At 40.7% G+C, this 52,774-nt stretch overlaps 1 protein-coding gene across 1 annotated transcript; it reads right to left on the reverse strand.

The window, feature by feature from the left end:
• Positions 1-15,729: 15,729 nt before the first annotated feature.
• On the reverse strand, positions 15,730-17,484 carry LOC131230997 (late embryogenesis abundant protein Lea5-like). Its single transcript, XM_058227044.1, has 2 exons — positions 17,256-17,484; positions 15,730-16,101 (listed from the first exon to the last, which is right to left on the reverse strand). Exons 1-2 carry the CDS (start codon positions 17,324-17,326, stop codon positions 15,870-15,872), a joined length of 303 nt encoding a protein of 100 aa, XP_058083027.1. The 5' UTR covers positions 17,327-17,484; the 3' UTR covers positions 15,730-15,869.
• Positions 17,485-52,774: the final 35,290 nt, after the last annotated feature.

Below are 52,774 nucleotides of genomic sequence, written 5' to 3' on the forward strand. Positions count from 1 at the left end.
TTTCCCTTCATCTTGTGTGGATTACCTTAAGAGCATGTTGGAAGGCACATGAACATCGCAGTGCAGCCAAATTAAGTATTGAACGGTGAGGATTACTGTTCCGGGCCTGGACGGTGGTGGTGGGACCTTGTTTTTGATCTAGCGTACTAACATAAGCTTACACAAATGATGAACGGAGTGAATGTGACACACGTATTAAGGTGCATCACACAAAACTTCTTATTTAACGGGCACCCTACAACACGTGTTGTATGAAATTGGGTCCAAAACCCACGGCTACTATTGGCTAATTAGGATTTAGCAATGATTCTCAACAATTCCGTTGATTATTGAATTGTTTTCCTTTGAATAAGTAAATGTCTGTTAAAAAAGTTGGACATTGATTGAAAGGCTAGGACCTTTTAATCTTGAAGATATTTTAGGCAAAGGCAATATCAGCTGCCTAGCTTACCAGATCATCGGTTTAGATCACCAGATCAAGACCCCACGTGCACAGAACCGTGCGCGTTTGCACATGATCAGGAAAGGACAAGGCCCCGCATGTATAGAACCGTGCGCGTCTGCACATAACCAGGAAAGGACAAGGCGACTTTGTTGCGAGACTCTGACCGTTGGCCCACTTCAATGTGTTCCTCGTGTATCCACGTTGTCCATCTATTTTTAAATCTTATTTTAATACAGGTGGACCACCACCAGAAATAGTGGTCATTGAACTCACCATTAAAACTTCCTAGCTTCGGCCATAATATTTATTGAGCATCCAACATGTTGATAAGGTCACACAGAAATGTATAACCATGTGGGGAACAAGAAATTTCAACTTGATCTAAGACTTATTTTGCCTATAAAAGGTTTTTAATGGCCAATAATTGTTGTTTCCTGTAGTGTGGCCCACCTGAAATTTGAACCTTATTCAGTTTTTGGACCATGGGCTAAAATAAGATGTAAAAACAAATGAACAACATAAGCATACATTGAGTTGGGCCCCTACGGTTAGAGTCTCACCTGCATGGGCAGCTAAGTTGCGCTTGTAAGTCCACCGTGTTGAATTTTTGTATTCCAACGTTGTACATATATTCTTCAAGCTCATTTTAGGTAGGGCTGAAAGTTAGGTGGGTTAGGTTAGATTGGAGGTCGACTCTAGCCTAACCCAAGATTCATATACCCCAACCCAATCTAACCTCCGGTTGAGAATTCTCAACCCAATACCAACCCAAGCGGGCTCGATTGGATAGATACATGCTAATATTTTTGTTATTATATTTCAATACAAGTCTCATTTTTTATATCAATGATTTTATTAATTATAATGTAGTTATTTATTATAAAGAACTTTATTTTTTCTAAACAAACTAATTAAAATATAGGACTACTCCTTTAAAAGTCGTTTTGTGTAACATGCAATCTATATGGAAAAGAGAAATCCCACATATCTAGATAGCTTTGTTGGACTTAGGCCAATGGGGCCCACTGGTGAGCAATCACTAGTGGGTACGTCCCATGCTTTTTTCAGCCTTTTCTTTTCATTTCAAATTCAAATTCAAATATGAATTTAATTTTTGATAGGAGATAGGGATGTGATCGGATGATATGGTCTTATCCAATCTCAACCAAACTTTCATTCCTTCCTATGTAAAGGATGAGACTCTCTCTCGTAATGAATCATAAGAAATACCGAGAGTATACGAAGAGAGATATAGTGTGCATAATAGTCTGTCCATTTTGGCTTGTCCTTGGGACGATCTAATCCATAGATTGTGATCTGAGACCACTTATACTGTAGGATCAGAGGTGTGAATAGATCCATCTGCTCCAATAGTAGATAGGCAGGCTGTTGGAGCATCAATCTTCTGCTTTGTGAGTTCCAAAACTGGTGTAAACCGTCAAATCTTGAGGGCTCACCTTTCGCGCTTCCCAACAAGCTTGAGTCATTAAAAATGGTTTAGACCAACGAGATCCAATGGCACTAGAATTTCCTGTGCCTTCGACACAGACTAGCCACGCTCAATTATAATTTATCACTTATATATTGATTGGGTTTGGTTTGGTTGGGCAACCCAAGACCTCAACCCAAGCATTACCCAACTTTTATCGGGTTGGTGTTTATATAGCCGAAGCTCGAGACCAAACCTAATACATCATGCCCAAGCCCAACCCAATGTCGGGTCGGTCAAGTTGAACCTATCCGACTTTCAACCCTAATTTTAGGATGCGATCCATAAACTTAAGCCGATCCATACTCCGGTTCACCGACCTTAGTGGTATGTTCGTGACACCAAGATCTATGCGCCCCACTATGATGTATGTGTTATATCTAGTCATATATTTTACATAATTATTTTAAGAAATGGGCTTTAAAATGATGCACATCAAAGCTCAAGTGTTCGCACCACATAAAGCAGTAGGGATTAAATCTTATTATTGAAAATTTATGGGGAGCTATGAAAATTTTAGATCAACCATATATTTACCCATTCTAATTGTTGTCACCTTCAGATTTTTGTGACAATAGCAAATAAACATCATAGTGAGCAACAGGTAAGTTTTAATTGTGAGTGTCATTGTCCCCGTTACTTTGGCAGTTGAGTTTTGGATTTTCCTCCATTTTTTGCACTTTTGGACATGCCCTAAAATAATTTGGAAAAATGGACAGACGGCAGGACGTAACATATACATCATGGTAGGGCCACCGGGTGACGTCAACACACCACCCAAGGTCGGTGGTGTTGGAACTGGATGGCGTCAGAACCCGGTGGTACAATAAGCGGTCTGACCATAGCTCTTGTGGGGCCCAATGTAATGTATCTGTTTATCCACGCCGTCCATCCATTTTCTTGGATCATTTTAAGATATGAACCTAAAAATGAAGCAGATCCAACGCTTAAGTGGACCACATCAAATAGTGAGCTTGGGTTGCATTAAGCATTAAATGCAAGTGTATTTATTATGCTGTCCACATGCGCGTTGGATCTGCTTATTTTTGGGTTCATATATTAAAATTATCTGAGAAAATGGATGGACGGCGTAGATAAACAGATACATTATGGTGGGGCCCCACAGGAGCTCTGGTCGTACAGGCTATTGGTTAATCGGGGTTGGGACGCAATCCGCTCCTTAATCAAAAGTCCCGATTGGGCCCACCGTAGCTTGACCATATGACTCATACCAGTAGAGATATGGTCATAGCCAAAAGTGTTGTAGAATGATCCAGAAGAGCTGGAAAAGCATGCCCAGTTTTTTTAGCTTTTCCAGCTCATACTTAAAAGAATCCGAACCGTTGATAAGATAGTCCTCACTATAGATGGTCCAGGAAGCAGATTGTGTCCTGCCACCGTTGATATATGTGCCTTCCATTCGTCCTGATCTAGTGACCTTATGAATAGGTTGGATGATAAATAACCATCACGGTGGGCCCCAGGTAGATTTCAACGCTGTGTAATTATCACCCCTGTTTCATCTGTCTCATGGGAGCGGATTAGGTGCGGCCCCTGCGGTGGGGCCCACCTTGATGTGCGTAATCTATATCCATGCCGTCCATTTGTTTTAACATATAATTTTAGTGATTGACCCTAAAATGAAGCAGATCCAGTTCCCAGGTGGACCATAACATTGGAAAAAGTGGTGATTTACTATTAATTGGCCACACGAGTTTTGGATCAAACTGATGTTTGTTATTACCCTTTAATCCATGTTCATGCAACCTTATCAAATGGTCGGATGGCATATAAACATTACAGAAACATTTCTGTGGGCCCTAGGAAGTTTTTAATGGTAGGGCGTTCAATCACCACTGTTTTCTAAAGTATGGTCCACCTGTGATTTAGATCTTCTTAATTTTTGGGCTCATGCCATAAAATGATCTTAAAAAATGGATGGACAGCATAGATATATAATACATACATCAAGGTGGGCCGCGCGGTAAGGACTGCACCATCTTGAATGAGGCGGTAGCTAAAGATCTTAATTAGATATTAATTAATTGAATGTTTGGTTATTCTTTGGTAGAACTTAGACTCATTTTAGTATTTTATTTCATGCTGATGTCACCCACTAATCCCTAATAATAAACCAGTTTGACTCTAAAGGAAATATTGTTCTTTGCATCTTTCATTTAATAAATGAACCGTAGTACACGTGGAGACAAAAACCACGTGTATGGTGAGGAGGGAGAGTCGTGACTTACATGGAACCCTCCTTGTGGGGCCCGGTAACCCCTAACGTGGCTGAATTAAAAGTATCACGAGCCTAATTAAAAAGCATCACGTGTCTGCATCATATGTGGGCCCCATCTTGAAAAATATCAAACACTCCTATGCATGAAATGACAAGGTTGTCTGTAGTGAGGCACTCTCACGGTGCTTTTTCATTAATACTTGTTTGGTATTCCAAGATGTAAAAAACTGGCCATCATTATTATTTATAAGTGTTTGCTTAAATAAGTAATTATAGCTTATGAATCAAGTCAAATAAAATAAAATCATTGTTACAGTTAAATAAAAATGATGCCACCACACGAATACAAGAATAAACAATAATTACGTATTTACCATTATTTAATATTATAATTGGAAAATCAAACGAACCCTGAGTGCTTGTTTGATTTTCCAAATAGCATGTAAATACACTGGGAATTAGTAATTATTATCCTTCCACCGTTTTGAAAATGCATTTGCATTTCTATTTTGAAAACCTAGTAAAAAACATTAGTTTAAATTTTTAGGCCCCACCATGATATATAAATGATATATCTGCACCGTCCATCAATTTTATCGTAAAATTTCGAGGCATGATCCAAAATATAAACCTAATCCAATACTCAAGTGGCTACACTAAAGGAAGCAGTGGCACCAATATATTTTTTTACGGTAGTTGTTTGATTCTCTAAATCTTGTAGTGTGATCTACTCATCTTTGTATCAGCCTCTTTTTTTTTCCTTTTTTTATCAAGCCCTAAATTCAGTTTTTGTTTTTATCAAGCCCTAAATTCAGATAGCATAACAGATGGACAGTGTAGATAAGACACGGACATCACAATGGGCCCCACATATATTAGGTAGTGCAAGTGTCAAATCAAGCATAAATAACAATGCGATAATTACCTGGTGAAATAATTATTACCCATTTGTAGTATATTTACCAAAGATTTGGAAAATCAAACACACACACTAAGCCATATTAAATATTACAGGCCATTGTAATTAACTGAAGTGAAGAAAGAGGAACGGAAGTGAGTTTATAAAAGAAGAGTCAATACTCCATAGGTAAACATCTCATAATATATGTTAGGGAATTAATCATTTGAGGCGAGTTATTTTCAATGATCAAAATTCTCTATATAGTCCTAATTATGGGTGGTGGGAGAGCGGCGAGAGGAATGATCACGAAAAACAAATCTCAAATAAAATACCTCAACCATTCTTGGATCATCGGAGATGAATCTAGATTCAACAATCAGTCCCAATCAAATCTTAAAGGATCTTTGGGCCTATTTGTTTCACCACTTACCACGTGTAAACGCGTAAGAATGTAATAATTACATTTTTTTTCCAAAATTATATAAATTTATAGCAAGATTAGACTACACTGAGGACATGTTTGTTTTTGTTTTGAAAATTAGGTGGCCCATGTTCTGAGTATCACATTAAACTTAATGATGCTAACTGCATTGACTAATTTCCTTGTGGGTCATTGATTGGATGGTTAGGATTATTCTAATGAGACTTGTCGATTACACTGATATATGTGCCTTTCCTTCCTCCTGGTCTAGTGACCTTATGAATAGGTTGGATGACAAATAAACATAACGGAGCTGGGTAATTATCACCCATGTTTCAGTGGTGTGGTCCACATGCCCTTTGTTTCTGTCTCATGGGAGCAGATTAGGTGCAGCCCATGCCTCACCCAAGACAGTGCAGCCCTTATGTTGAGGCCTACCTAGATGTGTGTAATCTATATTCAAACTGTCTATTTGTTTTAACATATCATTTTAGTGATTGACCCTAAAAATGAAGGAAATTCAGTTGCCAGGTGGACGATAACATTGGAAAACGTTGTGATTTATCATTAATGGACCACATGAGTTTTGGATCAACCTGATATTTGTTATTCCCCTTTAATCCAGGTTTATGCAACCTTATTAACAGGTTGGATGGCAAATAAACATTACATGAACATTTCTGTGGGCTCTACAAATTTTTAATGGTAGGGCTTTCAATCACCACTGTTTTTTTAAAGTATGGTCCATCTGAGATTTAGATCTTCTTAATTTTTGGGCTCATGCCATAAAATGATCTTAAAAATGGATGGGCAGGCATGGATATAGAATACATACATCAAGGTGGGCCCCACGGTTAGGACTGCACCATCTTGAATGAGGCAGCAGCTGCACCCAGTCCGCTCTCCTGTCTCATTTATGGATTAAATGACACAGCAAAAAGGATGAATGGGGTGGATAGAACCCATACATCGCAATGGGTCCCACAGAGACTTCAGGACGCAATCCATGCACCGAAATTGAAGATCTTAGATATTAATTAATTGAATGTTTGATTATTCTTTGGTAGAACTTAGACTTATTGTTGTATTTTATTTAGTGCTGATGTCACCCACCAATCCCTAATAATAAACCAGTTTGACTCTAAAGGAAACATTGTTATGTGCATCTTTCATTCAATAAATGAAATACGTCCATCTGGCAAAATTGCAATTTAGTGGTATGGCCCGATCCAACCCGGATTTTCCGTGAAAGCCTTTAGCAAGAAGTTCCTATGCTCAGAACCTAGGTGAGGCCCACCATGAAATTCACCCCACATATCAGTTTTGTGAGCTCATTTTAGGACATTTAGCTAAAAATGAACTGGATCCCATACTCATCAAGTGGACCAAAAATGTGAGAATTGACCGTCTACAAGTTAAAATATTTGTGGGGCCACTGAAGTTTTGAATAAAGATAATACTTATGTTTTCAATTCATTCCAGTAGTATTGAAGGTCTCAACTGTAGTAATTTCCCTACCCACCATTTCCTTAGTGCGACTCAGTTAACTCCGGGATCCTGCTGACTTTTGGGCTAAAGTCCTGAAATGAGCTCACAGAACATATGGATGGAGTGGATGTCTCACAAACATCACAGTGGGCTCCACCTAAGTTTCTAGCCCAGGAACTTCCAATGAATTTCACGAGAAATCCTCATCCCTCCTTGTGGGGCTGGTAACCCTTAATGTGGCCAAATTAAGAGTATCACGGGCCTAATAGAAAAGGCAAAACGTGCTCACATCATACGTGGGACCCATCTTGAAAATCAATCACTCTCGTGCATGAAATGGCAAGGTCACACATATTGAGACAGGCGCTTCTCCGTTATGACTTGTTTGATCTTCGATTTTCTTATGAGAAACAAAAATAAGCCATTATTATCATTTACTGATGTTTGTTTAAATAGTAATTATAACTCATAAATAAAGTCAAATATATTAAAATCATTCTTACAATTAAATAAAAATGATGTCACCACAAAATTAAAAGAGTAAATAATCATTATCCATTTACCACCATTTACTATTGTAATTGAAAACCAAACAAGCCCTAAGTCACATTAGATATTATAAGGCCCTTGTAGCTGAAGTGAAGAAAGAGGAACGGAAGTGAGTTTATAAAAGAAGAGTCAATACTCCGGTGAGCAAATATCTCATAAGATATGTTAGGAAATTAATCGTTTGAGGTGGATTATTTTAAATGATCAAAATTGTCTATATAATCCTAACTATGAGTGGTGGGAGAGCCGCAGGAGGAAGGACACCAAAAACAAATCTCAAATAAGATACCTCAACCACTATTGGATAATTGGGGATGAATCAACAACCAGTCTCAATCAAATCTTAATGGATCTAAGGGCCTAATTGTTTCAGTGCCTACCAGGTGTATGCGTAGTAAGAATCTTATAATTACACTTTTAAAAAATTATATAGATTTATAGTAAGATTAGACTACACTGAGGACCTGTTTGTTTTCATTTTCAAAATTAGGTGGCCCATGTTCTGAGTATCACATCAATTTAATGATGCTAGCTGCATTGACTATATTTCCTTGTGGGCCATTGATTGGATGGTTAGGATTATCTTATCAGGACTTGTCAGTTAAGCTGACACCATGTAAGTGTAAGGCGGTGTTTGTTTACTAAATAGTCAAACACGCATGCCTTTAATGTTCAAATTCCTTTTAGTACCCTTCGTGTGTTTTGGGGGGGGGGGGGGCCGTCTATGAGGTCAAGCTGTGTGGGCCCCACCGTGATGTGTGTCAAACATCAACACAGTGCATTTGATGGGTCCCCTTTAAATTATGGGGTATCTCAAAAATCAGCCGTATACTAAACTCAGGTGGACCATACCATCTAAAATCATGTGAAGACATGCCTAAAACATATAGAAGCACTTGGTGGGGCCCGTCTAAAATTTGGATGCATCTTAAACTTGGTCTGACCCCTCATCTAAGTGGGGCACACATAATAGATGGGATGGATTTGTGAACCACATCTCAGTGGGCCCAAAATATTATTATGAATGTTTTAATGGGATCGTAATCGCTCTCAACTTTTATACGTGGTGTGGCCCACAAAAGTCATCGATTGACTTGATTTTTAAGACCGAGACCCACCATGGAATAGTGTATCTGACTGATGGGGTAGATGTTTGACACACATGACGTTGGGGCCCACACAGCTCGACCTCATGGGACGGACTCGTGAGGTCAAGCGCATAGTACCTTTTCCCAATATATATATATATATATATCTCAAATTCCATCGTACATCTGCCAGGAGGACCTTATAGTATAGATTTCACTATCCAAAGGTAAGGATGGTCCATTCAATACTAAGCCAATGGTGGGCTGACTTGATTGGATAGGAAATTTACATGGTGGCTTGGGTACTGCACCTACGCTACATTGGCATATGTGATGGCGTTTGTGCTAGCTGCTGCTTAGATTAACAAGGGTCTACTTTGAAAATGCAAATTTAGGACCCTATAAAAACTAATTGCATGACAAAATAAAATAAAATTAATTGTCCTAACCATGGGCTTCCACACACCATGCTTACATTCATTTTCAACACCTTGATTTGGCCTAATAAGATATTATCACATGGTGTCACTATCCGTTTAGCACACGCCATAAGCGTACTCACACCCAAAGAAATCTTTGGTTTATTTTTTCTTTAGTATTACATATTCTGTTATTAGTACGATGGTACAAACCCTTGCGCGTGCCTTTAAAAGGTTAAATCGTCACATGCCGCGTAGCCATTATCAATATGCCTATTTATGAGGAAATATATCGGGCACATTTATAAAAGATGTTGGGATTTTTGCTGCGAAATCACACAGATCTAGATCTAGGATAGTAATACAATGACACCAAGCACACACAAGAGAACACAGATTTAACGTGGAAAATCCTTAAGGGAAAAAAACACGGCACAAAACGACAGATCTCCACTATGAAAATAAAAATTACAAAGACAAAGGACTTACCCGATTCGAACAACCTCGAATCTCACCCTTGCTACACCGTTTGATTTCCCTAGAACCCTTTTAAAAAGCCTTAGAATTACTTTCCATACCCATAGAAAAAGCCCTAGGAACACTTATTTATAGTTTAGGCAATTTTCCTTTCGCATCGCAGTTGCGAAAGGACTCAGATTTCCGCAATTTGCAAAATCGCAAAACGAATCTGCGTAACTACGACTAATCGAAGGGGAGCTACGACTGGTCGAGATACGACTAGTCGAACAATCCCTACGATTGGTCAAAGGGCCCAGACATGAAAAACAGGGCTCGCTGAACTTTGAGTCGAGCGGGCTACGACTAGTCGAGCCGCTCCCACGACCAGTCGTGGCTGGCCCACAACCGGTCGAACAACCCAGAAAATTTTAGATTAAAGACTTCTGACAACAAAAGACCCTTTGAAGAATGGATCTATCTTAAATTTAACGATAATATACACGGTTAGGCCGTCTCTCGCAGTATTTTTAAAATGGGAGATTTTTCCAAAGACATTCGGAGAAACAATAGCGATTGAAAAGGTCTCAAACATCAAGAGATCAAACCCTTGCCCAACCCAATCCAGTTTTGGCCAGAACCTAAGTTGGGGAAGAGTTTCTCATCAGATAATCCCAAGACATCCATTGATTGGGAAAAAAAGTAATGGAAGAGTTAAATAAGAAAGCAAGATCCAATTTGCCTAATAATTTGAAGATAGGAAGAGACAGGGAGAGTACCCGATGTCCCTAAAGTTGCATCTCGATCAAGAACCCAAGGGGTCAATATGTGATGTATCCCGGCCACCCATCGCTCCCAACATCCAAAACTATCCTGTAGTGAATGGTGAAAATGTTAGATGAGATCCGATCTAAACTATTTGACAGCTCTGGCCAAATCCATTGAGCAAAACGTCATCAAAGACGCAATGTAGTCAAGATTGATCTAGATCCAACCCAGATTTGGTGTCTTAATTAGAGGGATTTCAATAGATCTAGGATTGATCCTTGATGGACCACGATCACCCCACGTCGAATGAAAATACGACAAGTTGGGGAGTCTAAATCTACCCAAAGTCCTTCCCAATCTAAGTCACAAGTTTCAGAGCAATAAAAGAGATTTCCATATACATAACAACAATGTAAGTGTGGAGGATCCAGAAGCGGTAAGGAAACCCAAACACATCAATTTACTTTTTATTTATCTTTTCTTTATTTTTTCAAACATAGCTTAATTTATAGCTACTGTCTAGCAGCTCCCGCTACAGCACCTTAAGAGTAGAAATAGTCTTTCTACAACCTTAAGTTGTAAATCGTGATCATCTAAGTTCTGATTTGGTTGATCATACCATTATCGATTCGTCTTTTTCGATAGGTGTATCAAGTATTTATCCCTTTTTATTTTTATTTATTCATTTGTTTATCACGTAAATTATCAGTTGTAATAAACATCATTTCACAGTATTTAATGAAATCAGCAATATTCTGCCTTATTTAATTTGAATGTGCATTTTTGTTTATTTAAAGATTGTTTTGAACTTAAAGTGTTAGTGAAATAACAAGTATTTAAGTCCATAGACTTACGTCTATTATCACAATGCAAAATGAATTCATTCGAAAGAATTAACCTCATTTTGTTTCACTAATTGCTTGAACGGAGCACAATCTTGATAGCTAATAGAATTCTGGATCTTTACCTATCTCTAATTTGTCCATCTCGGTGAAGGGGACGCCAATAATTCAATCAACTCTCAAGTCAAGCAAACACTAGTATGCCGGTGCATCCTACTCACACACGTGTACAAAATTTAGACCATTAGTTACATGAATGGTCTAATTTGATTGAACCAAGGGCAACGGAATGAAAATGCAACATGCACCTGCTCACAGAAAGTTGAGAAACAGAGATAACCTCGAGAGAGGGATGTTAAGACTCAAATATTGCATAATTTTCGCCATTTATATCTTGGTTTTATGAACATAAATCATCTTAATATTCTATTTTACTCATGTATGTGTTGCAAGGTGAATTTAAAAGCTTGGATTGAAAAATGTGTTAAAAAGTAAGAATTTGATGCTCAAATTCACCAAGGCAATGGAGGGATCTTAGGAGATCAAGATTGAAGAATTCACATGCCAAAGATCCAAGAAAACCAAGCGAGGAATGAAGAGAATCGAAGATTTGAAGTGAAGAATCCTGAAATCGTCCTAAAAAAGTGTATTTTGAAGCTGTGAAGTTTATTTTGGAAAACTGCGCAGCAGGAAGTCTGTTTTAAACGAACTATGCAGCGAGAAGTCTATTTTGGGAAAATACGTATATTTGAGGCGTTTTCTAGGGTTTTCAACTTTGTACAAAGTTTGGAGTTCCCTACTTATAAATAGGGCCTCCTAGGGCATTCTAAAGCATCATTAGAAGCATTCAAGAGCAATATTTAGGATTTTTTTAAAGAGTTTTTAGTTTTATTAAAGCTTTATAAGTTGTTTCTTTCCTTTTAGATCTTTTTTTATTTGCAATTTTTCTTCTTTCTTTCTTGTTGCTTTTTATTTCTACAATTTAATTATGTTTTTCTAAGTTCCCTCTAGCCCAAGCTAGAAGGGAAGCACATGGATTTAATATTTCTTTAAATTATGATGATTGATTGTTTTAATGATGAGAATAATGGTGTATGCATATTATCTATTATTTAGGTTTTGTTTTTATCCTCTTGTAAGATCCATATGTTTCCATCATATGAGATTTACATTGATGGATAGACTTACCCTAGATTAATCAGATTTCCTAGATAGGAGATGTTCTCAACCTGTTATATTTCTTTGATATTCATTATCCTATAGATATTGAATACTTAAAATCACTGACGCTTGAGAATATATGTCAATGGTGCAAATCTATTATTTTCTAATCTTTTATATCATTTATTAAAATATTTAAAGTGTTTTATTTTCCGATTAGGCTGACCATAGTGCTCAGATCCTAGTTGTGTTATCCAAGTCATCATGATTTTGGAACATTAATCTATGTGTGGAACTTTGAAGCTTGGGTGTTTTTTTTTATTCAATTGAATTACATCCATTCAAAAATTCAAAAATCAAATCATCAGTTTAGTTTTTATTACTTAGTTTGTTTTGCATTTGATTTTTTCCTTCTCGCAATTCATCTCCCTGTGGGATCGACCCTGTATTCACAGGATATTACTTATGAACCTCTGCACTTGGAGGCAAGCAGTCAAAAATTAGCCTGGGTGAAAGAAAGTTAAAGACTACACCCAAGCTTGTTGCAGTTAATATATAGGACTTTTTCTCATAAGATGCCTCTGCTTTGATCTGTGAATTTAAAACGTGCTACTTTTAAACTATTTCTCCAAAATCACCTGTTACTTTCACCGTTAGTGGATTGGCTGATGTACCCCACACCAGCTATAGGCCTGGTGTATTGACATCAACAAGTTCTGTGAGTCCCATCATGAGGTATGTGTTATATCCAAACCGTCCATTCATTTTGCAAGCTAGTCTTAAGGCTTGAGCCTAAAAATAAGACAGACCTGAAGATCAATTGGACCACACTGAAAAAAGAAGTGGGGGATTGAACATCTACCATTGAAACCCTTTTTGGGGTCATGTAAGTTTCGAATCAATGTGAAATTTGTTATTCCTTTTCATCCATGTATTTTTGACCTTATTAACAGATTGGATAGAAAATAAACGTTATGGCGGGCCCTATAAATTTTTTAATGGTAAAAATCATTATCATCGCTGCTATTTTTGGTGTGGTCCATTTAAGATTTGGATATGATTCATTTTTCGTCTAATACTCTAAAATGATCTCGAAAAATGGATGAACGGTGTGGATATAATAAATACATCATTGTGAAGCCCATGTAACTTTGATCTCCTTTGAAACGTTTGTACAACTCGGAGCTCGACGAGCGTCGGCGCTCGTCTTCGCACGACACGTATCTCCATCAGCTATATAGCTGGTGTGTGGTACACCAGGCAATCCGCATCCGTTCTAACCGAAGCTACGTGGGGCCCAGCTTTTTAAAGCAAAATCATTTATTAATGCACTTTCCACAAAGCTACGTGGGGCCCACTTTCATTGTGCGTGTCGCAAATCCAAGACGTCCACTATTTTTTTCATCTCATTTTGAAAGATGGGCCCAAAATCGAAGCAGATCCAATGCACAAGTGGGTCCCATGACAGGAAAAAGTGGGTCAGTATCTTACAACGTTGAAACTACCAACGGTCCAATTTTTATTCTTGCAGGCCATTTAAACTGTTGAAACAGCATTCTCTTAAATGGACCACACCAGAAATAGCAGCGATGATAACATTTTCACCGTTAAAAAATTTGTAGGGCCTACCATAATATTTATTTTCCATCCAATCTGTTGATAAGGTAAAAATTAAAAAATACTTAGATGAAGAGGAAAAACAGATTTCGTATTGATCCGAAACTTCTGTGACCCGAAAAGGTTTCAATGGTAGACGTTCAATCCCCACTGCTTTTTGCAGTGTGGTCCAATTGATCTTCTTTAGATTTGTCTTATTTTTTGACTTAAAAATTAAGACAGATCGCCAAATGGTTGGACGGTTTGGATATAACACATAGCTCATGAGAAAATCTACAGAACTTGCGGACGTCAATACACCAGCTATATTCACCCAATCCGCTTGCAAGAATCATAAGGTGGAGAACTGGTCATACCCAAGAATGTCCTAGAATGATCTAGAAGAGCTGGAAAAACATGCTCAGTTTTTTCATCTGGTACGGGTGGGCCACATACTTGAAGAATCCAAACCGTTGATAAGAGGGTCCTCATCATAGATGGCCCATGTACCAAAATTAAAGATCTCGTATATTAATGCAATGTTAGGTCATTCTTTGGTCGAATTTGGACACAGCTAGTATTTTATTTCGTGCTGACGTCACTCACCCAATTCCTAATAATAAGTTCAGGTTTATAAACACTCCAACCAAACATTGTTCCATGCATCTGGCATTCAATAAGTGAAATTCATCCATCTGTCCCAATCACTACAAAGTAGTGGGTGTCGAACGTAGTACACGTGGAGAGAAAATAAAATTTTATTTATACTTAGAATCTTTTTTCCACGTCCCAGTAACCCTTGCGTGGCCGAACTAAAAAGCATAGCATCCCTGCTTAAAAAGCATCACGTATATGCATCATATACGGGAGACTCATGATAAAAAGTAAAGATTTCCTAACACGAAATGTTAATGTTATTTACAGTAAAGTATATTTTTAACGTTTTTTTATTAAGCCACGTCAGAAGATACAAACAATAAGTTATATCTCAGAGATCACGAAGATGTATGTCTACCAAGAAGACTTTCCAAAGGTGAGGATGGTCCATTCAATAGGGGTTGTTTGATACCACCGTAAGTTACTTTCTCTACTTACATTAATAGATTTTATTTAGAGGCAAGAATATTTCACATAAACACCTGTAACTACATGTATCAGATAATGTCAACAAGGGAAGCTGAACCTATGCCTATAGAGAGCAAACCCATGGAGTTTACAACAATAAATAAGTAGCTTATTTGAGATAAGTATATTTGATTTATGATCAATTATAAGTAATTTTTTATTTAAAATTACTTAATCACTTTAATCTAAAAAGTAAAAAAAAAAAAGAAATAAGCTACTTATGGCACAAGTAGCTTAAGTAACTTACCATAATTGATTTTAAACCAAACTTCTACTTATCTCAAATAAGTTACTTATCCACCATTGTAAGTAGAAAAAGTAACTCATCAAGCATGCCCTAAAATTAGACAACTGTGGAATGACTTGATTGGATGGGTAACTTAAATTGGCTTAGAGATAGCACACGTTGGAGCTGATTAAATACTCCATAAATTAATTGTAAGAAGAAAAACAAAGTCTTAATTACCATACACTAAAGATAGACTGTGAGGTTTTCTGTCTTTAAAGTCCTTGAATAGAAATTTGTTTATAAGTATTTGAAAAAGCCTCGTAAATAAAGGAATTTCAGGCCACAACTATAATTTATTTTTGACATTCAAACGCACTGTAACACATCTCAGTATTAGCCATATTTTTTAGTTCCTGAAACATCACTGGACTTGGGTAATTCAAGTGAGGCTCAACAATAAAAATGCATCATGTGGTTGCAACAATCCATAGGGAGAAAATAAAATACAAGAAATTATGAAAATTTCATTAGATTATTATTCTAAAATTAAGGAGAAGGAGATGATCATCCACCCATTTCACTACATTCATATGGTCTAACATAAATTTGCTGACGTGAGTGAAAGAAAGCTATCTAAGATTGAATCCTAGCCTTTAGTGTTGGTGGAGTTTCTGCTTCAGGAGCATCTCTCGCAGTTCGACTGCATCGACTTCGCCAGCCCGGTTCGCCGGCCGGTAGTAGCCGGTGACGGGATCCGGCACCCATGATGTTTCAGCTTCTTTAATTGCCTTCTTCACCTTCTCTTCCCCTGTCTTGGCTACCCCACTCCTTCCACCTCTTCCCACGCTTGAAACAAGGCCTCGGGATGTTGTAGAGTAACAACGCCTGTTGATCAATCAAACAAAGAAGAAAATCGAACGGTTATAAATGCAGTGGGTAGTGTTTGCACGGTTTGGATCATCTGATTGGTCAACACACGGCTCACAAGCCCTTTCAGCGAGCAAGACGCAACCAGCGCAAGCTAGTTTTTCCAACTAGATTCCCACTAAAATGCGCCTAAAATAATTCAAAGAGGTCCGCTCGAACTGGGTTATTGTTGTGGACCCCATCAACCGAGCATTTGATGGGACCTTCGTGCGGCCAAAACTCAGCCCGAACAAGACTCAGGTGGGCCCACGCTACAATGAACGATTGGGAGAGGTCACCGAACCAATAAAACCTTCTCCGCTGTTTGTGGGGTCCACCTTGCTGTGTATATGCCATCTAATCCATTGATCGGAAAACAAAAATCAGGCCATTCAAAAACACAAGTGGGCCACACCCGTGTCATGGCCCACCCAAGTCGTGGATCAGCCCGATTTTTGTTTCTACGGTGAACATGAGGTGGAGAACATGATGAACGGTGTGGATCGGATACACAGTTGAGGTGGGCCCCACTACAGCCCGTTCCCATATGAGCGCACATCTGATTCAAAGGTAACAGTTTGCAGTTGAGATCAGGGATTAATATACAAGCTGCCGTACACGTAGTCAATCCAGACCGTCCAAATCATGGCCCAAAAATCAGATATACGGGATCCCAAACGGACAGTTAAATCATCAACAGCCGCCCTTTTGGCGGAACTCACGCGAGTCGACGTAGCACACGTGCGAAGAGGTCTGATCATCCATCTGGTGGGCCCACAGGGCAGCTTGGCCCACTCATCAGTTGCGTCTTTTTTTATGAGAAATATCAACGGCTAGGAAAGAATCCAGAAGTCCCCAGAAAGCCTATACTTGTAGCTGACCGAGAGGTGGACCCGCCAGATCTCTCACACGTGTTCTCTGTTGACATGCGCGAATCTACCGATACCCATGCCATGCAATACAATCGTGTGGGTAGACACGGTGCGGACTCCGCCAGGCCCGTTGAGCGCACTCTAGATTTTCCCAATAGATTCCATCTAAGATGCGCTGGGCCGATCCTGGCGGCTAATAATCAGCCACGAGATGATCGCAACCGTTGGATTATCAAGACACGAAATATCGTAGAACTGTACCTTGTGATTGCGAGGGAGACGCCATCAGCGATAGCAGAGAGGAGATTAGCGGTCACGAAAGAGCGAGCCATTGGATCGGTTTTATGAAGAGAAGCTGATACTGCGAAGAGCTCTTTTTTCTGTTTAAGACGGAAAAGCCCTTTACAGCAATCAGCTAAAACTTCCTGAACCTCTTCCTCGCTCTCTCTCTCGAACGAAGGCCGATGAGGGTATATTTGGGAAGTAAAAGAGAAACCGAGGCCTCCTTATATAAAGGTAGGGCTAGTGGAGAGAGAGGAGGAAACGCGTCAAAGTAGCCGTCTAAAGAGAGCGAACTCCACGCGTGCGACCGAATATGAGCGGTCTCCGCCCGAGTAGTATAAAAAAAACCAAAGTCCTCAGTGGGAATGCTGTTTGCAACCGCGCATCTTGTGTCCCAAACACGAGCGCGCCGCATGTGCGTGATTTTGACACGTGTGGGTGAAGGATCCGATAATTAGGTAGTGGGCCATGGTTGTCATTCCATTATCGGATGATTATGCTGATACGGTTTGTCAACGTACACAAATGAAATTGAGTGGGGGATCCATGGATGAGTGGCTGTCCATATCCTAGATTGAAACTGGACGTTTGGACCATGGAAGATTGAGGGTTGTTATTTTTTTCTTGAAGAAAAAGAAGGGCCCACCTGATAAACGTACTGGATCTTGCATACGCAAGCTGCGTCAGCATATTTGGAGCGCTTGTTTTTAGATACAAGCATTGTTCTGCAAATGCTAAAGTAATCGTGGAAAAATCGGTCATACTATTACTCGGCGCCGAATTTGAACTGGACGCCGGGACATCGTTTTGCACATGTCGCGACAGAGAATCCAGTGTGTATCGCCACCCGCTGGAGCCCATGTGATGACATTTTCTGATGATTTGAAGAGTCCATTTTCTCTTCAGTATAATAAATAATCTATTAATATAATATCATTCCTCAATGATTACTATATCCTTTGATATTTAAAGATAAACGAGAGCCGTTGAAAATTTTCGTTTTTTGTTTGTTTGCAAGATTACATGGGAAGCTGATTGGCTGGTGTACCAAACATCGGCGGGATACAGCTGATGTGGGTACGTGTCGTGCGAAGACGGGACGCGGATTTCCTTCACTGCACAGCGATTCTGGATGGGGCCCATTGTGATGTTTGTTAGAAATCCAACCCGTCCACCCGTTTTTTGAACTCATTTTAGGACATAAACTAAAAATTATTACGATACAAAACTCAAGTGAGCCACACGAGAGGAAATAATGGGGATTTAGTGACCACCGTTGAAACATTTAAATGGCTACAAAAGTTTTGCATCGATTTAATTTCTTAGCTTTTTCACTTCATCTCAGTGAAAATGACCTTATAAACGGTTTGGATGGAATATATACATAAGGTGGATCCTGGGAAGGTTTCAACAATAGGAATTCATTTTCCCACTTTTTCGTCTAGTATGGTCCACTTTAGTTTTGGATCCTAATAATTTTCGGTCTCATATCCTAAAATGAGCTAAAAAAACGGATGGATGGGTTGGATTTCTAACAAACATCACAATTGGCCCCATCTAGAATCCTTGCGCATGTGTGAAAGGCTTTTGCAGGAAATCCGCGTCCCTACGAAAAGTCTCCGGCGCAGGAAACTTAGGTAGGCCCACCGTGATGGTCGTCAGGAATCCGCTCTGTCCACCCGTTTCGTTAACTCATTTTAAGAGATTGGATCAAAAGTGAGCAGAATCCAAGACTCAAGTGGACTGTCAGGGAAATTCCTATCTTGAAACCTCCTGAGTTCGGCAATGATGTTTAAATGCCATTCATACTGTTAATAATGTCATTCCTACTGGTTATGAACTAAAAACACAAATATTAACATGATTCAAAACTTATGTGGCCGCATGACATTCAATTATCACATTTTCAACCACTTGAGAATTGAATACGGTTCATTTTTGGGGCCATCTTAAAAAATGAACTAAAAAATCAGATGGACTGGAAGTATTTTGATTTCTCAAAAACATCAAAGTAGGTCTCAGCTACATGGATCAAAGTTACATGACCTTAAAATGATGTATTTATAATATCTACAACGTTCATCCATTTTACAAGATTATTTCAGAGCATGTGTCAAAAAAATGAGTAGTGTCCAAAGCTCAAGTGGACCCCACTATAAATAGCAGCGGGATAATGATTTTCACTGTTAAAACATTCATAGGGCCCACCATGACGTTTATTTTCCATCTATTAAAAGGACAAAAAATATATCATAATGATCCAAAACTACGGTGACCCTAAAAAGGTTTCAACAGTAGACGTTCAATCCCCCACTGCCTTTTTAAGTGTGGTTCACTTGATCTTATATCTATTTTATTTTTAGGCTGAAGCCTTACGGAGCTAGTCAAATGGATGGACGGTTTGGATATAACACATATCTCATGATGGGACCCACAGAACTTGTTGACCTCAACACACCTGCTAGATCGCCGATGTGTGGTACACCAGCCAATCCGCTTCCATTATATCCATGTAATTTCCATGCGGTAGGCTGTATAGCATAGGGTCCCCAACATGGACGGTCTTGATTTCCAGAATGCTCAGCGCATGGGTCTCAATGGACTGCAATACACGCTGGATCCAGAGGCTAGACAGTAGCAATCTCTATACCTTACACGTGGCAGTGCGTCTTATTAATCGGGAAGGCCCATCAATCGAACATGATTAAAAAAAGACAGATGGACCATTTGAATCTGTCCATCATTATCACTGGCTTTCAAAGCAAGGGTAGAACACAAAAGGCCTTTAACGATCAATATATACTGCGTGAAAGGAAGAGAAAGCCAGGATTTCCCGATGGGTGAGAACTTTGAAACATGGGCCAATCGATGGTATGGCCCACCAGATAATGAGTCCCGATAGATGCATTAGCCCTCCAGCTGCAGAGATTGGACGGTTCAAATTCAATCGTACATAGGAGCATACTCAATCAATGGCCTGGATGACTTACACGAGTACCGTACATCCTGATCTATGACACGTGTTCCATCCACTCACATGAGTGGCCCTTATGGAATGACGACCGTCCATGATATCAGTATTTTAACAATATTTGGGTAAGATTCTCATCAAATACTTTATAAATAATATGTATCAATGATTCGGTCCAAAGCTTACCGACATTCTCTTTTAGTTTATGGTTGAGATTCGCCCATGTCAAATAGACCTTGTCCACACGGTAATCAATGGCTACGATTGCATTATCTGTGATATTTTAGTTTACAAATGTCAATTCCTCTACAAGGCATTCTAAAATAAGCTTATTCTATAGCTGCTTTACTACACGGTGCGTGTTGGAATGCAGTCTTGCTGGTGGGGTGGCCCACCGTAAAAGTTAAGAAGTTAGGCCAATTCAATCACATGTCTGCCACGTGAATTTAAATTATTTGGACGGCTGTAAATCATTATCAACAGTGGGGCCTACCGCGGTGTGTTTATTCCATCCAACTTGTGCGTACATTTCATGGGCCCACCATATCTTCAATCAGAAGAGGGCTACCCCATTGAGAACAAAGGACAACCGTCAAAATTACTCTAATTCACGTGGTTGCCCATCTGGCCGTTGGATCGTCGCATCCAACTCTATCCAATTAGTCTAATTAGGCAATCAGTCCCCACTTTTTTTCTATGATGGGTCCACTTGAGCTTTAGATATCTCTCATTCTTTGGCTCATGCCATAAAATGATCCCTACAAATGGATGAACGGTGTGGATTAGGGTGGTACATCAAGCCCAATGGAGTCCAAGTGGGCCTAGATTGGCTTGGCTTGTCCATGCTCTCTCCAAGCCTGAGTCTGAAGTTAGCCTTGAGCTTATCATCAGAGCTTAGCTTATTTGCCAAACATTTTGAATCCAGCTTGAGATGAGCTAATAAATTGAGTCGAGGCGAGCTAACTTCAAGTTAAGTCGATCCTACTCTCTATTTGACCCAATTTGCACCCGATTAAAGCCAACTCACAACCGATTCAACCTAGTCACCTGACCCAACTCTTAAATGAAATAGTTAATTGATAATAATAATAATCATAATATATATATATATATATGTGTATATATATATACACACACATATATAGTTGAGTCGAGTTCAAGCTCATGTTTCGAGCTGAGTCAATTTTGAATTTAAGTTTGAGTCCAGCCAATATAATTAAACTTGGTTCGTTTTCAAAAGAAACTTAGCTATTTAATGCTCGGCTTACCTCAAACCCTAGTTCAAGCCGAATCGAGCTGAGCCGAGTGAGCTTTTGGAGCTAGTTTTGTCAGGGTACAGCCCAAGCGCGGATACAACACGTATATTATATGTCGGGCCCCATGGAACTTTGTGACGTCACTTCGGTAGGTACGTAGCTACTGATGTCGTCAGGTTAGATGACATACCATAGTGTGCCATGCTTAGCATGTGTAGAGAAAGATGCTGGGTTAATTACTTTATTGCCGACAAGTGGGTTTTATTAAGTTGGACGTGACCTTTTAGTATATGGTTGGAGTTTAACCCATTTTTAAAATGATCTTGTCCACACATTAATGCAGCTTTATTACACAAAACAGCTTCTATTTATTATTTAAAAATTTTAAATTTAAAAAAAAAAAAGGGAAAAATGGGCTACGTATACGTGGCACGCGTGTATCTCTATCCAGGCGTTAGAATTGTGGGTCGCATTGCAAGATGGGCCAGAATTCAATCATCTAACTAAACTGGGGGAATGATCACGTGCGATTGAAATGCACGTGAGTTCCCGTAGTTAGACTACCTACTGTGGGGGCCTACCAAGGCATGTATGTAGAATCCAAACCGATTATCAGGTGTGCCATCTCATTTTCACAGTACATTAAAAAAATCAAGCCAAACTAAGAGTCAGATGGGTCACGCTGTAGGAAAAAATGTAATATCACTACCGAAACATTTGCATTCACTTGGTGTGGCCCACTGAGTTGAGATATGGAATGGCGTGATTTTGATGGCCTACGGTTCGGAACTGGGCACCTGGTGGACGGTATGGATTATGGGAACTCGCATTGCCTCGGACATATGTGATCATTACCCTCTTAAGAGATGACCCAACTCTTAACTATGCTGTTAGTTGCAATTTATAGCAATTAAATTGGTGGTTAATGTTAGAGATTATTTTACAGAAATAAATTTGGAAATTGAAAATAAAAATTAAAAAATTAGACTAGATTGAACCACATAAATAATAAGGTGTCTTTAAAAGCTGTACTTAAATCTTAATTTTTCTTCTCAGATGCTGATTTGTTATAGTTGATAAGCTTATGGGATATTGCTTCCAGGGTATGATAAGTCTTATAAGTCTTTGCAAGGTCCTGCAGCAATTAGGAAGAGATTTTCATGGGGACTCGATTAATGCAGTTTCATTCTTTGACATACTTGTTCAATGCTCAAATTCAATGATTCAAAAAAATTGAGCAACTCAACCATCTATTTTATATAGCTTATGGGGGTTGGCACTGGATTTGGAATGACTGCCTACCCGAGGAATCAAAAGGTTGGAAGTGGGATGTGGATTGTGATTGGTGATGGATGGTGGTTATGAAATGGGTTTGGGATCATCTCTCATCTAGATATGTATCTGCACCTAGCTCTGCCGTTGAGGCGGGAGGGAACAAGAGATGGGTTTGTTTTATGGAAAAATCAATGCCTCTCTATGATTGAGACTAGTTTTAGGTGGCGGCGTCGAACTCCGAGACCAAAATTGATCTCTCGGCTGGGCAACTACCAAGCCTTCTTCTCTTCCTTCTCGCCCTTATTCATAAAATCAAAGTGTTTTTTACCTTCGGCTGGCTGGCAACACTCGGCCTTTAATTGTTTTCAAACAACCGGCGTTCAATAAAAGATTTTATGCCAGCCCAAACTACTATCTATCTTTGGAAAGGAATGAATGCCGGGAACGACTCTTCCCTTTCCATTGGTTCTTGAAAGCTATCAATCCTAGTAAAGCAAGAGTTGTCTCAATGCAGAACCATCCATCTCCTTAATCCTCTCACTACTGATAGTTTCCACTCGATGAAAAATGTTGTTGGAGTTCTAATAGTGAAACATGGTTGGGAAGTTATTCAATCCTCGCATCCTAGAACCAGTTGGTACAAATGGATTTGGGATCCAACTTCACATGCCCTTAATGGTCGAACCCCTATGGATTGTCTTGCCAAATCTCATGGAATTCGTCTCCCTTCAGGATGCCATATATGCCAACAAGAAGAGGGAATTTGAAACTCATCTATTCTATCGTTGTTGTTCTCGACTCAGGTATAGGCTGTTTGTTAGATCATTAAGAACTGTCTATTTTCAAAGTATGCCAACTAACACCACTACAATCACATTGTCTGAATGCACGCATGTTTTCCAATGCATATCTTTCCATTTCTCTAAGTAAGATTACTCAACACACAAGATTTTATAAACTTATGGTACTAAATAAATTTATTATTTTTTCAAAACAAAATACGTGAGAGGAAAATGAATTTTTAAAATATTTTAAAATATTTTCTTTTTATTTTTTAACCTTAATCTCTCAACTATTAATATAAAAATAATCAATGTTAAATTTACAAAGGATAAATGGGCACTCGTCCAAACTTTAAGGCCATTGATCAACTGATTTTGGGGCCATGGCCCATCTAAATTGGGGCTACAATTTGAACGGTTTGATTTGAAATACAAGTGCCACATGTGCTTAGATAGTCATTTCACCTGGACCTTGACCCAAACTCGGTTGCATCATAGGAAGCTGATTGCATCCTACCCTCGTTGGTCTCTTGCTAATAACAGCTAGATTTGTGTGGGGTATGTGTTTATAGACGTTGTCCACCTTCCCGTCGTATCATTAACGCCTGAGCCAAAAAGAGGTAGCTTCAACACGCTCAGTAGCTACTGAATGTGTCAGAAGCAATTTACTTACTGAAGTGACGTCACCAAGTTCCATGGGCCTAGCCATGATGTGTGTTTTGTGTCTACACCATCCATTCATTTAGATCTAAATCATATTTGTGCTTTCCCTTCATCTAAGTCAGTCTTAACTTATATACATCATGATGAGACTTACGAAGGTTACAACCCTGGGCATCATTGCCTCCACTGTTTTCTACAGTGGGTCCACTTGAGATTTGGATCCAACTCAGTTTCTGGCCAGTACCCTATGGGCCTGTTTGGCCAACTGCATTAGGTAGGATTAAGGTTGATGGAATTATAAAAGTTATCATAAATGCATTTGTAAGGTATTATCTTTCGATTGAGTGTATCTCATATTTTCTAATACTATGTTTAAAATATATATATTAAAAAATAAAACTTAAGATTTACTTTTAAATTGCATTTGAATTTAAATTAGATATACGGAAAAGTTATCATCCATGAAACTAGTAATGTCATCTCACACTTTTCAACCCAACATCTATTTTCTCAAGCCTACAAAATTAATTTTATTCCCGTCTCACACTCCTTCCAAACCTATTATTCCCAATTTTAAAGTGGGATTAATAATGAAATTTCATTTAATACAAGTTAATATCATTGTCAAAACAGGCCCTAAAATGATCCCTTCGATTGGGTGGACAACGTGGATACTACAAATACAACATCGTGACGCCCACCTAACTCGGTGACATCACTACAGTAGCAATTATTGATTTTTGCACTTAATGCAGTAAAAGGTTACTTGCATTTTTAATGATGTGTCTATCTAAGGAATCTCAAGTTATAATTTGGTGGGTGTACCACACACCAATTATATAGGTGGTGTCCATACACGTCGTGCGAAGACAGCGCTAATGCACCTCGAGCTGAGTTGTACGAACGGTTCAAAGGAGATCAAAGTTATATGCCCCTACAATGATTTATTTATTATATCCACATCGTTCATACAGTTTTCAAAATGATTTTAGATTATTAGGGAAAAAATAAATCATATCCAAAGCTCAAATATACCACAACAAAAATAACAACGGAGTAATAATTTTCACCATTAAAAAATTCATGAGGCCTACCATAATGTTTATTTTTCATCCGGTCTATTCATAATGTCACAAATACCTATATGAATAGGGAAAAAAAATAATTCATATTCATCTGGAACTTATGCGTCCCCCAAAAGGGTTTCAATGGTAGACATTCAATCCACCACTGCTTTTTGCAGTGTGGTCTACTTAATCTTGGATCTGCCTTATTTTTCTGCTCGAGCCTTACAACGAGCTCGAAAAATGGATGGACGGTTTGGATATAGCACATACCTCATGATATGACCCACAGAACTTGATGACGTCAATAAACCAGCTATATAGCTGGTGTGTGGTACACCAGCCAATGGATGAACGGCGTACATCACGGTAGGGTCCCACAAATATATTCCCATTACTGGGTAGGACGCAAATTCGCTTCCTGACTCGGTAGGACCATCGCTTGTGCAAAACATCGGCGAGGAAAGATTCCTCGCCTCCCGCCCACTACTCGAATTAATGAAATCATGGCCAATGACTATTTCCAGAAAATGACATCTCTGCCGTCCATGTTTCCATAGACTATTGACGGAGCAAGGCGGCGGAGTTTCTTGGAATCCGAAAGGAAACAGCCGTGATTGATTCTGGAAGGGCCTTCCCTCAGAAGGTGCGAATACGCATCAGAGATACGTACGTAAAGCACACATGTGATAGATCCGATCCCTTCGTTAGGTAGATCGGACTGTGAACATGCAATATACCAATATTCAATACCTTAAACCCCTAAAGTTAGCTGCAAACGTAGGTTAAGATTTTACCGTTGGACTCCTTTGATGGTCCTTTTCTTCGTATGAACACGATGTACCCTTCCAGATGAACGGACCGGATCTTTAACACGTGCTTTCCTCACCCCTCGCATGCGAGTCCCTCTACTGAATCACGAATCTTTTGGAAAAGAGCTGGCGATGTCTAGATTCCCGTGAATTTCCAGCTAAGGTTTCACACCTGATCATTCAGTAGATTCTGCAGCACTGAAACATAGTGCATCTATCTTTAAATTATATAATTATATTAATCGGGACCGTCCACATTATTTAAATAAATGATATGTTACTAAATAGATGTTCTCGTTTCATGAAACGATCTTTAAAATTACGGACGGGACACAAGTAAATATTAACGGTTTAAATTCAGTTAATATTAAAAATGATGGATCGAAAGTTTATTTTCAGAAATATATATATACGTTATCGTACGTATCATATGGACGGTCCAGATTGATAATTCAAATTCATACATGTTTATTATCCTGTTCGATCTACCATACTCCGGTTCTACCGACCATACCGTATGATAAGCCTTTCTCTTGGGTTTCGCTAACGTGCGCATTGATGTGCAACTGCAGCTTTTCCGTCACGGAACTGCACTTTACGTGATATTTGGATTTCGATGTTTCTTTCGAAGTCCGGTTATTGCCAGACCACCAAGCCTCATGTGATTCAATTCGGCCGCGTGAAACGGATGGACTCTACCGTACACGTGCCAACATGGACGCGTGTAACAAATCTCAGCCATTCATGCGGCAATACACTCAACATCTTTAAAAAACAATTACCGACTACAATTATGCGGCTGTGAATTTTTTTAGGGCCTGTTTGGCCGCGCAGATTGGATGGGATTGGAAGATAGATCCCGGGATTGGCCAGGCGTGTCAAACAGACACGGGATCTAGATCCCGAGATATATCAATCCCATGGATCTTAAGACAATCCACTAACTATCTCGGGATTGGCCAGGCGTGCCAAACAAACACAAGATCCTGAATCCGGGGATCTATCAATACCATGGATCTTAAGACAATCCACTAATATCACCATCATTACTTTTAAATCTCATCCAATCCACCCTAAACCCTTCAAAATTGCCGGGGATGTGTTTGGTTCGTGTGATTGAAAGGGATTTGAAGGTTTAATCTTGGGATTGGTTGGGCTTGCCCAACAAACTGGATATAGCAATCCCATAGATCTTGCACCAATCCGCTGAGGCAGCTATCATTACCTTAAAATTCATGCAATCAACTCTAATATTATCCAATCCCATCCAATATGCCCGGCCAAACAGGTCCTTATTGTCTATGAATAGTCTGTGGGGAGTCAACAGCGTCTGAAAAACCTATGCACATCACACGTGCCAGTATGGCACACACGTGTGAGATTCCAGCTTTTCCTGTGTTTGGAAACACGGGTTAGATATTCTGCCTCAAAATTCAAGCTTTTTAACTTCAGGTTAAGTAATTAATTTCACACACAACTAGTTGGACCACAATGTTATGGTACAACTTAGCATGCAATTGCCCACGTGTGGAATGTGTACAACATCCAACCGTTTAAAAGGTATAACCAGGACAAAAATGATTTCGATCATTTCATCGTGTGAAACCCCTGGAAATATGGACTGGGCTGGGCCGGGCTAGATCGGTCTTCACTGATGGGCTCTTGTATGCGGTCCAACTCCCGCCTGACCGATAAATGGGCGTGAATTTTAAGCCCAAGCCCAGCTCCTGGGCTTGTCATTCTAGCTTTAGCCTCTAACAAAGCCCGAAAGCCCACGGGCCAGCTGGGCCACTTTTTTCGGGCCAACGTAATAAATGAATGACATCCAATCCGTCTATCATGGGGACCCCCTCATTTTTACATGGTACAAAAATTCAGGCTGATCCTAAACTGATATAGAACATGTCGCGGATATATTCCTAGCATGGTTGGGCTAAAAGAAAGTGGACTGTAAATTGATTGGCCATAACTTTTGATTTAGGTTTTATTACAGGCGCACAATCTATTAACCTTTATTGAAACGAGCCATTCGAGGTGAACCGATCGTGTTTGTCAGTTTTCGCTATAAAATGCGTGCTTTCAGCTCAAAATAAAAATTTAGAAAAAAAAAATATTATTTTTAATAATTATGATTTTTAATATTTTTTTATTTTTAGAGTTTTAGATTTTTTTTTTAGAAATTAACTTTTATTCAGTGCTCTTTTAGAAAAGTTTATTTGAAATTTTTATTTTAAAAAATTAAATTTTAGAAAAGTTTTATTAGAATTAGAATTTTTATTAGAGCTAGTATTTTACTATTTTTGATAATTATGAATATTTTTATATATATTAATAGTGTAATAGACATATAAACAATAGACAATTATATATTGATGAAATTTTGATTTCTAAAATTATTTCTAGTTATTATTTTTCTCAATGTTATCGAAGTAGTCGGACAAAGTTCCATGGATTCCGTACAGTTACTAGAATACTGTTCTCGACCTCAACACGTCTTCCCCACATTCATTACATACGGTAGATATCTTTCAATCAGGACCGTCCATCTGGTGTTCCCCTCCATGGATGGAAATTGGTTCAAGATACTCATAAGTTAGATGATCCTAGCCATCTAAACCGTGGCCTTTAAATAGGCATTGGGGAAGAAAAATATTTAATGGACGACATTAATGGCTGTTGTCTTCTGATAAGTATCATTTCAAAACTCTGTCCATGAATAATGAGGCTCACTAGTTGGACGGTCCAGATTGATGTATAACCATTCCACGTGTAATGTAGATAGATGGTATGGTTGTTTTGCTCCACCGTATATCTCCTTTCCAAAGGCATACACGTAGGTTGATCATGTGGCAGAGCGATCTCTGTACGGTATACGTGGCAGAGTTGTATGAATTGGAATTGGTCAATCCGCGTCCTGTCTCTGCCGGGGCCACCATGATGTATGTGTTTGATCCACACCGTCCATCCATTTTGGTAGATCATTTTAGAGCGTGAGTCCAAAAAATAGGCAGATCCAAAGCTGAAGTGGACCACACCATAAGAAACAGTGGAAATGATGATGCCCACCATTGAAATCTTACTAAGGTAGGGCCCACCGTGATGTTTATTTTCCATCCAACCTGTTCATAAGGTCACATAGACATGGATGAAGGGAAAACAAAAATATCAGCTTTATCAAAACTTCCGCAGCTCCCAAGAAATTTTTACGGTGGAGTTTAATCCCCTCTATGTGGTCCACTTGAGCCTTAGATCTGCCTCATTTTTGGGCTCACAGCCTTGGGTCAATACCACATATGCGAATTGGTTCAGAAAATGGACAGATCAGATGATCTTAGCCATTTTGAATTAACGGCTGTGATGAAAATTAGCTAATAGTCACCACTAAATGTTGCAATTTAAAGAAAATTGGTAACTACGATCATCTGATTAGTGTGGTTTATAAAGCATAGGCCATGGGTCCCACTAATTGGACCGTTTAAATTGTATCACTCAGACTCTGGCTAGAGTTGTCAATGGGCTGGGCTTAATTGTCAGTTCGGACCCGGCCCACGTTTTGGTAGAAAATCTGAGGACTGGGCGGGCCTAAAATTTAAGCCCATTCATTATCAGGATGGGCTCATACTCCGCCTAAGAGCCCATGACCGGCCCACTTAGTTTTCATTGGCATTTTTTAAATATATGATGCATGGTGGGGCCACTAAATGTACAGTCCAGATCTCGCACAGAACTGGGTGCTTGGATCGTGGCTGGAACAGGGTAAAATAACTCAAGATGGGCTTGGGCCTCTATGTTTTAGGCCATCACGGCCCATGCTGATCTTTGCTAGACAAGCCCAGGTTTGTGGTAATCGGGTCTGTTGACTTGGTGGGGGTACCACGTTGATAGGCATAACATAAAAGCAAGGCGATCCTATAGCGGTGGTCATGTGAGTAGTGGCCCATAAAATGAATTTCTAGATTGAAATAAAGAAATCGACGGTCAGTGGACAAAAGCTCACAAGAGCTGGATGATCAAGGCTGTCCAACAGGTAGATGATTAAGGCTGTCCATGTACAAACTGCATGGCATTTATCGTCCACCACCCATGGTGAGAGTACTGTTTTTAGGTTGAGACCATCTAATTTGGGGGGTAGATTGTGAGTGAAGCATATGTCTAGAAAAATAAAACCAATCAAATAATCCTAATCATGTAATTGAATGGTCAGAAGTAAAATAACGAGAGATCCTTATTGAATACAGATCCTCTGTTTGCCACGGTAAATTCTTGTTTTCTTGCATTGTGATTGGTCAACGTCATCATTGACATTGTCGGCACTTCTGTAGTAAATATGTGAGGATGTGGCCTAACAGATTGCAACAAATAGAAATTTTCTATTTGTAGCGAGTAAATGATCCAGATTTATCCTAATCATAATGGCAAAACACATGGTTACCGTTATTCTATCAGTCTAATTTTTACTCTATGCAACATCGGTCATTAAACTAGTGATTGGAGTGGTTTGATTTTCCATACAATTATACCATCCTTCGCTTCAACTTTAGTTGTATAATTGGGGTGTGCCAAGGATTATATGCGCACTCAAACCATAAACAGCCGTAGGTGAGAGAATATATTCTCATGACATATTAGCTATTTTCAAAATTCAAAGATTTGACTTTCCGCTCTAATACAATATCAAATCACCACTTGGCATTAAAGCTCGAGTCATTAAGAAGATGGCATGTCAATGTATATCAAGGGAGCTTGACACCCTAACACTTATCGAATTGATACTTTACTCCAACCCATATCTACACGCTCTATGAAGAGAAGAGTCCAAGCTAATTCTAGTTCTCCAAGGTAATTCTAATTCTCTAAGGGCCCATTTGGCCAGGTGGATTGGAAGGGATTGACTAGTATTAGGGTGGATGGCATGGATTTCAAGGTAATGATAGTGTTGTCAGTGGATTTGTCTTAAGATCCATGGGATTGCTATATCGAGCCTATTTGGCATGCCCAGCCAATCCTAGGATTAAACCTTCCCATCCCTTCCAATCCCTCGAACCAAACACGATTACAGGCAAATTTGAACGGATTAGGGTGGATTGGATGGGATTTAAAGGTAATGATGGTGTTGTCAGTGGATTGTCTTAAGATCCATGGGATTGCTATATCCCGGGACCAGATCACCCAGTCTGTTTGGCACGCCGGCCAATCCCGGGATTTACCATCCAATCCCTTCCAATACCATCCAATCCCTTCCAATCCGCCCGGCCAAACGGGCCCTAAGGGCCTGTTTTTCCGAGCAAATTGGATGGGATTGGATTGTATTATAGTGGATTGCACGGATTTCAAGGTAATGATAGCTGCGTCAATAGGTTAGTGCAAGATCTATGGGATTGCTATATCGGGTCTGTTTGGCAAGCCCGACCAATCCCGGGATTAAACCTTCCAATCCCTTTCAATCCCTCAAATCAAACACGTCCCAAGCAATTTTGAAGGGATTAGGGTGGATTGGATGGGATTTAAAGGTAATGATGGTGATGTCAGTGGATTGTCTTAAGATCCATGGGATTGCTATATCCCGGGATCAGGATCCCGTGTCTGTTTAGCATGCCTGGCCAATCTCAGGATCTATCTTCCAATCCCATCCAATCTGCTCGGCTAAACACGCCCTAAGTAGATCTATCTCCATATCTTAGTAGAGACACACTCTGTTTTGCCATTGAGGTCATGGAATTGAGTGCCCATGTGGTGTGGGGGTGTGTGAGTGTGTGGGGCAAGTGTATGTATAAAAAATTAAAAAATCTAATTCTCCATGTAGAGAGTAAAGTTCATTGGGGCAAATTTAATCATGTACACAACTACAATTGCATAGCCCCACTGGATTCTTATTTTAGTAATCCAAATTGTTCAGCCCAACAAGTATGACCCACCTTAATTAAAAATGCTAATATTTAATGGTGTAACTGCATAGACTTCTTTGTTTTGGGTTGTTGGTAAGTTAAATGTAAGTAGATTCAAGAGGTAGGACTGGGCCCATCACTGCCATTTCTAAAATGACTTGACTCTTCAACCATATATAAGCTAGTTGTGTGAGTCTTAAGTAAATGGGTATTGTCTATAATTAAGTTAAGAACAATGGCTCCTATAATAGTTCACTGCCATTTTTAAAATGATGGTAACTCTTCAACCACATATATGGCTAGTTGTGCAAGGTAGATAGTAAAAAAAAAAAAAAAATGTTAGCCCAATTGTAGACGGGCCTTGTTCAAAATTAAACTAATTAGAAGCTGCTAAACATTAGATTTTTTATTTTATATACTTATTTATGTTCTTTTGAACTTGGACCATCCACAGTGTTACTTTTAGCCATCCACTCGATAAATATTAGTTAAAAGGTTAGGATTGCTTGATTGATATAATTTTAGAGATACAATCCATCACAATGGGCCCAAAAGCTTGGAAAGTATGAATAAGTTTATAGGGTTAAAAAGGTGAGAAGAATGAGTTAGCGACACGACATATTTTCTAAGCAATATTACTAACACATTATTATTGCATATTAAAATCATTTAGTTTTTAAATTCAAAGTTTTTCTTGGATTTTATTTATTTATTTATTTTATTTTTTGTAGTATAATTCTCGTCCCACGTAACAAAGATCCTATGTTGTCCCAAGCAATAATCAATCTCTTGATAGACGTACCCAACATCACTCTCTTTTATAACCTCTATAAAACCCAATAAAGTGAGTAATAGTCACCCAATCAAGATCCACAACCCTTATTTATTCTCAGGTGTAAGGATTGATCACCTTTCAAAAATTATCAAATCCCTGATCTCATGAACATAGTCTAAGTTAATAGGCTTTCTGTTGGGGGCCTTGCACAAAACCTTAGGATCTAGCCTCCCGAAACAAACCAGAATTATGGATAATAAAGCAATGAAATAAATCAAAGCATAAAACACACACCACATAAGAGATTTTAGGTGGAAAACCCTTAGGGCCCGTTTGGACGGGCATATTAGGGTGGAGTACACAGCATTCGGTTGGAGTGCACATAAAACGAAGCAATTTAATAAATGTCAGTGGATTGTCTCCTATTCAATTGGAGTGACGGTCCAGCGCCCATCCAGTGTGCACGTTTGGACGGGCCAACCATTCCACATTGTAGATGCGGAGGCGTGTTTGGTCGGGCATGGGATTGCATGCAATCCAACGGCCGAAGTGTTTGGACGGTCCACGGATGCCTTTGATTTTTCTTGCTCTTCTTCTTTGTTTTTGGCACGTGGTATTCTGGGTGTTTGGTGGGCCCCGCCATTGTCCAATGTAAAAGTACGATCCATTCCAGGACATGTTGGGAACTTTCTCTTTCAATGCCTGTTTAAAGGGGGTGGAGTTAAATGATGCTCAGGCGTGCAACACGCTTGATGTGCGGGCACTCGGAAATTGTATACGTGGCATGCGTGAGCTCAAGTTAAACCGACTATAATTGTGGAGCCCACTGTTCAAAAGTGACATTCCCAAAATCATATTGGTGAGAAAATTCAGACGTCGTATTTTTGGACATTTTTTCGTCGAAACAAGACCGTGGGATATTTTTAATTTTTAACCATCCAATAAATGTCCACCCCAATGATAGTCAGATTTAAAAAATGATCTTAATCCGGATGTTCATGCTACATCTAGACTAGGAATCACAATTTGAATGGCTTAATTTGACTATCCGTACCTTTTAGAAGGCATTTTCTAAAGTACTTGCGTATTATCCATCATTGTTCGAAATGGACAACGGTTGGAAAATGTTAACTTCTGATTTCACTATGGGCCGCACATTCATGGATGTGTTCCATCCATTCCGTTCATATGGTTATTCGAAATAATTAGGAGATCCATGTCAAAATAAAACTAGAGATGTAAAGAGATATCAATGGCACAAAGAAAATACAAAATACTACACGCAGACTCTACACAATCTTCGTCGCTAGCCCAAATAATGGAATTGATGAACCTTGCTCGCTCATCATCCCCATGACGCACCGGTTGCTTGAACATGTACGTGCGATAATATTCTCCAACAGCTTGTACGCAAGCTGCCACTGCTTGATACACAATTATACTATCTGGCGAGTCCTCATCTGAAGAATCCATCGCCAACTGATAACCTACACTATCATGTGTGTATTTTTCATAAATATACATTGCAAATAACAATGGGTACAAATATAAATGTTGGACAAAGGGATATATATATATATATATGACTACTTAGACTTCCATGGTGTGACACCAACAGTGGCAATAATGCTTATCTATATATAAATATAATAGTCTTCAAGTGCGTTTGATTCTATGAAATGATCTCATAAGTTAAGCAGATCATTACTGAGTGGAGATACATCATTTCAACACTTGGGGTCTTGGTATCGATCCCTAGGGGGGTGGCTAACATGGAGTGTGTGTACTGACATGGGTGTGTACTAACAAGATAACTCCCAAAAGAAAAAAAAAAAAAGCAGATCCAGATGATGAATGACCATTAAATATTAATTGCGGGCTACAAAGGGATTTAGATGAAGCCTATCTTTGTATTTCGCCTGTATCCAGGTTTGATTGACCTTATACATTCTTTGGATGGAAAATAAACATTACTATAGGCCCTACGAAAATTTTAATCGAAGTTCAATCACACGTGGATATATTCGTAAATAATAGGTCAACTTCTACTCTGCTAGCCATTCAAGATTTATCTAGCTCACAAGCACGGCTGAGGTTCTATACATGAAGAACCCCATGACAGCTTAGATGGTCACAAGTTATCCAATCAATGTGATTTTGGCGTTTAAACTGTCCACGCGATGTGGCCATCAGATCAACTGTCTTCAATGTAGACTAAAAGCTTGTTTGGCAGATGTTAAGGACTAGCAACCAGCATCATGTGGTCCAACCAAAGCCAAAAAAAAGGCATGATCTATTGATAGATGTCTCTATTCCACACTAACCAGATGGTTTAAATCATATTGTTGTATTTGGGTATGGATGATTAGAAGAAAGTTTTCAACTCAGGGACACAGCAGCGTAAGCATTCATCTGGAGTGATTATGGGGAAGTGCTTTTTAGGCTGGGAAATTACCATAATGCAATTATTACCAAAGAGCATTCAGTTTCGGTCCTAAACATGTATGAACCAACATATGCTTATCAAAGTCAACATATCCTCTGTTATCAATTTGTAGAAGAAGACGATAAAAGGACGTTACCGGACTATGTTGACAGACTATGTTGGTACTGCAACAAATTCCAATATTTACCTGTCATTTGGTCAAAAGATAAGTGAATTAAATAAATATTATATCATATATGGAGAACCAAATAAGCAAACAGTCACATTCTCATTGTTTATCATGTGGGCCCTACTATACTCATGTGGGATCAGCTATATGCTGGCCGCTTTCTACCATTAACGCTGAGAAAATAACCTACAAATCAATGAAACAGATATTCTTTCCTCCATCGTATCATCCATGTCTCCTCTCTCTTGGAAATCAAACAACAACCGAAAAAACGCAACGGTCGAAATATCTAAGAAGAACTCATTTCAAAATCCTCATTGACCGCCCCAAATAGCATCTCAAAACACCTTAAAGCAGCTTCTATTAAGACAAATCTCACCCACCATCACCTAGCACTAGATACTGCTGAAGACACCAAACTTAATATATATAAATATAAATATATATATATATATATATATAAATATATATAAATATATATATATATATATATATATATATATATATTTGTAACTTCTGTACAATATTAAGATGCACCCTTTTTAAAATCTTAGAGGACTGACACCCCAAAAGGAAAAAACAAATAATAATAATAATAATAAACTATTTCAACTAAAAGCTGCTTCCTTCGGGGTAATCTCCAAACATTCATACATGCAGTAGAGCTTATTGAAGAGACCCTACTCAGCAAGATCAGAAAGCCAGATAATCTAGGTGATTTTTCTACAAATGAGATTGAAATGCCAGCAATCTGGACTCATAGATCAGAAATCAAGAACATAAAATGAGATTGACAGGTGGAAATTCAAGAGAAGAGAATCTTTGGCTTTTTCTAGGAGCCATAAAACACAAGATGAAAATAAAAAAAGTAGGCAATGTGTGATCAGCTGAGTACCGATTATCTGAAACTCAAATCCATTCATACTCTGGTAGCTATGTGCCATCCAAACACAGGCACGTAGCCATTTTTCACGTGAGATGAATGCACCAGAATCCAAATTGTTCAAACGGTAGGTCCCATTCCAGAAATGTAACAAAATATATATTTAACTAAAGGCGTATTGTGACTGGAAGGTAGAAAAATTGAATATAGAATACACAAGTTGCATGTTGGCATTTATCAGCGGCTGAATATGATTATAAGGATATGATACATCTGTGGGTGCCCCACTATTTTGATGGTATTATTTTTATTTCGTGTATACATGGTCTAAAGAAGCATCATGCATGTAATGGATGAGCATAATCTGCAAGAGTAGTAAAAGACTTCCAATGTGGGAGTACATAGACACACATGTAGATATGTGAGCAGAGGTAGCATTATAAGAGTTCTATTGGCATTGCAAATTTCAGAAAAAAAAAAAGAGTCACAGATTCTTCAAGCACAGACTGAGAGTTTCTTTAGACCATGAAAAGAGATTCCATTTGAAAACAACAGATTTCGTAACTGGCATCCAAGTAAGACCACTTTAAGTAATGGATGTTCCATTTGCATGGCCATAGAGATTTCACGAGTAGCATCCAAGTTGCAATAAGGTTTGAATAAATTAGGAGATGGAAGTAATAATCCCAAGATTTCAAAACTTGCATTCAAGAAGGAGATGACTAGTAAGGAGAATCCATTTGTAATGACAGATATTCAGAACTGGCAACCAAGTATAACCAATACTATGTAATAGATTCCATTTGCATAGATTAAGATTTGACAAGTGTCATCCACCACGCACCAAGCCTAATAAAGTGATTCAATTTGCAAACCAAAGGTCTTGAAACTGGAATCTAAATTAGGAGATTATTAGGAAGAAGATTCCAGTTGCCAAGCCACATTTATCACCCAAATAACTCAGCAAGGTAGTAGAGACAAATATAATAAAAAAAATCAAAGCAAGTTTTGAGAAAATCGTAGGTTATCTGACACTTTGAAAACAATAAATAAATATAGATGATAGTGACCATACCTGAGATCTGTCTGAAAACAAATTGAAGAGATCAGTGACCTTCAATTCACTGCAACCATGCTGCAGTGGTCCCAAGAGATTTTCACAAAAAGCTTAATAACGTTAGGCATATATACTTAATGTAGTTGAAGTATAAAGATGGTTTCCAACTGCACATATGTATTTGGAAGCCAAGTGACCTGACAACCTTGACAGGTCCTGGACAATGTTTAGCCAAAAGAACGGAATATCATCATGAAAAGATATTACAGTTAAAAACAATAGATTTCATATTTGTCATCCAAGTAATAGCAGTACAAGTAATGAATATTCCATTTGTGATGCCTAAGATTTCATGGCTTAACCCATCCCAGAGATCCATAGAGGCCAACAAACCAACAATTTCAAGATGATAGCATGATTCATTAGCATTAACAATGGTTCATACTACAACCACAAACGGTATAAGTTGAAATCTCATTGAAAACAGGAAGTAATTGCTTGCCAGCTTCAAATCTATGGTAGATGCCCAAGTAACATACAGACAAACAACAAATATATTCCTCCTTCCAGTGCAATCAGATCATGGTCATCCATTTAAATGGAGTCAATTTGTTATGACCATGTATTATGCATGAAGCAATGAATTTATTAAACTCGTTGTAAACAAAGATATTCATTTGGAAATCCATACCAATATATCAGCAATAAACAAATTTCATAACAGCAGTCATCTAGGTATGCACCATTTCTAAAGGGTGGATACCTCTTCACAGGATGCAAACAGTAACCATCATCCAAGCTACAGATATATTCAGAAAAACCCACTCCCTTTGCAATCTAGAGAATTGACACATACCTTATAAGTCTTTCACTCTCGTACGAGTATATAAAATCCATGAACAACAATACGCAGAAAACCCATATACCGAATGAAGATCAGTTTTCACATAACCCAAAAGCCCCATTTTCAAAAGAAACCCCTTTTTTCCAAAAACCCTAAATAATCGAAGTCGTTATAGAAAATATCAGAAAACCCGAATGGCGATACTCCAACAACAGGATTGAAGCGGATGTAGAGTACATATACCAAGTATAAATGAAGTCTGATAGTCAAAATCCAACATGCACCCCTAAAATACAGAAATCGGAAGGCATGGCATCCAAGCAGACAACACACATGCAATTGGGAGGGCCATCGCCCTGTGATAACAGGCGTATATCAATGTCATGAAGAAACCCTACTCAGCCTCTCAGAAATGACAACAAATACAGTGGTAAAACAACATGCATGAACAAGTCCAAGCATTTTCATGACGTTTCAATAGGCTAGCAAGGAAGGAGATCTACCTCAGGCCTCAGACAATCCGTGAGATCGCGATGGGAACGGTGGCGGATGCAAATGGCCATCGCGATCTACAAGCAACTTACTTATAGGAAGATTTCGAGTAAAAACCAGGACACGCGCCACGCCTCCCGTCATGACTGCTCCATCTCCAATCCCATCCCTCAGTCCGTACACTGGACTGGGGAGAGACTGGGATGGGCTCGAGAAGTATTCCAGCGCAGGACGGGCACGATCCCATCGGATTCTGGAAATCCAGCGAAATATCCATCGAAAACCCTCTCCTTCCTATCCATCTGCCGCCCAAATAGCTGGCGTACGGTCGCAGTGGGATTTGACGCTTCAATCCCGCTTAAGCTGTCTGACTCCCATTCAATCCACCTGTCCAAACGGGCCCTTAAAGAGGTAAAAACCATGGGACCTCGTCCAGATCAACAATCCACTATGAAGTAGAACGTTACAACCATCTTCACTCACGCAGGAGTGGATAAATAATGAGAGAATTAAAAAAAACGGAGAGATCTCACCGATTACGAGGACGTAGAAGCGCTGAGATATAGATTGCACGGTAGATAACCTCTACGAGCATAACTTCCCTTCTATAAGCTTCCTCTCTCTCTTTCTCTTTCTCTCTCACACCTTTGATAGCCCTCTTGTGTTTTTCATATCAATAGAAAAACCCTAGGAACCCCCATTTATAGTTTTAGGAAACTCTTTTCCGCATCCCAGTTGCGAAAGGACTCAGATTTTCGTAATCCGCAAAATCACGGAACGAATCTGCGTAACCACGACCGGTCGAGATGAGGCCACAACCGGTCGAGCACCACCCACGAACGGTCGAGAACCACCTTTGACCAGTCGAGCACCCCCGGAGAAAAATAGCCCAAAGTCGCTGGACTTTGAGTCGAGTCAGGGCTCGACTCCATGACTGGTCGTGCACCAGCCCTCTACTAGTCGTGTAAGGCTCATGACCGGTCGAGCATGGGGAAAAAACTCCATCAAATCTCTCCATTTTTTATCTAGGAGGGATTTACCTTCTTCAAGCCAACCTGGTTTATACAAACCTCAAACTTGCCCTTGAGCAAAGCCTTGGTCATCATGTCTGACCCATTATCGTCTGTGTGGACCTTCTCAAGCTGTAACACCTTCTATTCTAAAGTATCCCTGATCTACTGATACCGAATCTCAATGTACTTCGACTTGGAATACTGACTTGAATTCTTGCTCAAGTGTATAGCACTCTGACTATCGTAATAGACCACGTGCTCCTCTTGCTTCAGGCTAAGTTCCTCTAAAAATCTCTTCATCCAAAGTATCTCTTTACATGCCTCTATGACTGTAATGTACTCGGCCTCTGTTGTCGACAATGCTACAACCTTCTGTAGCTTGCTTTGCCAAGAAACCACTCCCCCCTGCAAACGTGAACATGAACTCCGACGTAGACTTCTTGGAGTCTATATCACCTGCCATATCTGCATCTGTGTAGCCCTCTAATACAGGTTTACCGTCACCATAGCATAGGCCCAACCTAGATGAGCCTCTTAGATACCACAGTATCCACTTTACCGCTGCCCGATACTCTTTGTCAGGATTGACAAGATATCGGCTGACAACACCAACCGCATATGCTATGTCTGGGCATGTACACACCATAGCATACATCAAATTTTCTACAACTGACACGTAGGGTATCTTCCGCATCTCTTCCACCTCTGTCTTTGTCTTTGGACACTGCATGTCACTCAATCTGAAGTGACCATCTAGTGGAGTACTGACCGGCTTGGCTGCATTCATATTGAACCGCTTTAGGACTTTCTCAATATACCGCTCTTGTAATAGCCAAAGCTTCCTCTTGCTTCTGTCACGGGTTATCTCCATTCCTAGGATCTGTTTAGCCGGGCCCAAGTCTTTCATCGCAAACGACTTGCCCAACTCCTGTTTCAGCCTATCGATTTTCTTGATGTCTTTTTTCATGATAAGCATGTCATCAACATATAACAGTAGAACTAAGAAATCACCATCTAAGAACTTGTGCGTGAACACACAGTGGTCCGATTCTGTTCTGTCATACCCATGCTGTAACATGAACGAATCGAACTTCTTATACCATTGCCGTGAAGCTTGTTTCAACTCATACAAGCTCTTCTTTAGCCTAAACACCATATGCTCATTGCCCTTGACTTCGAACCCCTCTAGTTGGTGCATGTAGATCTCTTCTTCTAGGTCACCATGAAGGAATGCAGTTTTAACATCTAACTACTCTATCTCCAGATCCATGCTAGTCGCCAACCCAAGCAACACCCGTATGGATGTCATTTTCACCACTGATAAGAATATCTCTTCGAAGTCTATTCCTTTTCTCTGACCAAACCCTTTCACCACAAGTCTAGCCTTGAACCTCGTATGTGAATTCTTCTGCTCAACCTTCTTTCTGAACACCCACTTGTTGCTCAAAGCTTGCTTGCCGTTAGACAATTTCACGATATCATAGGTGTAGTTCTTATGCAAGGATTTCATCTCCTCTTGCATAGCTTTCAACCACTCCCCTTTATGCTCATCAGTTAGGGCCTCAGAATAATCTTCTAGCTCTCCCCCATCAATCAGCATAATGTACTCATACGGCGAGTATCTCTTGGACGGCTATCTATCCCTAGATAACCTCCTTACCTGTGGCTCAACAGGTGGATTAAGTAGGAGATGCTCCCCTGGTTCATCCTCTGAAGGAACTCCCGCATCCTCTGCACCTTGTTGTACTCCCCCGTTATCAGGCACCACAGGAGGAATAATCGGATCCATGTGCTTTAGCTCACCTGAACTAGGCTGGTTCTTCTCTGGCTTACTAATGTCTTCTATACACTGAAATTCAAAGAATACCACATCTCTGCTCCTGACGAGCTTCTTCTCGGTCGGATCCCATAACCTGTAACCGAACTTTTCATCACCGTACTCCAAAAATACACTGTCTGATCTTCATATCGAACTTCGACCTCTCGTCCTTTGGTACGTGAACGGATGTCTTGCATCCAAACACCCTGAGATGACTGTACGATGGATCCTATCTAGTCCACAACTTCTCGGGTACTTCTCTATTCAACGGGGGTGATGGAGACCTATTTATCAGATACACTGCTGTGTGCATTGCTTCTCCCCAGAACATCTTGGGTAACTTCGCATGGGATAACATACATCTGATTCTCTCAACAATAGTGTGATTCATTCGATCAGCTACACCATTATGCTGGGGGGTCTTGGGAACCATCTGTTCATGCCGTAAACCCAGGGACTTACGATACTCATAAAAGTTACCAATATATTCACCATCATTGTCAGTGCAGATTCACTTCAATGATCTACCTATCTCTCTCTCGACCATAGCATGAAACAATTTAAACACCCCAAAGACCTCATCATTGGATTTCAAGGTATAAATCCAAACCCTCCTAGATGCATCATCTATAAATGTAACAAAATACAATGCCCCACCTAAGGTTTTTATCCTTATAGGACCACAAACATCAGAATAAACCAAATCTAATGCATGCACTTTATTAACATAAGAAACAATTTTAATAAATGAAACTCTTTGCGTTTCCCTGATAAACAATCAAAACAGGTTTTGAGAGGTGTACCTGTCACGTCTGGAAGGAACCGCTTCCTCGCTAGTAGCTGAAGCCCTTTTTTCATTCATGTGACCTAGACGCTTATGTCATATGTCAATAGCTGAATCTTTCGCTGCGTTCAACCCACCCTTGCACACACTGACACTTGCCTTGTATAGGGTGCAACACTTCTTTCCTCTGACTGCAATCAACGAACCCTTGATGAGCTTTCAGTGCCCACCAGCAAACCAGCTTTCATAGCCATCATCATCCAACCTTCCCGTCAACATCAAGTTGAGGCGAAGGTCAGGGATATGCCTCACATCCCTGAGAACCAATGTGCAGCCTACATCGTTCTTCACACAAATATCACCGACCCCTACGATCTTCAATACGCTAGAATTTTTCATTTTCACAGTCCCATAGTCACCTGACTTGTAGCTTGTGAAGAAGTCTCTGCGTGGAGTCACATGAAAAGAAGCTCCTGAGTCAATCACCCAGTCGGTGTCCTGACTCGTAGCCATGAGACATACATCATGATTTGCAGAAAGAATAACTACAACGTCACATCTGAAGCGACCGCAGTGGAATCTGATTCATCGTCTTTCTCCTTTCCTTTTCCTTTCTTGTCATTCTTAGCCCTACGACATTCATGCTTATAGTAGCCCTTCTTGCCACAATTCAAGCATTCAACATCTTTTCTGTTACTCGACTTACCTCTTAATTTATCTCGAGCCTTCCCGCCCTTCCCGTTCTTTCCTCTTCCCTATTCCTGTGTCACATGGGCCTTTTGCTGAGTAGACCCCTAAGACTTCCTCATTTTCTCCTCATTGAAGAGACAGCTAGTCACCTGTTCCATGGATATCTTTTTGTCTAGCGCGAAGTTACTTAGAGACACCACCAATGTCTCCCAACTGTCAGGCAATGAACTAAGTAATAGTAAATCTTACAATTCATCATCCAAGACCATTTTCATAGTAGAGAGCTGGTTCACTATATTGTTGACCTCATTCATGTGCTCGGCTATAGAACCACCATCCTTGAACTTGAGATTCACAAGTCGCCTTAACAGAAAAATTTTATTACCGGCTGTCTTCATCTCATACAGTCCTTCCAATTTTAGCCATAGGCTAGCGGCTGAGGTCTCCGTAGACACATGGTGGAATACGGAATCGTCCAACCATTGTTTAATAAACCCCACCACTTTTCAGTCCATCTTCTTCCAATCATCATCAGACATATCCTTGGATTTTACTGATGTGCCTAAAATTGGAGAATATAAATCCTTGCAATAAAGCAAGTCCTCCATCTTAGCCTTCCATATAGTCCAGTTAGAACTATTGAGGCTTATCATCCTAGATGAGCCACCTTCCATAATTCAAAACTGATCCTACCCGTTCAATGAACTTAGCTCTGATACCACTTTGTTGGAGGCCTTGCACAAAACCTTAGGATCTAGCCTCCCAAAACAAACCAAAATTATGGATAATAAAGCAATGACATAAATCAAAGCATAAAACACACACCACACAAGAGATTTTACGTGGAAAACCCTCAAAGAGGTAAAAACCACGGGAGCTTGTCCAGATCAATAATTTACTATGAAGTAGAACGTTACAACCATCTTCACTCATGCAAGAGTAGATAAACAATGAGAGAATAAAAGAAAAACAGAGAGATCTCACCGATTACGAGGACGTAGAAGTGCTGAGATATATATTGCACAGTAGATAACCTCCCTTCTACAAGCTTCCTCTCTCTCTTTCTCTCTCTCTCACACACCTTTGATAGCCCTCTTGTGTTTTTCATATCAATAGAAAAACCCTAGGAACCCCTATTTATAGTTTTAGGAAACTCCTTTCCGCATCCCAGTTGCGAAAAGACTCAGATTTTCATAATTTGTAAAATCCTTGAACAAATCTGCATAACCACGACCGGTCGAGAACCACCTTTGACCGGTCGAGCACCTCGGAGAAAAATAGCCCAAAGTCGCTGGACTTTGAGTCGAGTCAGGGCTCGACTCCACGACTGGTCGTGCACTAGCCCTCGACCGGTCGTGTAAGGCTCACGACCGGTCGAGCACGGGGAAAAAACCCCATCACTCTCAAATTATTGACTTAAAATTCGATCATCAAAATTAAGCGTCTAAATTTCCAACAACGGATATGTTCGGTGAATCTGAGTTGTACGGTGATTATCAACAGTGGTTTCGTCACGAGGAGTGCGTTTGCGCTCCATGTCAATTAAATTCAATGTAGCTCATATCAGCCGAGCTTGTCAAGTAACCCGATTGACCTAATGTATGTTCACCATGTATGAACGTTACTACTTGAATCTAAGGTACCACTTACTAATGCAAAGCCCATTTAACCTTGGTACCACGATCCGCCAAGATTCATGAGCTGGACATAGTGGTGTATGGGACATCGTCGTCAAGCTGTCGGCCTACGCTGGGGTGACGAACCTCCCCATAGTGACCAGTGAGCAATACAAACTCGTGAGTCGAATATGGTAGTGTATGGGACACCGTATTCGAGCAGTCGGCCTACGCTAAGGTGACGAGCCTTTCCATAGTGACCTCGAGTATAAACTAAGGCCTACGCTGAGGTGACGAGCCTCTTCGTAGCGACCTAAACTTGCCTATTCACTGCTTTTAAATCAGGGGTGATGTTGCCTTATAACTTGCCTATCATATGTGATTAACTAGCATTGACGACCCTATATGGATCATCGTTTGGGTAAATGATATAAATGGAGGTACCTTAGCTTCCCGAATCTACTGTATGAATAAGCCTAATAAATTACTTGGCTAACACGTTCATGCACCACATTGCGCGAGGAAGAGCACAGTGGGAGTTTAACATGCGCCAATGTGAGATGATGTCGCTGAGGGAGTGCAGGCGAGGGCATGCATCATTATCACATACCATTCTTGCATTAACCAGAGTAGTTAGGATATGATTGTTGTACTGCTTTATCATTACTGCTTAACTGAATTGATAACATGTTAACCTTTGCCTTATAGTACCACTGAGTTGATCACTCACTCCCACTCTGGGACGGTGTTTTAAAACACCAACCAGACTCTATTGTAGTTACAGGTGATGGCGAGGCTTATGAGATGGAGCCTGACTTTTATGATGACGAGGAGGAGTTCTCCTACATGCAACTCTCTGGCGGGTCTATGTAGACCTGGAGTTGCATCGCCGGGGCACAGGGATATGGATTAGATGCCATCACATTTTGTTATTTTGTAAATTTTGGAACTATACATGTAATTATTTAACCTGGTGACATGTTCATACTCTGGGGACTTACAACCACTTATATGCTTTATATATATATCTATCACAGTCTTCCGCTTGCGTAATCCAATTGCCTCTGGAGTATGATATGTTGTTTTAGTGTAATCTCATTCATGTTTAATGCACTAATACGGACAACATTTAATCATCATTATCTATGTTGCATAAGTGATGCGTTGGAACTCGAGAGCTGAGCTTCTGCTTGACCCCCGATTTTTAGGGCGTTACAAGTTGGTATCAGAAGATGATTTGAATAAAACTAGACATGGGTGATGGTAACACAATGCACAGTGACGTACTTTGAGTTAGGAGGTAGTGGTAAAATGTAGAAACAGTCGTAGGATTCCCAGTTTCGCCGATAGGCGAAACTGATCGGGAAATATGACCTGTAAGCATCTGTGATCATGTGAGATGATCCTAACACCTTTATAGACTATCAGTCGACGAGTGTAGATGGTGATTCGACATATTCTGCACTCAAATAACCCGAAAAGCATGAATATAAACAAGATGGAACCCGAAACCGCACCAAACGGGCTCGAGGGCCTAAACACACATAAAGCAGTAGGACCCGATCTTTTTCACGCGCACTCTTGAGGTTCTTCTTACTAGCATGAACCTCACCGTGCTCCATCCCTATGATCTGAGCTATCACACCATCATCAACTGTCGCTTCCCACCTTCCCACGGGAATAATGAAGTATAGAGGCTCTAGCGATGGGTCCCGTATATGGGCGTAGAAGGCTCGGACAGTGCTCTCACACGCACGTGACTTACCCTCAAATATGGGACCCCATCCGGCGTCCACTAGGAGGTCCATCACTGGATAAAGCCCAAATGGCTTCTCGTCCATGTGAGCTTTGTAGAGAACTCTACGACCTTGGAATGTGTGATGCCCAACGGTAGGGCCCTTTCAATCGAAATTTAGAGATCGAGGTCCCGCTTCGTCCTCCGCTCTTGTGCGGCGCTTGTACTTGATTCGGTGCCCGATTTCTTCCTCGGACGGGTTGGGCGACTAGGCCTAGCTTCATCTGTGGAAGACCTCTTCTTTCTCATGAGGGAAAGAAGTATGGAGAGGGAGAAGATCACAGCCACAAGCTCAAAAAGAGCCATGAAGCCAAGGGAGCTTGAGAGATGGAATTAATTAGTGGATTTGGAGGTGTATGAGACACAAAGGTGGTTTGGTGTGCTCAAATGAGACGGATTAAGGGAGATAGGTGGTTGTAAAAGATGAGTTTGAGAGAATGTTGGAGGTGAGTGCAAGAAAATGAAGAAGATGAGATTGGAGGGGGGATATGAGAGAAAAAAAATGAAATTTTTAGAAGTTTGGAAAGCTTAGAGGTGTGGGAATGGAAGAAGTGAAGCAAATGAGAAAGAATACGGGACCCATCGTTAGAGCCTCTACAGTTCATTATTCCCGTGGGAAAGCGGGAAGCCATAATTGATGTTAGTGTGATAGCTCGGATCATGGGGATAGAGCATGGTGAGGTTCATGCTAGTGAGAAGAACCTCAGGAGTGCGCATGAAAGAGATCGCCGCACGCGATTTCTTTGCGGCCCACTGATCCATTAGAGTCGAGGCAATTGCCTCCCAGCGACAAAAATGACTCTTGCCTTCCGCCTACTCCCCCACATATTCGCATACAATGTGTATCCTAAGTGGAGTAATTGCACCGAATGCACGCGTTTGATGGTGGACTTCCTATACAGAGCGGGGTAGGGAGAGAAGTTGTGCCTGCCTACATTTGTCCTACTCCAGATAGTTCAGACTGCACGCTCTCCTAGGACTGACATTTCACTCCCATTCGACCGACTTATATGCAAGCTTGCTCGAGAGTTCGGCTTCCGACTTGACACGGAGCTTGTGCCGCTTCACTTTATCAATGACTCTACACTCAACAACATGGATATTGGACCACGACCATGCCAAGCCCGTCGTGATGAGTATGGTGATGAGATAGAGGAAGAAAGTGAAGAGGAAGAGGGAAGGGAGGATAAGGAAGGTGAGGAAGGAAGCGACGAAGAGGAAGAAGAGGAGGCCCAAGACTCTAATGAGGGCTCTCCACCTGTTACGCATGAGCATCATCGTGATCGGGCTACTTTAGAAGCCTGTTTGGCTCAGATTGAGGAGGGCCAAGTTGCCCTGCGACAGGAGGTCAGAGAGACCCGGGCCAAGCTTGAAGAGGGTCAGGCCTACATGAAGCAGAGATTTAAGAAGGTATCTCGCACCTTGAAGCTCTCCTGTACTGTATGCAGGACAATGGTGCTCCTCCACCATCGTTAGATTCAAACGACTAGTAATGTGTGTAGTCGTCTTTTAGTTTACTTTATTGTTAGTTTTCTTTTGTACTAGCCTTGGTAGGCTTGGTTGGGTATTAGTGTGTTTTAATGTTTAAAGCTTGTTTAAATTACCTCACATGCATTTTCTGTCATGATCCATGTAAAACTATATCTCATGTATTATGACAATTTTGGTTAAATAAAATGCATGCAGCTCCTTTTGTTATGAAATATTTAGAATGCTTGAGAAATGGAGTGTTATTATGCTGAAGCTCACACACATTGCACCCTATGTTATATATAGGGAATGCCACCTAAGGCCACTCGGAGTACGACATGTCTTACACCTGGCAAATCGAGTGATGGGGCACCTCCCCTCAGCGATAGCCACACAGACCCTACCTTAGGCCCTAATAGTGACACCATGCTGGACTCTCAGCCTGCCACTAACCCCACCAATGGGCCAACACCTTTTGCATCACCGGTTCCCGAGCAGAACCGTGCATCTACTTTGATGCCACACATGCCTCAAGCCGCTGCTCCTACTGATAGGCTGGAGCAGATGATGTTATTGATGCAGCAGCAGCAGCTCTTGGCCACCCTTGGGGGATTCTTTGCTCAGAGCATGGGTGTGGCTCCGCCTGCTCCATTTGCGCCCCCTACTGGGAATGCAGGTGCTAGCGGCTTATTTGAGCGATTTCAGCGCTTGCGGCCTCCTACTTTTGCGGGTACTCACAGACCCGAGGAGGTCAAGTATTGGCTTGACTGCATCTCTAAGATGCTAAAGCCGCTGCACTGCACTGAGGCAGAGCAGGTTAAGTTGGTCACCTACATGTTCGAGAAGGAAGCTAGTCTTTGATGGGACAGCATCCTTCGGACTGTTGCTCCTGGTTACGTGTGGACGTGTGAGGCTTTTGAGACATGCTTTCACTGAAAGTATTTTCCTCTCACCTATCACAATGAGAAGGAAGGAGAGTTCTTTCGCCTTCGACAGGGAGGAATGACTGTGGCAGAATACGAGAATAGGTTCATGGAGCTGGCCAGATATGCTCCCTTGATATTAGTAGACGAGCCGATGCGAATGCGGTGATTTTCTGAGGGTCTGCGACCCGAGATACGCTCGAAGATGTGTTGCGCAAGCATACCCAACTATGCTGAGCTAGTGAACATGTCTCTGCGAGCTGAGTAGGACGAGGACAGGCTATCCTGTACAGGGGTGCCCATGGGTCTTAAGCCTCGACCAGATTTACCAAGCAAACTGTTCCTCTGCAAGAGGCCGCGTGCAGATTCTTCTCCTCTGCTTACGGCCCCATCGACACAGCCTAGGCGATTGGATTTATGGTGCACCTACTGCAAGAGGTCAGGCCATACAGATACTTACTACTTTACCAAGATGAGGGATAACGGCTTCTCGCCGCCTCAGAAGATCAATCGCCAGCTTCCTTAAGCTATCTCGACTCCACCTCTACGTTCAGTACCACCAGCACAGCCTTTCTATAGGCCTAATGTACCTCGTAGTAGGCCGCCTCAACGACCTATGGTACCGTAGCCAAATCAACCTCAACAAGCTCGTGTGCACTCACTTGCAGCTGAGGCATCCAAGACAGTAGTTACAGCACCGATAGCTTTCGAGGTCACATCACATATTTAAGGTACACCAGTTTTCTTATTGGTGGACACCGGGTCCACTATCTCTATAATATCATGCGTAGCAGTCAAGCGACTAGGGTTGGAAACTAGTCCTATGGTTGGGTTGAGACTCCTTACTGCCACAAGGACTTTCTCAGACACTACCAAGATGTATAAGGGTTGTTCGATAGACTTAAGGAGCAGAACATTACTCATCGACCTGATTGTTGCCCCACTATGTCATTACGATGTGATTCTCGGTATGGATTGGCTCACTGAGATGAAGGCAGAGATCAGTTGTGATATTAGGGTGGTGACAGCCCATGGATCTGAGGGCACGACCTTTACATTCCCGGTTCAGGTCATTTGGTACTACCGCATTAGTTGTTATGCTACTTTGCTAGAGAATATTGGTGGTCTGACACTTAGGAACACGCTAGTAGTTCAGAATTTTACGGACGTATTCAGGAAGATACCTGGATTACCTCCTCACCACGAAATCGATTTTACCATCGACCTAGTGTCTGGTGCGACACCTATATCTCTACTGACGTATCGCATGCCTTCATGTGAGATGGAGGAACTGAGGAGACAGATCGATGATCTGTTGGATGCAGGCTTCATACGACCGAGTGCATCTCCTTGGGGAGCACCCGTGTTGTTCGTGAAGAAAAAGGACGGATCACTGTGATTGTGTATTGATTATCGCAGGTTAAACCAAGTGACGATGAAGAACAAGTATCATTTGCCCAGGATAGACGATCTGTATAATCAGTTGAAAGGGGCGCAGTATTTCACTAAGATCGACTTGCAGTCAGGGTATCACCAGTTGCGCGTAAGGGATGAGGACGTGCAAAAGATAGCGTTCAGAACTAGCTTTGAGCACTATGAGTTCCTTGTGATGTCATTTGCACTCACAAACACACCGGCTGTGTTCATGGACCTGATGAACAAGGTGTTTCGTCAGTATCTGTGCCGATTCATCATCGTATTTATAGATGACATCCTAATATACTTCAAGAGTCGGAAGGATCACGAAGAGCACTTGTGAGCAGTCTTTGATACTCTCAGGGAGAACCAGTTATTTTCTTAGTACAAGAAATGTGACTTCTGGAAAGAAGAAGTCAAGTTCTTGAGACATGTGGTGTCCAAGGAATGAATAGTTGTGGACCTTGCTAAAGTGACCGCAGTTCAGGACTGGGAGCAACCCGGTTCAGTTACTGAACTGAGGAGTTTCCTTGGCCTGGCAGGTTACTATCGTCGATTCATTAGGGACTTTTCCAAGTTAGCCAGACCGTTGTCTCACTTGGAAGGATCTTAAGTTTGCCTGGAATGAGAAGGCATAAGTAGCTTTTCAGGAACTGAAGGACAAGTTGACATTCGCCCCTGTGCTAATATTACCAGAGCAAGGGGTCAAGCATACCAAATACACCGACACGTCTCGTGTTGGTTTAGGTTGTGTTCTTATGCAGAAGGACAGGTTGATTGCCTATGCATCGCGACAGTTAAGGAAGCACGAGGAAAACTACCCTACGCACGACCTAGAGTTAGCGGTCGTCATCTTTGCATTAAAGCTCTGGAGACATTACCTCTACGGAGAGGAGTTCGAGCTCTTTTGTGACCTTTTGCTACCACAAGAGCCTCAGGTACATATTCACACAGAGAGACTTGAATATGAGGCAACGACAATTAATGGAAACCTTGAAAGACTTCAACTTTGAGGTCTCCTACCATCGTAGCAAGGTCAACCTTATGGCAGATGCTTTGAGCCGCAAGAAGACGATAGCATTTGCGGCTCCGCTAATGATCGAGGAATGGAACATGGTAGAATTTGTGCGAGACTTTTAGCATAAACTTACAGTAGAGGAGCCGTTCGAGAGCGTCGCACACATTCGTGTGCAACCACTCATTGATGACAGGATTATTGCGGCTCAGAAAGACGATGAACTATTGGTAAAGATGAGAGAGCTAGTGACGATGAAGACTCTGAATGAAGAGTTGGTATGGATGAGGGTTTATGTTATCGTGGCCGCCTATGCGTCCCAAATCTCCATGACTTAAAAAGGGAAGTTCTCGAAGCTACGCATAATTTGAAGATAACGATGCATCTTGGTAGTACGAAGATGTATCGAGACATGAAGAGGTCGTACTGGTGCAACAACATGAAGGCCCACATAGCAGATTATGTGTCCGAGTTCGGGGCGTGACATTAAGGCCGAACATCGCCAACCTCCTAGTTTGCTTCAGTCCATGCCCATAGCTGAGTAGAAATGAGATTTCATCTCTATGGATTTCATTTAAGGGTTACCGAAGATGAGGAAGGAACATGATTGACGAAATCGGCTCATTTCCTCCCTATTAGAGTCTCAAACTCGGCAGGCGATTTGGCCAGGCTGTACATCAAGGAGATATTGCATCTACATGGAGTGCCCATGGAGATCGTGTACGATCGAGACACGCGATTCACATCCATCTTCTGGACTCATATCCAGGAAGCAGTCGGTGTGAAACTGAAGTTCAGTATCGCATTCCTCTTACATACGGATGGGCAGACGGAATGATCAGGTGTTAGAGGACATGTTGCGAGCTTGTGTGCTTGATTTCAAGGACAGTTGAGATGACCGTCTTCCCTATGTTGAGTTCGCTTATAATAACAGCCTTCAGGCGAGCATTGGCATGACTCCCTATGAAGCATTGTATGGGCATCCGTATAGAGCACCGCATTGATGGGCAGAAGTTGGCGAGAAGAGTTTGATTGGTTCAGATCTGGTGCAGGTGACCTCGGAGAAGATCGACATTATCAGGCGTCGACTTCTTTCAGCACAGAGCAGACAGAAGAGTTACGCCGATACGAGACGGTGACAGATAGAGTTTGAGGTCGGGGACCATGTGTTTCTTAAAGTTTTCCCCATGAAGGGAGTCCTTCGATTTGGTAAGAAGGAGAAGCACACGCCACGATTTATTGGACCGTTCTAGATACTAGACTGAGTGGGTGTGGTAGCGTACCGCCTTGCTTTGCCCACACCACTCGCAGGCGTGCACAACGTATTTCATGTATCGATGCTGAAGAAATACGTTCCTGATCCTTCCCACATCATCAAATGGGAGCAGGTACAGTTGAGTGAAGATGCTACTTATGTACTGCGACCGACACGTATTCTAGAAAGGAAGGAGCAGGTGTTGCATAGTAAAGTTATCCTGCTTGTGAAGGTACTGTGGATGCATCACACTAAGGAAGAGGCTACTTGGGAAACAGAGGTCGAGGTCCGTAAGAACTACCCTCAGATTCTCGAGGAGTACGAAAAG

Source organism: Magnolia sinica, chromosome 17 (genome assembly GCF_029962835.1).
Source record: "Magnolia sinica isolate HGM2019 chromosome 17, MsV1, whole genome shotgun sequence".
Lineage (NCBI taxonomy): Eukaryota > Viridiplantae > Streptophyta > Magnoliopsida > Magnoliales > Magnoliaceae > Magnolia > Magnolia sinica.

Bases quoted from the DNA above. Each gene is read 5' to 3' on its own strand.
- LOC131230997 (XM_058227044.1), bottom strand. From the start codon at position 17,326: ATGGCTCGCTCTTTCGTGACCGCTAATCTCCTCTCTGCTATCGCTGAT. The intron at 16,102-17,255 runs GTACAGTTCTAC...ATTGATCAACAG, and splicing joins GTCTCCCTCGCAATCACAAG to GCGTTGTTACTCTACAACAT.